Below are 56734 nucleotides of genomic sequence, written 5' to 3'. Positions count from 1 at the left end.
CTCTGTCAGTCAGTAGCTATACAAATAAGTCAGAAAGTACGTCAGCTATGCAAGTAAGATAAATGCATGCGGAAGATAGTGGAAATACCCTTCAGTAACATCACAAATAGCTCAGCAGAATAATTTTAAAGCATAATATTGATGTTTGTGGCGACCATCGGCAAATACTACCTATCCTAAAAGATACCTCGCGCGCGGAGCTGATTAACATTGCTCTATTTGACCGTCGCAATCGATGATATGTGTCGACTGCCTCACGGCGATGACGTGCAGATGGGTAATATGTGTGAGTAGGCGTATTTATTCTAGCTACACTGGGATTCCTCACCGATCTACGCATATTTCGTAGCATCATTGATACAGACCCGTATTCCGTACAGCATATATTAGCTTTGCAACCACGCGCGCCTCCGATTCGTGTCATTTTGGGAGCAATGCGCTCAAACGAGATTTTAGACAAAACCTTTCCGGGTAAGATGGTGCTCTTCTTGCAGATCACGTTAAACCCTGGTCGTGTCTACCATAACATGTGAGCACTAAGGATACTGTGTGCGGTGTTGTTTTGGAAAGTAATATATGTAGATCACCGTATACATGTACTACATGTTGCTTCGCTTTGAGTAGAAATTCTAAGCCCACCGCAGCGCAGCGGAGGTGGTCGGCCCTTTCTACATCAACCAACCATGCCCTAGCGTCCGCGGAGCGGACGCCCAGACCGCTAGTTAGTTAGTATACGCGGATGGTTACAGAGTATTGTATAAATCGTAATGCCGAACAAATTTTACAATACACGCCGCAGCATACAAACATATCTAAACCATTCATGATCTCGAATGTAAGCTTACGACACTATTAATTGGGTCAGCGCTAACCGTGTGCGGTCGCCTGGTATCCGCTTGCAGCTGCCAAACTAGCACTTTGTCTGTTGCTTGACGTTGAAATTCTTGTGCACAAAGTTGCGTGCGATATGAGCCGTGTAGTACGTATTCGACGTCAACCCCGCGTGAAGCCGATACGGACAGCATTCCTTTACTTATGTCGCAAAAAAGTATGTCAACTTCCTGTACCGATATCCAAGATATCAAAAACCAGTCGTAACTATCGCTGCTACAGTGCTGCTATTAAAATAGGGACACTAGATTTTTAAAAGCTGTACTCACAAAGCGAGGAGTTAGATTGTGCCGCTCGATCCAACAAACACTTGCCTAATGCCTAACAACTAGCGGTAACTATCTTTTAAAAAATGTACTGTACCAACGTAAAAGCGATATTTATGCTGTGCATCTTAGCATCTCGACCTACGATGTGCATTTGGAATCCGCATTATCATTTTGAATGGAGATGGTGCTGATCTCGGTGGTGGAGTCTCTGGAGCTGCTAGAGCAGCGATGCTGGTGTCGGAATTGGCGTCGGCGGATCGTCCGGCGTGGAAGGAGCTGCAAACACTCGGCGCTACGAAAAGGCTGACGGTTTGATCTCTTTTCGGCGGCTGGTGGCTTCGCAAGAGCATTCCCACCGGCTCCGACTAAAAAACGTCATATTTACCGGCCCAAATTTAAACGGATAGTCTTGTGTATTTCTAACCCCAACAAGAAAAATTTAAGGACAAAAATGAGGACCAAAAGTTGATGGCATTGCTTGGCCTCAGTTTTGGTAGATGCGCCTGTGAGCATATATAGAAATGTATCTCTGTATTAGCTCTCTACACCGTACTAGCAACTCTTCGCTAAACCTTCGCGTTATTGCATGAGCTGCTGGGCCCGTACGGTGTCGGGAATGATTTCCTGGAGAGTGTTTTGTCCTTATGTTAAGGACAAAAATCGTCAAATGGAATAGTATAATCAAGTATAATTTTAATTCCATACAAAGTGGCGTCGGGTCATACGCTTGGCGCGCTCGATTTTTGTCCTTATAATCGAGGTCTTAAGTTTAAAATCACTCGGAGTTTTACGATCTTGCATCTTTTTTCGTCCTCCTTTTAAGGTGAGCTCCCTCAGAATAGAGAGCTTTCGGAACCCCGTTTGAGTTAGGTTTCAGTTCCAGATAGGCCATTTTTTTCTATCTCGAGAGAAAGCTCAAATGTTATTTTCGGTAAGCTGCAAGCAGGTTTCAGCTTCATTTTCAGTTAGCTCAGACACCTCACTCACGTCTTCACGATGTCTTCGTCCAGCCAGCGAGAGGAGCCACAAAGACTGCCCAGGCGAGCTGCCGATTGTGCTGCTGAAGAGAAAGAAACGCAAGAGAGAGAGGAGCTGCTAGCACGACCAGCATTGCGCCAGAAGTTTGCTGCTGTGGACGATATCGTGCTGCTAAAGGCCGTCAACACCTTCCGTCCCTGGCCTGCTGCAGTCGGAACGTCGAAAGGCATCATGAAAGTCTTCGATGATATAGCTATCCATTGTCGTTTAGAGCAGTCGTTTGGCTTGAAGAAGCCTGGAACCGCAATGCGCACCCGCTTCACAAACTTGGTTAATCAGTACAAGGCAGACCAGTGCCAGTCGATGCGAAAGTCAGGGACTACTGAGGAATACGCCGAGCGGGAAGTGCTGCTTCAGAATATCGTCACGCTGATGAACGACTGGGAAGATAAGGAGGCGCAGCGCAAAGAGGAATAAACGGCAAAGCAACGAGGTATAGAACGCTCCGGTGAGCTTTTGCGTAGTCTTGCTATGGGCGAGATCGCTTTCGACGAAGAGGAAGAGCTAGATTTTGCTCTTGACAGTAGTCGTAGTGGAGAGGACAGTGGCGAAGCTACGGACGCAGCAACTTCGTATCCAACTGTTGGCACTGCTGCACCAAGCAAGCGATCCACTCGCGCACCGCTAGGTACCAGCAGCGGCCGGAAGAACAAAATTACTAAACGAGAGCGGCTTGATGTAGTATCTAACGGGATAACTAGTGCTCTTTTGGAAGCAAGCGAGGACGAGAAGGCGAAGTACCAGTACAAGATGCAGCGCCTTCAGTTTGAACGGGAACAGGAGGACCAAAAGCGAGTTCACGGTGCAGCAGAAGCTGAAAAGCGCCGAGCTCATGAACTTCAGCTCGAAGACCGCCGTCTTCAGTCTGACGCAGCTCGTGATAAACGGATGCAAGAGTTTATATTGAAAGTACTCGAACAGCAAAAGCAATGAGCTACCTACGCAGTTCTTCATCTTGCAACGGGTTTAAGCCTAGATAAAACTCCAGAGACGGAGGGGAGGCATCATGCCGAAATACATCGAAATTTGGTTTCCTAATGGCTGAAGACAGGTATGACAATTGAAAAGGAGTACTGCAGCGTAAAAGTTTAATCCCACTGCACTTTGACGCACTCGTTGCTTTTTATCCCAGTTCAGAAACTCCCAAAGCGTCTTCACTCGCCCGAATCCCCACTCAACGCATTCACGTACGCTGCTCATGTTTTTGTTGAATGTCGCACCTGCGGCGCTGCCTACAGACGACGGCGAGCAAATAAATCCACCGCAACCGTACGCGGGATCGCCGTAAATCACTCGGTTTGAGAAAAGTCCTTCTTGGTTTTCTTCCATCACGTCCAACACACCACTGATGTTCAGCATGGTAGAATCATGCTTTCTTCCTTCTACTGGTCCAAACATGCTGACGATAATTCCATCGGGAGCCTGAATGCTCTGCCAGTTGAAGCAGTGTTTTCTCGGATGGCCATTGTAGACTGATCGCTGCAAATTCTCATTTGGTATGTCCCCAATCTCGCGTGCACTCGGTCGTGATATGTACTGCTTTGTGCCGTCAATAAATCCCCAGCAACTTTGGAGTGCTGCACCAGAATCCCTAGTAGCCTTACAGTATGCAGCAATTCTAACCGCGATCACCGCCTCGTTAAAGTACAGGAGATCTTTGTGCCTGTTGTAGAGCAGCGCCACGGTTTTCGCAATAACACGGCTGTAAGCTCCCGTGGACCTTCCAAATTCAGAAGCCACAGTGAATAGTTTAGACGCCTCTGATAGCCTTCGACAAACCATAGCTAGCGCTTCGACTCGCGAAACGTTGTCTCCAGCAGCAGTTCGCACTTTATCGCGTGGCAGCCCCAACAAAGCAGCTAGATGATGTAGTTGAGCAACGGTAAAGCGATATCGAAGGCGTGCTGTGGCATCGTCCATCATTTCATCAAAGCAACGAGACGAATCCACAGCAGCGGCGGCGTCACGCAGCCGAAAACAGTGTAATTTCTTCAATGTCTTCATTATCCTTAAAAACCGCTTCGCGTTGGCGCGGGAAAGCCGCCACACTTGCTCCAGCACCTCCATCGCTTGGTCCGCCGTTAGCTTTGGTCCAACAAACATCGTGAACGTCTTAGAATGCCGTCGGCGCCATCCATCCCAACTCAAATCAAGAGGGGGTAGGCTTGAGGACCAAGATTTCTAGCTCAAACCTACTCACGTTTGAGTTGACGTACAACCCCTAAACAGCGTCTATCTCGAACTGAAGCTGAAACGTGCAAGAAAAACAGACTCCGAAAGTTCTCTAATGAATCCCGGTCGAGAGCAGAGTTTCTCGACCTGCAGCAAGGTAAGCATGACGCTCATGCTTACGCCCAACATGTACGGTACTTGATCTCGAGCATCGCGGCCAACCCGATCGACGAGGCGACAAAAGTCGTCACGTTCATGAAAGGCTTGAGGGATGGGTCGGTTAAGATCTATCTCTTCCGAGAGTACCCAAGTACTCTCGAAGCTGCGATTGCTTTTGCGACGCAAGAGAAGTTTAGCCTGAAGCAGGCTAAGCTTCATTCGGGCGTGCCGAGGATGGGACGTCCGATGATGAGAGCGGGAGGTCCAGAGCCTATGGACCTCTCGAACGCTTCCGCTGTTGGGCGCCAACAGCGTATTGGGGGACAAGTGCGGTGTTCTCGATGTGGGTACCCCGGACACTTTGCGCGTGAGTGCACAGCGCCTGTGCACTCGGCCAGGGGCCAACGTGGCGATGCCGGGCATCGCCTCGTACAATACAAAAACGTTCAGAGCCAGTAGACGCGGGGCGCCCTACTGGTATTGCAGTCGCGCGTATCTACAACGGACACGCGACGTTGAGGACTGCATCCCCCAGCGAGAGAGATTATCGCTGCAGGAAGCAAGATGACACGTCAAATACTGTCATCCTGAAAGTGACGTTGAAGAGAGCAGGCTCTCTTTGTGGTTTGGCTGACTCACGTTCGTCGAACGACTTTGTTCGACTCGAAAGGCTCCCGAAGCTGAACTTCGACGTAGCTAAAACACATCGAGGTGTTTTGGAGGTGCGGTTGGCAACAGGTGCCACCATTAGAACGGAGAAGCGCGTAGTACGCGTGCGATTCTCGTACAAACAACGGGTATTTGTGGAAGGCCTTATCGTCCTGGATCTGGACGGTAAGTTTGACTTGGTATTCGACATGCCGTGGCTTGCACTGCATGATCCAGTGATCAGCTGGAAGAAGTGTACACTTGTACCCTTCGGACGCAACGCGACAAAACGGCTGGTTTCTTCAAGATATCACAACGGAGAGCGATGGCCCTGTAAGTGTCGCGGATGCACCGCAAGGTGCATCCGATCCTACTGTTGCGGCAGCACCATACGTTGCAGACTCCGGTGCCCATTCACAAGTCACAACGCCTGAGGCAGCTGTTGAGTCTGTGTCAAATCGGAAATCAGATTTAAGACACGTTCCTACTTCACTGACCTGAGAGTTGATCGATCAAGTATGGAAGGACTTCAAGTCACTGACATTGACTGTGACGGTGGTGCGTCGGTCCCGAGGACTGACGCATCGAATATACAACTTTAGCTACAGGCAGTAGCTGTGACGTCGGCGAAGCTCCGGGAGCTGACACGGTCGTGGTTGGTTCAAAAATCACGAAGGAGTCCGCCGAAAGGCGTCGAGGTGATGACAGCGCGTCAGCTTCGGGAGCTGACGACGCAGCAAGTAGTGTTAGCGGTTGCAAACGACCAACACTGAAAACGCTTGCGTGCTCGCGTGCGGCCGGGCTGCACGACGAAGCGGAATGCAATCAAGCCGGGCTTGATCATTCGCGTCCGCGGAAAGAATCCGCCGACGGTTACAGCAGAAATCGGTCCAAGTCCTGGCCTGGACGAGAACGGCGCAAGCGACGAAAGCTGCGCAAGTCTCGGTCCGGGACCGAGGCGATACGAACGATGTCTTCCGGGAAGACATCGGAGACGACGTCGTGCGTCGAGACGTTGAACGTCTTGACGCGGACCCGTACTGGTCTCTAGTACCGGTCAATGCAACTGGATAATCATCCGACGAGTGCGTCGGAGCTGATGTCGCTTCCAGTCATTGGCTGGATTCGCTTCGCGAAGGGCCTGTACGATGGGCGCATCGAACCGATATGCATCCTTACGGATATCGAAAGGATGGAAAGCGAAGGAGTTGAGGCAGCTCCACGCTGCGAATACCGCTGAGAGTAATGACACTCTTAGCGCGAAGATGAAGAAGCAGCGCTTCGACGAGCAGAGTTGGGACTCGTTGAAGTCGAGTCTTTTTATATAATGTTCTACTAGAGCACAAGGAAGTGCCCCCGGAAGCGACATCTGCGGAACTTCCGTAGGACAAAGGCATACAGCACGAGACTGACCTCGTGCGGTGTACGAAGTACAGTAGCCACTGCCGCGTGATCAAGTAAAGGCAATCGACAACCTCTTTGAAAGTCGTCGTATAGCGGGTCAAGTGCGGGAATGAAAGTCCCCGCACAACGCACCAACGTTCTGTGTCAAGAAGTCACAGGGTGGATGGCGCATCGTTCATGCTTACAACAAGCTGAACGATGCGACGATACCGGCGCAGACGCTGATACCACAAAAAGATGTAATCATCGATTCGATGGCCAGGAGCACCATCTATAGTGCTCTTGATATGAGCGACGGGCTCTATCAGATCCTGATGCGTGAGAGGGACATTCCTCTCACGGCGGTGAGCACTCCAAGCAGTATGCTTTGGGAGTGGCTCGTAATGCCACAGGTACTAAAAAATACCCCTGCATCCTTTAATAGATGTGTTATACATCTATTGCGATTAGTGCGTGACTTTGCACCGAGCTACTTCGACGACGTGTTCGTTCACCGCCGGGCTGTGGACGGGACGACGGACGTCGAGGTGCAAAAAGAGCACCTCGGCTTATGCGTATACATAAGATCTATGCGAACATGAAGAAGTTATCTTCAGGGCGAGCGAGATACCTGTCCCTGGGTGTCTCGTCGGGAAGAACGTAACCCAGAAAAGGTCAGAGGGATCAATGAATGGTATACGCCATCCAACGTGAAGGAGCTGAGGCAGTTTCTTGGACTTGCAACGTACTTGTGCAAATACGTCTAGAATTACCCGCTGTCACAGCTCCTGAAAAAGGAGGTTGAGTGAATTTGGACTGCTGAGGGTCAGCAGGCTTTCGATACAGCCAAGCAGGGCTTTACTGAGGCGCCGAGCTTGGCAGTGGCTGACCAAGATCGCCCATCCCACATCGTGTGTGACGCTCCGATTTAGTGATCGGATGCGCGTTGATGCAGCACGATCGCGAGGGCCGTGATCGTGCCGTCTACTACCAGTCGCGTCGGCTGAAGCCAGCTGAGAGTAACTACCCTGTATATGACAAGGAACTCCTTGCCATGAAGTATGCACTCGCGAAGCTCCGAGTGTATTTACCTGGGAGTAGACTGCTCGTGGTCTACACCGACCACGCTTCACTGCGAACAGCAGTGAAGACTCCGCAAATCTCGCAACGAATGGTGAGATGGTTGTCGTTCTTTGCGGAGTACGACTTCCAGGTTGAGTACAAACCTGAAGGATTGAATGTGGTGGCCGACGCGCTGTCGCGTCGACCTGATTACGATGTTAATGCAGCCGACGTCAATCGAATTGGCGTCGAACGAGTAAGTGTTCCGTCGTCGACATTGATCGACGACGTGAAGAACGCTACGGGCGGAAATCCGAGCCGCATCATGGCGAACGCCTCTCTTAGAGATAATTTGACCGCACGTAAAACGAACATCCTGATATCGTTGGCCTTCGGCTTCTTGACGATGAGCGGAGGGGAGCACCATTTGCTGTACGATTACGACAGCACAAAACTGCATCGATCAGTTCCTGTACGTGCTTCCTCATTAGCGCACGAAGCTCAGCAGGGTAGCGCCGCGGCTTGCTCCTTACCGGAAACGCGTTTGACTCCAGCGTGACTTTCAGCTTGGTATATCCACAGAGGGTCGCCACCTAGCTTTAAGCGAAAACATCGTGGAAAGGTTCAGTTTTAGTCCCTTCTTGGCGCAAAATTGGTGAACGCCTCGAAGCAGCTTATGTAGGCCTTCTTCGCAGGAAGCGTAGCCTAGAAGAGCTTATAGCCGCCAGATCAGAAGCTCTTTGTAGGGATACTACTCGAGCATTTCCTGAACGGTAGACTAGCAGTACGCGACGCTGTCCGATCCTTCCATTAGGACGCGAGTAGGAGTAAAAATCGCCATGTCCGTGAGAAAAGAAAAAAGTACTCTTAACTGTATAGCGAGAGAAGAAACTGTCAGTATCCTTGAAGAAGTTCCGTAAGGTAGTCCATAATGACTTACAAAATGGGCATTGGCCATAGCAATCGCAGCGTCTGAGTATTGACCTGACGTACATTCACAGTCAGGTTCCAGAAAGCGTTTGAGTCAGCTCCGAATGAAAGTACACACTGCATCCCAGCTCCCATGCCTCCACCAGCTTAGACTCCAATACGCTCCACTCTAGCGCCCCTACTTCGTCACGATCCTGCTGGATATCTTATGTTAGGCTAAAATAGAAAATGGAAGTCTTATAAAGAAGTCGACGGGGAGTGCGGCGATGTAGGAGGTTTAAGTTGATTGTTGTTTAGGCAAGTGAACGTGAGAATGGGAAAGCGTTGGAGGGCTGCTCCGTACTACATGCACAAGGGCTAACCCTCGCAGCCTCCTCTACGAATTGTAGAAAGTAGTAGATATTCAAATCGTTACTCGTGACAAACAAGTGCATGTCCTTCGGTCGGACTCAAATGAGCTTGCGTGTTAGAGCATCTCAGCCGGCACAAACATCTATGGAGCCTCCAATGACTCCATGTGCTGGACATCGCTGACGCAAACTATGTTTCCAACACTTTCCTTTGAGCGAATGCCGTTAGGCGAAGCATGATGCGCAAACGACTGAAGATCACGCGCTTCGTTACTTTGGTGAGCAGGTAAGTGAGCTGTTGTTGGGTCAAGCAGTATTCCACGCGTACTCTCTTGTTGGCAATATCATCTCGAATGAAATGGTACTTAATTCTCAGGTGTCGCGTGTTATAGTGCTTCTATGGACTTGACGGCGGATAGATTGTCGACTCGTAGAAGAATAGAAACTTCGTCGTGAACTAGCTTGAGCTAAGCAGCAGTTTGTGAATGTCAATACAGTCTTGAACTGCCGAGCTTGCAGCGACATACTTGGCCTCCATAGCTGATAGCGCCACTGTCGTCTGCTTGCACGAAGACCATGCGATAGCCATCGAGTTGGCTTGGAGAACAGCTCCGCTGCTCGATTTTGCCGAAGTAGAGTCCCCGGCCCAGCTTTCGTCGAAGTGTACTATTGGTTGTAGCGCAGAATTGCGGCCTTTCCAAACTTGTAAAGAAGCCCCATTTTTGCAGTGCCTTTGATATAGCGAAGGACACACTTGATGCCGAGCCAGGTCGTCGTCGTAAGGTGAGCCACGAATCTTGCTAGACATAATTACCACAGCTGCGATATTGGGACGGGTGCAATTTGAAAACCTTAGAAGGTCTCAATTACTTCTCGTACTAGCTGAGTATCCTCAAGCGGCTCACCATTCGCTTCGAAGAATCCATAACTGACCTCCATAGGAGTGAACACGGGTCTGCACTGTTTTCGCTCGAATTGTTTCAGTAAGCCGTCAACTGTCGGTTGTTGGTGAAGCACGATCCCTTCAGACATGTACTTAATCCAAACGCCGAGACACTTCTGGGCTTCACCGAGAACTTTAGCGTCAAACCGCTGTCTCATTCGCAGCATTACGTTGTCTGACAGCTTGTTGTGTTGGGTCACAAAAAGAATCGTCGACATAGAGACCTAGTAGACACAGTGCACCATTTTGACGCATGAGGTAGATGCACGGGTTCATTTACTTCGCGAGAGCCTCTTAGGCTTAAGGAACGCGTCGACCAAGTCATTCCACAGCTTGCTCGTCTATTTCAAACCGGAAAGTCTTGTAAGCTGCAACCAGACTCTTTTGTCACCGGTTGCTGTCGTACCAGTAGAGAACCTCATGTAGATGTCTTTGTCGAGTAATGACTTAAGGTATGCGCTGGGTACGTCCTCTTAGCGCGGCTTTGCCCCCCCTCCCCCGCCCCGTGCACCCAGCATACAGATGAAGTGTAAGCTTAATATTTTCAGCACAGGGGGGGATGGTCGACTCGAAGTCAATTCCAATTTTTTGTAAACGCCTCTCCCAACCAGTCGGGCCTTGAAGCGCTCTAATTCCCCTGTGCTTGAAAACTTGATTTTGTAGACCCACTTAGACGATATGAGGTTGGCATTCTTCGGCTCCTCTACTAGCTCCCACGTCCCGTTTGATTGAAGGTCTGACCATATCTTGTCCATAACTTGCTTCCACTGCTGCCGATGCTCACTTTGCATGGCTTCAGCAAACGACTGAGGTTCTTTTATGTCGTCTGCTCGGGTCGTCAGCATAATGCATGCTGGGCTTGCAAGTGCGTCAATAAAAGACTGTAGAAGCTCGAAGCCAGTCGCTCGGTTGGTGCGACCTCTACAAAACACGCGCCTAAGACCTCCAGCAGGGATATAGGGTCCTTAGTCCTCCGGAACCCCTTCCTCGTCACTCTGCTCTGTGTCGCCGAGGTTTCTCCACTTACAGCGGCGCTACCATCGCCCGGGTTGTGTGCAGTCGTACCGCCTTCGTCCCCTTCGTCGAGACGATTTAGAACTCCCCGCCGCTTCGGCCTGTTCGATGTCCAGCATCGAATGGAAACTTAATACACGACGTTGAAGATGACTTCGTGAGAGCAGATTTGGCCAAGGGATTCACCGAAATAGACATCCGACAGAAGAATAGCTCGCCACGATCTAGCCACGACGGTTTCCAGCAGACAGCTGCCCTTGAGAATTGCCGTCATTGTAGCGGAGTTGGCGACTTTAATTTGGAGACTTGCTGGCTCCACACCGAACAGCAATTTCTTGTCTGCGCCCATGTGGTGGGTTGCTCCAGAGTCTAGGATCCATTCGTTTAGTGCGGGCTCATTAGCCCCGCTGCTGGATGATGCATACCATAAACCTGCGTCGCCAATGTCGCTTGTCACTGTTTCGGTCATCGAGTCCGTTGCATCACTCGTAGCCGCCACGATATGCGCTTCGTCTTGCTGCTTCAGAGTGGCTTCGAGGCGTTTGAGGCCGGAAAAATCGGGCCCACGATGTCCTTCATTGTCACACACACATAACACACAGTCGTCGTATCGAACTTAGCAGATGTCTGGAAGGCTTGATCATGGTTATTCCGCTGGTGGTGCTGCTTTTGCGTGAATTGGTGCTTATTCTTCTGGTCGCGTGAGCCGCTGTTATTCTTGTCTTGCGAGTCGCTGGGTGCCTGCTGTCGGCCAGACTGCCCACGATTGCGCCCGTCACCGCGCAAATCAACCAAGTGCGCAAGCATACGATCCACTTCTACTAAATAATTGTGATTTGTTCGGTCGATCCGAGCAATCATGGTGCTGGCAAGCTCCGGGCACGCCTTCGCACCGAGCGTCTTCAAAAAAGAAGGCTGTAGTCGCTGGTCATTCGGCGGACCACATACTAGATATAGTCTACGTATTCGGACTACGTGTCCTGGGAGCGCTTATCAGAGGTGAGGCACTTACAGAGCTGCACCTGGTTCAATCTAGAGCCAAACTCAGACCGTAGCTTGAGCTTGAAACTTCGTAGTTGCATTCGCTCTTTTCTATGCGCCATTGAGTAAAGTTAGAGTGAAGAAACGGGCAGCTTTTCCTCCTAAAAAATGACCAGCATTAATGCTTTGAGCTGTGGGCTCCGTTGAGTAACGATTCAGTAGAGACGGCCTGTTCCTCCTCAAGGATAAATTTCTCAAAGCCTGGAGGAGACCTCCTGCCGCTAAACTTGCGGCACAGAATATCCTTGAGTTTTGGGAAAGCCGAATCGCGGCCGTCCGAGCTTGTAGGACAGTAGTTGTCCCGCCTCTGGCAGATTGTAGTGTCGTTTTGAGCTCTGATATCTCAGCATGAAGATGGGAAGTAGCCTTGGCGTTAGCTCTGAGCTTAAGGAGCTCAGCATGTAATAGCGGTTGTTCCACCGCTTGCGTGTTCAGCATTTTGGCGAGATCAGTACGCAATGCTTTCATCTCTCTCGCCATGTTGACAGGGGTATTGGCCTGCGAGCGTAGCTCAGCGATCTCCGCACGCAGGGCCGTTAACCTGTGGTGATGAGCAGCGAATTTTTCGGTTGTAGCAGCCAGGATTTCCAACGCAAGGTTGCGTTGTGCGCGAATTAGTTTCATATGTTCGTCGGGGTTCATTTCAGCTGTCTTTACTAGGACGTTGATGTTACGGGTACAACAAATTGAAGCTGACACACGTCACAGATTCTCACACGTCGCAGGTATCAATTATGTCGGTATCAGGTTCCACGGGATTGTTTTGGTAGTCTCCAATTTGCCGAGCCGTATGACGTGTTACACTTCAATACGAGTCGTGCTTTGGGCTCATAACCTTATGGAAGGCTAATAAAGAAGTCGACGGATAGTGCAGCGATGGCAACGCACGACAGCGGCCCGCTTCCTGCCGAGACACTCTGGCCCTGCTGGTTATTTGGGCTGGTCTGCATCGAAGCTGGCGACACTCCAACTTCCCCTACGGCCTTTGAGACCTTCTTGTGTTGACCATTTAGCTTATTTGTCTCTGGTGTGCTCGCAAGTGGGCTCTGGAGAACACCATCAGTTGAGTCCTTGCACCTAAAGCACTTCCGCGTCTGACCTGTTGGCGCTGCACCGGGAGTCGACGCCGAATCGTGATTGGACGACGACGCGTTCTTAGGAGGTCGCTTTGCTAATCGTTTCCCTGATTAATTTTCGCCGAACCTTGTGTTCTTCCGCCGATTTTGCTGGCGTCGCGGCTACAGCGTAACTGAGGTCGGTGGAGGTACCGCCTTTGATGAAGCCACATCCAGGGACAACTCGACATGAGCACCAGTTGCTGGAAACGCGAGCGACGCCGAATTCGGTGCGGTAGCGTTGCGGAGACGGAAGAGACATCGGCTGCGGCGTTGCTTGGACATCTTGGTGACGCTAAGGATTATCGAAAGTGATGAAGCAGACACTTGGAAACATAAAAGAGAGAAGCTTGAATACAACCTCAGATCATTTTGTGCTGCTCTTGGTGATGATGCAAGTGGCTACTGTAGCGTAGTGGTTTAATTATAATATAGATATTTGTCGAAGCACGATGGTGGGTCATGCTCGAATTCTGTTGATAGCTTTTTTTTACATTTCCTTCTTCTAAAACGCTCAGACTTGGGGTCAATACTTTTGTCGTTACAAATAGAGGCTACCAAACTACCGCGTCACAAGCCGAATGCCGGATCGGATTGAGCCCCATAGATAGGGTGGTAGCTGGATTCCCGTCATTGTAACGTTGCCAGGGTAGTAGCCCCACTCACCATCTTGGCGGCGACGGTGGAGACTGAGTCTTTGCACAGGCGCGTATAGAGTTTGAACGCGTCCGACGACCAGCGGCCGTGGAATTGGATGGTCAGCGAATCCACGCCGGCTCGGTACATGTTCGTGGCTCCGCCGGCCCTGAGCGAATGCGTGCTGTACTGTCGAGGATCCTTGCCCAGGCGGGCGGCTGCACCTTGAATTTCCCTGGCGACGCAGGCCGCCGTCACGCAGCGGAGCCTCTCGTCCTTATCCAGGAGCACGGCTGCCGGGATGGTAGGCGGCAAGCTACCTTTGGATCGAAGGAGCAACAGCGCGCCTAACACTGCGCACAAGAATGGGTGTCCCGACCGTGAGAGCATGCGTTGAACCGGTGGGCCGTTTTGATTAGTCTTGGAGCCTCTGAGTCGAATGTACACCGCCGATGCCGTCCTGGGATCCGTTGTGGTTGCCCCCTCTGCGTTGACCACGGCAATGTCTGCTGCCGTAAGGGCAAACCAGCGAAATGTCGTAGATGTAGTGGATGCAACTTCTGACCGGCGCAGATCGAAAAAGAAGGCCAGGCTCAGAACCCTTCCATATAGCTTGGTCCGCACGGTCCTGAAGGGAAAGGGACCTGAGGCACTCTTCGAGCAGCGCGACGGACACGGAAGATTTTTGTTGCGAGGGGGCGTCGTGTCTGCGCACCCGCGCAGGAGCATGCGGACCTGTGGACGGCCTGCTGAGAAGTCGTTCCCGGCGGCGTTGAGATAATGGCGAATGCCATGAAGCGCGGACTTAATTGTGGAGCTCTGAGCTGGTCTGCTCGATCCGAAGCCGCGTTCGTGAGCGTCGATGATGAAATCAGAGATAGTGCGCACTTGCTCGTCTAAATCAAGGCGTAGGTGCCAGGGGATGCCTCGCCGGTGGGTCCACTGCTTTCAGTAGCTGAAGGAACGGGCGTACGATCGGAGGGAGGAGGCGGCAACGGAGTGTATGCGGAAATATATAGCCACACTGTCTCGAGCTCCTCGATGGACGACGGGGTCGGTGCCTGTGACCAACCACGGGTTAGCTCGGTGAACAACAGGGCGTGGGAGCCACCGCCCCACCGACGTGACCCTGCGTCGGCTGTGGTGTTCTCGGACCCGGGAATGTGTGACGCTGTAAAACGCAGGCCAAATTGTAGTTCCCAGGCGCCGAGGAGGCGGATGTGCACGAGTGTTTCTCCAAGCCATTCTCGACTACCACGAGACGGCGGTGGTATTGTCAATGCGGAAATGAACATGAATGAGACTTGCCTGAGGTTGGCTGGCGCGCCACAGGGGGGCCCACGTTTTGGCCGCGAATGCGCATGCTAGAAGCTCCTGATAGTTGATGTCGAACTCGTTAGACAAAGCGAGGTGGAAGCTTCTGATGAGGCTTCGCTCGGAAGGGGAGAATGGGTATGTGAGGTACAAGCGCTGCGATGGAACGATTGCGCAAATCCCAGTGTGGGATGCATCCGTATAGACGGTGACGTCGGGGGATGGACTTAAATTGAAGTACTCGAGGGGGACGCCGCTGAGCGACGATGAGCGGAGAATGTGCCACCACCAGAGGTGGTCATCTCTCATCGTCGAAGACAAGGAGATGCGCTTGGTGCGGTGGATGGCGCGCTCGCCGGAGCGTAGACGCTGTAGAAACATGCGTGCCGGTCTTACGCACGTGGCAACAAGGCGAAAGGACCCCAAAAGTGAGCGTTACTCGGTACGAGAGAGGGTAGTTGCGTAAATGCCTTCGCTACTAGAAGTTTGGCCTTCAAGATCATCGACGTTGGCATAGCAACCGTGCCAGATTCTGTGTCGAAGACGAGACCCAGCACCTTGAGCCTCACGCTTCATGGCGTAAACCTGTCGTCGTTAACAGCGGAAGGGTCCATCACAACGGTCATAGCGTGGCGCAGTGAACATTCAATGTCGTTGCAGTTCGTTCCGGAGTCGGGTGCGACGTTTACGTGATCATCGACCCAGTGGTAGTTATAGAACCCGGTGGGGTATGCGGCGTTGGTGCATGATCCGTGTATGAAGGCCACCGCACCGCCTAAGATGCTGTACGTTCCGGCGCTACCGGTCCATCCAAACGCGACCAAAAGGTCGATGTCGATTGCGTTGTCTTCGGAGATGTGACCCGCAAACAAGAATACGCACTCGCTGTGAGTGCACGCGTTACAGTATGCGGACGCGACGTCGCCGGCGATTAACTTGACGGTCTTGTCTGGGGATGCACGGCGAAACCGAATGATTTCCTGTGCAACGCTAGAGCAGTTCTCGAATGATACAGATGGGATGTCGTCTGCATTCGTGTGGGAGCTGACCGAATCTCCCTCGGGGAAAGAGGGGTCGTGGATAGCTCTACCCGAGACGCGTGGGTCGCCATCGCCTTTGTCGACCACGCCGAACGGGCTGATGAATAGCTCCGGCCAAATCATTTTGATGTCTGCATCTACAACGATACAGCGAAGAGGCATCCTGTTCTTTCCTTATGTTGGCTCGCAAGACCTGGATGCGCTGCGACGCCGACGGTTAGTTGCGGGTAAACGACCGCTGCGGGGGGAGCGGAGAGGTGAGGCGCATACGGGAACCCTCGGAAGCGATACGCAGGAGATCGTCGACATGATCATATCCTTGGCAAGATACCAATAGAGTGTCAGGCTGTAATGCTTTATTGGGCCGATAGTCTGTGGGTGACTGGCAGCGAACTAGTTCGGTGAGCTGTTTGAGGGGCATTCGTGTGCGCCGGATAAACTCAGACATTGCATGTTGCATGGGATTGTCGAGCATGTCGCGGCTGGGTGTCGTATCTACGGGAATGTCAGTGTGCCTGACGAGAAAGTGCGCATTGACTTTGCGAAATGCGTCTCGCGCGCTGGAGACCTGAGTCGCCAATCCGTGCTAGCGTTGCGCGTGACGGCGATGGGCGTAGATCTTGTTTGTTCCCTTGGGATAGGCGCTGAGAGACTGTGGAACAAGAAAGCGTGCGGGTTAGTATGCGGTGCGCGGCCGAGGGCGAGCACGCGGATGAATGCCGATCAGCCGTCATGCTGTGACTGGCACCGGAAGGCGCGTATGAAATTAAAGTAAGTGGGAGCTGTTCGGTGCTCGAACCCTAATCCTCGGTGGAATGGCCAACGCTGTAAGCGGGCGGCAGCTCATCGGCATTGGGCTGAACAGGCTGAGCTGGTGCACACGCATCGACGGCAATGTCCTCGTTGGCAGGGCTGCCAGGATTCACGTCGGCAAGTGTGATAGGCTGTTGGAATAACCCGTGTGGCTCACTAGAACTCAGATGGTCAGTATACGCATGTTTATTCAGCTTACGGCTGAGTCTGGGGTACCGAAGCATTGGCGAACCAGCGTTACCTCGGCAGTATCAGGCGCGGCGCCGGTCGGACGGCTGCCGTCGGCCGAACCTTTTGGTGGCAAAGCTCGCCAGTGCAGCGGGGAGCCCGTCTGACCAGGTGTGTTTCCGGCCCGCCGCGCACGTGTCCGGGGCTCCACCGGAGCACATGCCCCCACCGAAGAAACACAGACAAGGCTCCACTCCATCAGCGTCACGTGGGACGATGGCGCGCACGCTGACTGGTATACCACTCGGGCGAGAAGACAGACGCGCGTCGTCGCCTTGGTGCACGCGGCGGTTGCGTGCATGGGGACGAACGTCCGAGGGAGGCGCGATTGGTCTGGGTAGAGCTGTTGCGGAGTGCGTGCCGCTTGTATTGGCGATATCTTGGAGAGCCATGGCCCACCTAATGAACCGGAACTCAATTCGCGTTGCTGCGGACGAAAACTACCGCCACCAGAAGGGAGATTCGCTGGACAGATGAGCGTACACAGACCCAAGGTGCTGGTTTACTTCGTCAGTGTCCGTTGGACGCGCATCGGCGAATGATTGGGGTCCGCGTCCATGTTGGCGACGACGAACTGGCGAATGCGGTGCAAGGGACGCGTGAATATCTCGTGCCATTCGGCGTGCGCAAAGGTGAGCAGACCTTGCACCTCTCCAAGCAGGTCGAAGTACGTATTGCATGATGGGGGCGGAGGCGGTGCGGCGTTAGAGCCGAAGTCAAGGGTGAGATTAGTGTCGGATGACCCAGCTTCGAGCTGAGTTGCAGAGTCGGCGCGGCAATAGTGCATAATGGACGCTCCGTGTCGGCCAAAGCGAAGCCGGGCGGTAGCCCCGATAATCGTTAGGTGGTCGTCGAAGTGCACGCATTCTAACATGCGCATGCGTAAGACAAACGAAGTTGGTGTCTCGTGCTCACCGGCTGGTGTCTACCAGAAAGCGTATGCCCGGTGAGAGGCAAGGCTATGGACGGCTAAAGGTACGAAGTCTCCTCTGGCGCGCAGCGCCGAGGGTGGTAACTTGGCCGCGCGCAGGCCGCACACGGCTTCGGGCGGTAGTAGGCCGGGAGGTTGACGAATGTCCAAGGGGAAGGTATCTGCACGGTTCCAACGGCTGTGGTGACGGTGGTGATGGCTGAAGGCTCATGCACTGTTCTTCACGGACGGGCTTGAAGGAACTGCAGAAATGCCGAGAACAATGAGGTTGGATCGTGTGTTAAGTGTAGGGACTCATCTGGAACGGGAGCTGTGCCGGACTGGGGATCTGCTGGGCGGTTACTTTGCTGGACAACTGGAGCCTCGTCCGGCCGCACGTAGAGGGAGGGGGCGCTAGGAGTGGCCTAGTTGGAGCTTGCGTTGAATATGCTGAGAAAATTGGCTAGGTCGAATGGCTCACGTTGAGAGAGCGCTGGTCCGGTGCCGAAGGTCGTAGAGCGGGCAGCGTTCGGGTCCACCGTCGCGGTTAAGGTGTCGCTGGGATTGGGCGACGATGGGCGATTAGGCAAGGCCTGACTAGGCGGCGGGCCGCTGACCGGCGCCGGCGTGCCCATGCTGGACGGGCTCCAGGCAAGGATGAGGTGCGCTAGCAGGAGTTGGATCGCTGGATGGCTCGGGATGGAGCCCGAGGGCGGTGATCTGGCGATCGCTGACCGCTGTTGCTCCTGTAGCCGAACGCATGGGTGCTAGGGGCGGCACCGGGACCGCAGGACGTCGCTCGGGTATGACCGAGCCGACGGGGAAGGTGTGTGCTGAGCAGGCGGGGGGGGGGGGCTGGAGGTGTAGTCATCACCGCGGGCTGCGAACGGATCCGAAGGGGATTGATCGTCGGCGCTGACGGGGTGCCGAGTGCCACGGCGGATGCTCGCGCTGCCTGTGCTGCGGCCTCCTCCTTGTCGACTACGAGACGCTTCTTCAGGCGCCGCGCCTCCGCGTTAGTCGCCGCACTCTTCCTCCTCTTTACGCGCGTACTCGCACGGACGCGCGCGTCCGGTGAACCGGCTGCTGGCGCGAGCGAGGCCGTTGCGAAACCTGTCGATGGCGATCCTGGCACCGGGGTCGATGATGACTGAGCCGAGGATGGCGGGGCGACCTGGGCCAGAGACACCGCTGGGGCCGGAAGCAGCTCGGTGGGAGGAGAAGTCGGGGCAGTTACCGCAGGCGTCAGCCCGGGCTGGGGAGAAGGCGTTTCCGAGGGGGTGGGGTTGGCCTCGACAGCGATCGCGGGGGACGGAGGCGACGGCATTGTCACGGACAGAGGGGTAGATTCTTGGACGGTTCGAGTTGGCAAACGAAGACGCGAACTGCAGTCGTGCTGCTCTTGCTGCCGTTGCGTCTGGTTGCTATCTATTCCGAAATATACGTTTCCATATCTTGAAACTCCTAGTCTGTGAATGCGTCTGATTCTTCGTCATGACAAATGAGATATCTGACGGTAGGCCCAAAGTTTGACCTGGTTCGCATATGACCCGCAAACAATTTTACCAACACGGAAACATGAAAAGGAAACGCAAACTCTAGTATGCATATCGAGATCGAGCTTCTAGCATTCGTCCAAATTCAACACGTAGAGGCTCTCCTATCTAACGATGCTACCTAAGCTAAGGAAAATGCACTTGTCTGCGAGGAGTTCATTCCGCTGTCTTAGATTCAGCGCTCTATAGCTCGCAACGGAATAGAATTTCGAATGTATAATGAAGGCGGATCTACTAGTACTGAGAGTTTGGACACCAAAGCCGATCAAATGTAACAAAATGTTCAAAATTAACGTTACAAAGTTTCATTTTGTTTACTTTTTCCAGATTTTTAATATATTATCAAATGAAGAAGAAGTAGGTTCGTATGACTAATAGTAGCTTTTCTCTTTTGAGTTTAAGTTGCAAGTCAAATAATAAAGGTCTCTGCCCTTTGTCAAGAGCGAATTCTGAATTCCGCTAAAGTCTAGATCTAAACGGAAGATGGTGTCAGCATCGGTAATTAATGGTCCATGAACTAGCAAACATTAGCAAAATGAGAGCCGACCCTATTAATAACATGCTTGACTAACGCAAGTCGGTCTGGATCAAAACGAGTACCGCGAATCGGCGAGAGAAAAGCCGCGACCTTTTTAATACCGAATTCTGTTTTGCACTACAGTATTTCTAGCGAATTGGTTGAAAATTTAAAATCGGCTACTTTTGACTTTAGGATCGGTTACTTGTCATTTTTAAAAGGAGTACTTGATCGAGAAAAAAAATACTTTAATCTTGAATGCCCTGATTTTTCCGTCGGTGTCTGGCCAATTCTGGTTTAGCCAATAGAATCGCTCGCATTTTATTCCCAGACATAAGGCCCTTATAGACAAAACATTAGTTATGAAAATATTTAAAGGTCGGTATCAAAATGCAGTAGCCCAGGAAGCAATTCATTTTACGTTTTTACGGTTCGAGGTAGTCGAGTTCTTTCGACCTGTCTGTACAAAAGAGTTTCACTGAATATGGACCACACTGTGGTACTGTGACTAAGCAGTTGCTACAGTAGAATCAACCTTTGCTGTTAGTCCATTACCAAAAGTCTATCGAGCGCACAACTCGCGTTATTGAACTACATGTAGAAATCACAAAGCTTCAATCACAACCTGGTAGTGATCAACTCGGCGTTGCAGAGTTCCCTATAAATCGTAAGGAAGGTTCACATATTTCAATTCGTCACCTCTGACAGCCACAATTAATAGATTAACAGAGCTGGCAACTCCAATACTTGCTGCCGTCGCTTCAAATTTCTTGAGTCATGATACCCGCAAATTCACTTTGTTAATTATCTGTTCGACACGCTTAGCCGCAACTTGTGGTGTGTGGTCCACAAGTGGCTCCTCTATGGACGCAGTGCGACTAGCGTTATCTTCAACATGATCAAGTGGAACGATGTACTGAGTGTGTTGCACATGCACTCTATACTATCACAGTCTCCAAAGTGCAGTGGAGGCATTCGCTTCCACGTGGTGATGCTCAATCTCGTCTAGCGGAAGTAGCAACGCAGTTTTGCAGTAGAGCTGCATGGCCTATTGCTTCTTCCAAGTTGAAATGCTATGGTCTCATTTCCAATTCTATCTCCAAGTCCCGAAGACACCAACTACGCACAAAATTGATCGGCTCCTAGAACGATGAATCTTCGCATTTTCTTCGTGACAATCGTAGCCGCACTTGCTGCTACCGACGTCGGTGCCCTCAACCATGACCAAGTCCGTCCGTTCGGTCAGCCTTCACCTGTGTCTATCTCCGAGAAAGCGGCCGTCAAATTCAAGCCCCAACTCCACATCTCTAACGGATGTCACCCGTACCCTGCTGTGAACGCGGCCGGAGAGACGAGCGGCGGCTTGGCCACAAGTGGTGCGCCTAGCGCGGGTTGCAAGGGATCTGGTTAAGGATCGCAAGTCTACGGTCGCTCTACCTGGCACAAAGGACGATGGGCCATCATGTACTAATGGTACTTCCCAAAGGACTCACCGTCCACGGGTCTGGGCCACCGCCATCGTGTGGATTGACAATCCTGATGTTGCCAATCCGAAGATCCTCGCCGTCACGCCGTCCGCTCACAGTGGGTACTCCAAGTACGCACCCCCAAAGGCAGGAACCGCACCGGTAACACCGCCAAAGTCAACTACGAGAGCAACTGGCCTGTCAACCACGCGCTGGACAGTACGGACAAGGGCGGAGAAACACAACCACTCATCATGTGGGACCAGATGACGGACGCTGCGCGCCGCTCACTCAACACCGTGAGCTTCGGAAGCGCCAATGTGCCGATGAATGAAGGAAATTTCATGCAGAAGATCGGTAACGCTAGCCCGTGGTAGATAGCTACAAAGAGCTGAGGGACGATGCTGTCGTTTTCGCTGTCTAATGATTTACTCAGATTTAAAAAGTACTTCGAGAAGTGCTTTAACTTATCTAGTACCAAGCAAGATCCATCGTAGTAAATAAAAAAATACGAAAATCGATTCGATACTCGTATTTTTCATATTGCCAACTGGCAATTTGCCAGTCATACTCAAAGATGACAACATCAATGTGGAAGCTCTGTCGGTAAAATGGTGGATGGCTGCTGCTATGCTATAATAATTGCACGAAAAGTGCTAAATACCGAACTTCAGTACTTGAACTGAATATACCGATGTTGTCGACACTGAAACACTTCTCACAGGAACACGGGAGAAGGACAACCACAAATAACACACGACAGCAGAGCCGCACCCGTGCCACAATTTACAGTAACGTCAGTCACTTAACTTAACAAAAAGTGAATGGTAATCTATGCAGAAGCCCAACCACCGGCACAACAAACTGTCGCGGGATGTCCATGTTACCGTACACTTTCTTGTACTGGCGTAGATATCTTGGATTCGACTGAGCCACAGATGAGATCTGATCACTCGAATCGCTATTGATTATCAGCTTCACAGTGCTGTAGCAGCCTACAAAACTATCGACACTTCAAGTTTTTTTTTGTAATCCCTGAGTATAAAAGATCACAGTTTCAAGAATACCGGTACCAGTTGCCGGAACCGGCACCATGTACCCATTCTCCATCAACCAATAATCCTCAGCACCATTCAGCCAATTCCGAGTCATGCAGAGCGGTCGCGTGGGCGGGCGTGGCGAGCGGCGCAATCCGCTGGTGAAGCAGCTCGTGCTGGAGAATGACCGTCCTGCCAAGATCAGTCACCTGAACTTCGGTCTTCTGTCGGATGTGGACATGATGCGCATGTCGGAGCTGCGTGTCCAGTCCAAAGACCTTTTCAAGGTGCAGACGCGCGAGCCCCAAGGCAACGGCGTGTTGGACAAGCGACTGGGCGTGTCCAACAAGAAGGACACATGCGAAACGTGCCATCTCAAGCTGGCAGACTGTGTGGGTCACTTTGGCTACATTAAACTGGAGCTTCCGGTGTTCCACATCGGCTACTTTAAGGCCATCACGGAGATTCTCCAGAATATCTGCAAGTGCTGCAGCCGCGTGCTACTGCCACCGACTGAAAGAGAACTTTTCCTCAGACGAATGAGAGACCCCAAAGCCGACGTGTTGCGTCTCGTGGGGCTTCGTAAAAAGATTGCGACGTTGTGCAAGAAGACAGTCAAATGTCCGCACTGCGACGCCATTAACGGCACCGTGCGCAAGATCACAAGCACCACGTTGAAGCTGGTGCACGAGAAATACCGCGCCAAGGCCACGCACGACTTGAGGAACGTGTTTGTGGCTCAGTTCGCCGAGGCGCAGGCTAATAACCCGGAGATCGGCGCACACCTGCCCAAGGCGCAGGAAGATCTGAGCCCGCTTGTGGTGCAGCAGCTGTTCAAGGAGATCCCGGATCAAGACTGCGAGTTGCTGTGGGTGGACGCGGACGGCGGACGACCGGAAAAGCTGCTCCTGAACTCGGTTCTGGTGCCGCCTGTGTGCATCCGTCCGTCTGTGGCTATGGACGGCGGAACGGGCAGTAACGAGGACGACATCACCGTGAAGCTCCAGGAGATCGTGCAGGTGAACTTTGCGCTACGTGCCGCTCTGCAGAAGGGCGCGTCCTTGAAGATGGTGATGGAGGACTGGGATTTCCTGCAGATTCAGGTGGCGCAGCTTATGAATGGCGACACCCCAGGCCTTGTGAAGCCTCCTGGAGCGAAGACCGGCATCCGCGGGCTCTGTCAACGTCTCAAGGGCAAGCAAGGTCGGTTCCGTGGCAATTTGTCGGGCAAGCGTGTGGATTTCTCTGGTCGTACCGTCATCTCGCCGGATCCGAACCTTCGGATTGACCAGGTGGGTGTTCCGGAACACGTGGCCAAGACGATGACGTACCCGGAGAAGGTGACGCGCTACAACATCGAGAAGCTGCGCAAATGCGTCGTGAACGGACCGCACGTCCACCCGGGCGCCAATGTGATCCGCATCGAAGGACAGAAGTTCACGAAGAACTTGCTGTACGGCGATCGCGCCAGCTTGGCCGATGAGCTCAAGATCGGGGACATCGTGGAGCGACACATGGAAGACGGCGACATTGTGCTGTTCAACCGCCAGCCTTCGCTCCACAAGATGTCCATCATGTCGCATCGTGTCAAGGTCATGCCGTGGCGTACGTTCCGCTTCAACGAGTGCGTGTGTTCGCCGTACAACGCCGACTTCGACGGCGACGAAATGAATATGCATCTCCCGCAGACAGAGGAGGCTCGTACAGAGGCGATTACGCTCATGGGCGTGGAGCAGAACCTCATCACGCCTCGAAACGGCGAGCCGCTCGTCGCAGCCACGCAGGATTTCCTCACTGCGTCGTATCTGCTGACCCAGAAGAACATTTTCTTCAATCGCGAGCAGTTCTGCCAGGTGATATCGATCATGAGCGACGCGAACGAACACATCGAGTTGCCTCCTCCGGCGATTGTCCTGCCAGTGCGTCTGTGGACGGGGAAGCAGGTGATCAGTCTCTTGGTCAAGCCGAACGCGCAGACGAAGGTGCTGGCGAATCTGGAGCTGAAGGAACGCAACTACACGAGCAACAAGTTCATGTGCTGGAAAGATGGCTACGTGTGCTTCCGGAACAGCGAGCTCATTTGCGGGAACTTGGGCAAGAAGACGCTGGGCGACGGCAGTAAACAGGGTCTTTTCTACGTCTTGATTCGGGATCATGGGTCCCACGAGGCTGCGCGATGCATGAATCGTCTGGCGAAGCTCTGTGCGCGTTGGCTGGGCAACTTTAAGGGCTTCTCGATCGGTATTGACGATGTGACGCCGTCCGAAGAGCTGTCGAAGGAGAAGCAGAAGCTTCTGCAAGCTGGTTACGACGCTGCCAACAACTCGATTGAGGAATACCGACGTGGCAAACTGTCGTTGAAGCCTGGCTGCAATGCTATTCAATCACTCGAGAGCGAACTCAACGGGCTGCTCGGTAAGCTACGTGAGACTGCCGGTGCCGAGTGTATGCGCACGCTACCGTTCCACAACAACCCGCGTATCATGGCTGAGTGTGGTTCGAAGGGTAGCGCTCTTAATATCTCGCAGATGATGGCGTGTGTGGGTCAGCAATCTGTTGGTGGCAAGCGTGTGCCCGAGGGCTTTGTGAACCGCACGCTGCCGCATTTCCTGCCGCACGCTCTGCATGCCAGTGCCAAGGGCTTCGTCGCCAACTCGTTCTACAGCGGACTAACAGCCACCGAGTTCTTCTTCCATACTATGGGCGGACGTGAAGGGCTGGTCGATACTGCAGTGAAGACGGCGGAGACGGGCTACATGGCTCGTCGTTTGATGAAGGCGCTGGAGGATCTGTCGTGCCAATACGACCAAACGGTGCGCAACTCGGAAGGTTCCGTGGTGCAGTTCACGTACGGTGACGATGGTCTGAACCCGGCGTACATGGAAGGCGACGACCGACCTGTGGACTTCCACCGTCTTCTGGAACATATTCGCAATACGTTGCCTGATCACGAGTCGCCGGCGCTGCTGCCGTTCGAGCTTCGTCGCTTGGGCAAGCAAGTCGTTCAGCGCTCTCAGTTCCAAGCGATCTTACCGACTGGACGCAAGTTTCTGATCGAGATTGAAGAGTTCTTAGGCTCCGTTGCGAGTGAGATCGCGGCCAATCGCACGAGTTGTGGCATTGAGTCGATGGATACCGAAGTGAAGACGTACGCTTCCAAGTTGGAGAAGGCGTTCGATGACGACGAAGCGGCCAGTGTGCTGAAGACCAAGACGCAGACTGGAGACACGAATAAGGAGAAGAAAATCCAAATCTCGACGAAACTGGAGAAGCTGACGAAGCCTCATGGTCGTCGTCGTCTTGCGAAGCCTGAGGACTCGGATGGGGATACGGAGGATTCGGACGGAGACTTGGGTCTGGACGTGGCTACGTACAAGCAGAAAGGTTTGGATAAAGTGGGTCTGCCGGAGTGGGAGCGCACGCGCTTTAAGACTGCCAAGTCTCGTGCGGAGTGGACCAAGCGTGCCGCTGAGGACGGCACCAAGGAGAAGGAGGAGGCTGCGTGGCTTTTATCGCACAATGTGTGTCGTATCACGACTAAACAGGTGGAGAAGCTGCTGGAGATCTCTCTGTACAAGTACAACCGCGCTGGTATGGAGCCGGGTGAAGCTGTGGGTGCTGTTGGCGCCCAGTCGATCTCGGAGCCTGGTACGCAGATGACGCTGAAGACGTTCCACTTTGCTGGCGTTGCTAGTATGAACGTGACGCTCGGTGTGCCGCGTCTGAAGGAGATTATTAACGCGTCCAAGATCATCAGTACGCCTATTATCACAGCTGCGTTGGTGTGCAAGACGGACGAGCGATCGGCGCGTATTGTCAAGGGCCGCATCGAGAAGACGACGCTGGGAGAGATCGCAGTCCACATCAAGGAAGTCTTTGCGCGTGATCAGGCCTATCTGTCGGTCAAGTTGGACTTGACTGCGATCGAGCAGCTCCATCTGAACATCACGGCGCGCTCTGTGCGCAACAGTATCTTGAATGCCGTGGGTGTCGGTCCTCGTGCTGTGCTGCGTCTATTGAAGGAGCAGCATGTGCTGCTGAACGCTCGCTGTCCCGATAAACTCCGTCTGCTAGCGCCACCGAACTACAAGGGCGCCAAGGGAGAAACACGTGGTGCCTACTTTGCTCTACAGGCGCTCAAGGCCGAACTTCCTGGCGTGATTGTGCAGGGTATCCCGACAGTGAACCGCGCAGTGATCAACTACGAAGAAGTCCAGGACTCGAGTGCTGCCAAGTCGCTGCACTTGCTCGTAGAGGGCTACGGTCTTGCTGAAGTCATGGGCATCCCAGGTGTGGACGGACTTCACACCACCTCGAACCACATTATCGAAGTGGAGAAGACGCTCGGGATCGAGGCTGCGCGTGAACTCATCAGCTCCGAGGTCAACTACATCATGAGTGCGTATGGTATCGGTATCGACAGACGCCACTTGATGCTGCTGTCGGATATCATGACGTTCAAGGGCGAGGTGCTGGGTATCACACGCTTCGGTATCGCCAAGATGAAGGAGAGTGTGCTCATGCTGGCGTCGTTCGAGAAGACCACAGACCATCTCTTCGACGCTGCAGTCCACTCGCGCACGGACGCTATTGTAGGGGTCAGCGAGTGTATTATCATGGGTATTCCGATTCCTCTCGGCACAGGTATCTTTAAACTGCTACGCCAGGTTGACAAGCCGCGTGTGCAGCAAAGACGGCCGCTTCTTGCTGGAGTGTAGACTTGGAATGAGCAATCTAAAAGAGAAAAAAAAAAGGTGTAGTCTTGCATGGAAACGTGAACTGCTCTAAATAATCTGTTCGCATGGGTGTTTCTTAGACGAGCTCAAGGATCACAGTAAAAATAGACATATAGTACACGGGACGTGCTATTAATAGTTATGTTTTTTTGGAGGGTCATCGAGCTCATCGAGGATTGGCTTCCGTTCTCTCGCTACATGTATGTCAAGATTTTGAAGTTATATGCCACAAAATTACTGACCAGACATCGACTCGATAACACGTACTGTACCATCTTGTGTATTTCGCGATGGTGCTACACGAAACCTTTAAGTACTGTAATAGTATCCTGATAATGGTCAGACAAATTGTGAGATGGGGAGCATGCGCTAGAGCCGAAGGCTACGTCGAGTTAAAAAATCCAGAAGTTGGCCAAGCTAAGATATTACAGACTGGTGACGGTTAGATCATAATATGAGTACATTTAGTCGACACCTTTCATTTACTTTCAGTATTCCACAAACTTTGACGATGCACCATACGCGCATCTTTTCCTAATCGGAGACATGGCGATTTTCAGCACGGAGTTGTACAGCGATGCGGATTTACGTAGCTTGCAGAGGAACAAAAACGGAATGGATCTGAGCGACGAGCACTCAACTCACGAGGCGGGCATCGACAACACGCGTGCACTATTCGTCATGGCCGAGAAAGTGTCATTCTTATCAGCAGCTATAGTTTTTATTATCCAGCCCATACGTTTTGATCCGCCCCCCCTCCCCCCGGAGGATACATGTAGGCGAAAGTATAGATCTGCCTTCCTACACGGGACGGGAGTCGGACTCACAATCATCCAGCATCGACGGACGTGCGGATACGGTAAGCTTATTATTGGGTCGTAATTGGGTATTGCCTGATTGTCAGGTCAGATGGAGAACCAGACCGCTAATGCAGGCCCTACCAAATGCCGTGCCTTTTGTAAATGCAATTTGGATTAAGTGTAGAATATTAGGTGCATCCCTGCGAAGTGCATTGTTACTAGAGCATATGTCGTTTTCTAGCTGTCCTACTCGCCTGTCATATCGTCGTCGCCGCCATTTCCAGCCTCGTCGTCGTCATCGCAGACGGTACCGTCCACTCCACCTTCACTGGATGCGCCGTCATAAACATCGTCTTTATCTCCACTTGAGATATCTTCTTCAACAGGAAGTTCAACCGGTTGCGGTAGCTGGATTGACTCGCGAGGGCATCCGCGAGCGCGACAACCACGAATGGTAGCAATACCAGCAACGTGGCCTCTAGCCAAAGCCTCAATGGTGGCCACAAAGGTCGTAAGACTCGGATGCGGAGTTACAAACGCTCTGTTTAATGCTCGGTTAAATCTTTTTAAAGGATTGTAAGTCCGTGCAACTAGCCGCTCATCATCCCATGTACATTCCACAAGTCAGTCTTGCACATATTAAGCCAAGTGCTTTTGAAGTAGGACCAAAATGCTCGCTCTTTTAATCGAGCGTACGCAACGTTAGCTGTCTTTAATTTGGCGTATGACCCAGGTAATACCTCCAATCTCGCTTTGTGCTTCTGGCACTACTGTGAGCATATCCAGTACCCCGGGTGTCATAGCGATTGTTGCAGCCCTGTTTGAATACCAAGCTTACGGATTTTACGACGAAGTGCCTGTTTGAAATGGAACAGGCAGCCGATGATGTCTGCTACAGGATCTTGCACTCCAATTGTGTCAATTAAAGCCCTCTCAAAATCGCATACTACCTCCCTAGGTTCCAATTGCTGGTCAGTAGCTTGCATGATGAAATGTAGAAAATCATAATACGAATCCATTGTTTGTCGTGTAGCTAACACGTAAAAGACAGGACAATAATACCCCGTAGAGCGATCGTGCACCACAAGTACCACATATTGGCGAAACTCACGGGGCACACATGTAAGTGTGCCGTCAAGCAAAATCGTTGTTCCCGAGTACTTTAGCAAAGCAATCAGCTCTGGATGAGCCCAGCCGATGATTCTACTGGGATTGCCGCTGTCATCAAAATGCCACTAATATAGTAAAACTAAAAACGTTTTGCGGTTGGTCTTGAACGCGAGAAAGAGGTGGAAGCTCAATTCGTCCGTGAATGTTGCCGCCAAAATGACGGTTGCGTTTACGATACACACGACTTAGCACTTGCTCGCGCGATAGTCCGACAAGGACTTGCATTTGACCTCCCCCGTAGAATTGTTCCTCTATTTGAGACCAAATAGTCGTAACAGCAGGGGTGGGAAAAAATAATATCAATCCCGTAATTACTGTATTATCCGGCTACAATTATTATTATTGGATCTGTCCAAAGTCAATATAATATGATATTGATCCAATAATATCAGTACAATACCGGTTTATACCAATATGTTAGAGGCAACTAGCTCTTCGCGCCAATCGTTCAAGTGGTTGGCTGGCAGGCACAGACACGAGAACGAGCCGAAGCCTCACAGCACTCCCTCACTTTTCATTTGACCACGATGGCTCCGAACCGTGATATCTGCGCATTCTTCTACGAAGACAAGGGCCAAGGCGACTTCCGCTGTCAGCTTTGCGGTTCTTACCGCAAGCAGCAAACCTGCTAGAGCACCTCAAGAAACTCGATAGTGTCTGCAAGACACTCCAGCGCGAGGACACCAGCATGGCGGACGTGCGTGTTTTGTTTGACCAGGTTGTTGACGACTACCCAGTTATGGCGAGCCATCTGCGTCCGGCGGCGAAGATCGTCCATGCGCCGGCCTTTGAGGCAGCTTTGGTCAAGATTTGCAACAATGCGAAGCTCACTGCGTCTGAGTCGCGCGCAGTCCAGCGATTGGTGGTGGAGCCAGATGCTGCAACTGGTAAGAGGAAGGAGCGCTCGACGAGCGATTACGCCAGCGCAATTCTACGAGGGGGGAAGCAGATGCGAGCGGCTGGTGCTGCGGGTGTGAGCTTTCATGAGCTGGCAAAGGTGGTGCCGCCCACCTCGAACACAGTTGAAAGACTGTTTTTGCAGTGCAAGCTCATTCTGACGCCTCAGCGGTCATGCATACTTTCTGCAAACTTTGAGATGTTAGCATTTCTTCGCGTGAACTGCGACATGTGGAACGCGACTTCGCTCGTCGCTAATGAGTAGGAAGACTTGGTAGTTAGAGGCCACAATATACTTATATTGGCCCCGTTATTATTATTGTACTTCATCATATTCCCGTTATTATTATGGGACTCGATGTCTTGCAGTACAATTTCGTATTGTATTGTCCGAGGCCTGCGTAACAGACAGCGCAATTTGATTGCGGGCCAGTTCATCGACAGCGACTTGCACTTCCCTCACTATATCCACCGGGTCGTTAGCGACTACAGCTTCTGCACGGCATGTATATGAAACGAAATTTGTAAGCTCCATTGTATTTGCACGGAGCTCAACTTTACCATTGCACTGTCTACCACGGTAATAACTGCATAGGTATACAATCTTTCGGCGCGATGACCAAGCGCGAGTGTACTGGTACCCACCCAGATTGATGATTGTAGCAAAGCGATCACTACGCACAGCAGCGAAGTGAGCTACTACCAAGGCTGGTGGGGAACGAGCAACTTGTGTTGTTTTGAAGATCATGTTTTTACCAGGAGGAGCTCTTACTGGGCGAGTAGCTTGGGTTTGAGGAGACAGGCTATGCACAGCGGCGGGATGCAGGCTTCGATCAGTAGAGGACATGGTCCAGCGCAGTTGCTGAGTAGGAAGAGGAAGGTTGGAAGTGGCAAACTGAGAGCCCTGCCCGATCGAAAGTGCGTAGTGGCTACAGAGTGCGTAGCGGCTACAGTTTGGATTAGGATGCCGGCATCTTATCTTCCCTGCACACTCGCCACATTTAAGTGGTTTCACAACGGATGGCAGCTACCTGAAACCCAGCTCTGACCAAAGCTCAGACCCCGCTCATAGTTGCTCACCGTTCCATTTGTAGATCCCATGCCTCACTCTACCCGGCCGGGACCTCAAACATAATCTACCGCGGATACATACTGCTCGCGGTCGACGGGACAAGCAGTTCGATACAGTAGATGATATTCTCAACTCCAAAGGTTCCGTAAATATAATATAATCGCACTTACGTGTATCTTGCTTACATATATTAGGTAATGGATTAATCCGGAGCTAACGGAAAATAAATAATTGAAAATACAAGCTAATGCAAAATAAATTACCGCTATTATTGAACATATGCTTTTATAGTCGTCACAAGTACCAACCAATCACATTCACGCTTTGTTTGCGATGTTCATTCCAATTCTGCAAACCCAAGGTCGAAAGCTTTTTGGGACTCCGAATTGACATTTTTTCTAGAGTTTACAGCGGGTCAAACGGCTACGAATGAGCTAAATCGGACTTCATTTTCGCCAAAATTGGAAATCCCATCGATATTGGTTTTCTTTTTATAAGACCCTTCTTTGGCGTGCCAAAGTTTGGTGTCATAAATGATGAGGAAACCAATAGCTATTGAATAGCCTGAAGAGCTTGACTAGTGCCGTCTACAGTCTAAACTGTACAATTGCAAAAGCTTAATCAGTGTAAGCATGCTTAGTAAAATTACAATTGCAAAAGCTTAATCAGTGTAAACATGCTTAGTACGAGTGACGTGCCAGGCTACGGGTCAGTGGTCACGACTTGAGGTAAGATTCACCAGGGCTGACTACACTTATGCAGCACAGTGCCCACCAGATCCGCTCTTTTTGTGCAAGCAGCTCTCCATGCCCCCCCTTCCGAAGTGCTACCCAAATACTGTGTCCTGAAGAAGAGTGTTGGTCATTGAAGGGAGGGTAGGTCTTGTAGGAAGCCTGCAGGTATTACTCGGATAGAAGGTGTATTTGATAACGCATAATTTTGCTGCATCTTGCCTTGATTGACTCTGAAGTGGGCACTAAGCCTTCTTACTGTTTCTTCGTATGTTTGTTTCTCTTTCATGCCTATGTTGTTTCCCTGCTTCTTCTTTTATGGAACTTGCGTTTTTGCCTAACTATCTAGCTACTTGGCATTCAATGCAGCAGCCTTATTCACATCCAGCCTCTGACTAGAGCCTAAGCAACTGTGCGCTTTGGCTTGTATGATCACAGGCCAGATGCAGGTATGACAGCACCTAGTATGCAGCCCTACCCTATCCCCACCATTTGGAAGATAAGGAAAAGTTTACGGGTAATTTTGTTTTTCACGTGGCTTCATTGTAATTCACCATACGTTTGTCCTAGAGAAAGGGTTTAAGGACAAATATTTGTATTTGTCATTCAATTCGTCCTAAACATTTAGATGTTGGGGCTATTCTTTCAGATCGTGGAGGGGTCGGCCCTATCGCTAGTCAGCTAGCCGAACACCTAGGGTACTGATCGATCTTGGCCGGCGTTCTACAATGCGCACCCTCCAGTACGAAGTAAGCTTAAACAACATTTGTATGCAAATGAGATAGATACTCACGACCCCAAGTGGGCTTGAATCTTGAGTGTAGTATACACAGTACGTCCAAGCGATACGGGAGCTCACGGCGTCTCTAGTGGGAAACCCACTCAACGAACACATCATGATGGCTGTGTTCATGGTCGGCCTTAGAGTGGGCCCAGCGAGCACTCAGCTGTTCCGGGTGCAGTCAAGCACCCTTGAAGAGGCGATTCAAGTGGCTCTTCAGGAAGCGTACAGCCATCGCCAGGCGCGTACGCCGGCCTCAGTATGGCCTATGAGCTCAAACGCAAATGCTGGAAATTAAAAGATTGTTCAGCGCCAAGAATCGTACATTGATCATGATGACCACGCCGGACGTTTTAATGATGCCGCATCATAAACTATGAACAATCAAGAAACCAACAATCAAATACTGTGCAAATCATAACGCAGGACCAGTTGGCAGTTTCCACTTGCCAGAGAAGCCGATTAGCGGTCGAAACATTCTATAGCGGTTGTTTTCACGGAGTAAGAGTATCATCGCCAGTCCTACCATTATGCTCTTGACCACAAGTAGCTTAGATAGCGCTATTAAGGTGTTCTACCTTATTAGCGGTGGCGGAGATATCGATAATGATACAGTAGCGAGTCTACCGCAACTCGATCCGGCAACGCTTTGGAATGCATTGGAGTAATGATTCTGTCTGCGCAGCCTTTCCATCGACTACTCATTATTGCACCGGGCCGATAAACTGACGCAGGACGCGGGTCTCTGCGGCAGTGAGGCAGACATTACTTCCTTTTAGGACACGTACACAGCCCGGCTTAACGTCAGGGTAGTGGACAGTGTTTGCATGTGCACCTGTAGAGCAAATAAGCAGTACTAGCAAACCTACAATAACAACAGAGGCACGGTCTCACCGACATATGTCGCAAATGATAGTCGCCGAACCAGACTCGAGTCCCTAATAAAGTGACATCTGCATGTTGTAGAGCCTTGGCCACAGACTCAATGATGTGTAGCTCAGCAAACAGCTTGTTCAGCTGGCGGTTACAAGCTGGTGAGGACGTAAAATTTATAATTTCATCGTCCCCAGCTTCGTGAGCGTCGCACACGAATTAGCGTTGCGCCATTGCGTAGTTTACCCCACCAAATGTCCTGGCGAATGATTGACCAAAGCGGCGTTTTGAAACCGCAGTTCGCAGATCGAACTTGAGTGAGAGCTGTGTTGGGGGGGGCTATCTCTTAGCATTCGGCACACAGCACACTGAAGCAACCTTCGATGCGCATGTTTTTGACAGGCTCAGCGAACGGGTGCGACCCAAAGAGGGAGACAGAAGGAAGCATTACAGAGCTCATAGCGGTGGAGGCGAGGTGGTGGGGGGAGCCATGGAGAGCACGTAGCGGTGGAGGCGAGGTGGTGGAGGGAGACGAGTGCAGCATAAGGACTGCACGAACAACAAGCGGTAAGTCTCCCGTACAATCGTCAATGGAAAAAGCCCGTTCTTATCAACTCTTCTGCAGGCATATTAAATAGACACAGCGCGACGACCCCTTCCAGGCTAACCAATTCCTAATTACTCCGTCGCTGTACGCCATTGCAGCTGACAACCCAAGTATCCCGTCGCCTGGCTCCATTATCCTGTTCGTACCAACCAAACTACGCGTCTACCGTGACTGCTGCCGGGTCGAAACCAAGCTACACCACATCGGGATAGTGACTCCGCCGTGATTCCACCACGTTCATCTTCAACAACCTACGCATGCATCCCTAGAAAGATCTACGACAGCTTGACATATTCACTCACACACTACGGACACACGCATAAGCAACTTAAGTCGAATCAACGTCTACTTAACACCTTTTTATATTACCCATCGTCGCCACTGTTTTACCGTTTTTGCGCAGGGTTTGAACTGCGATCTCCGGAGCCAGTGGTCCGGTACGCAATACTATCTTTTGGAAGTAATACAAAATATTAGCCTTTGAGTCATATCAACTATAAGCCAAAGTAATTTGAGTACTAGTTACCGAAATTTCGTTGATTGTTTCAGCGTTCGGAGCTTCGATATTAGAGCTTGTACGACTACCAAATTATTTTTGTACGACTACCAAATTATTTTTATGATGCGTGAGCTTGTGTTGCACGGCCCAGTTAAGAGGATCGTGCACCCGAACAGCAATTCTTGCGTCATGGTCGCGAATCGTCTGTATACCAAACCGTTGGCTCCGACCAGGAACTTACAACATGTCAGCTGTTTCTGGAAGCCGCGCCTTAGTATCGTTGTCAGAAATTCGCAGTGAGTGCGTGCGGATAGGCCTTCATCAGGCTCAGGTGTCATGGCGCTAAGTGCTTCTTACACCGCAAACACGGCCACGTAGTGCTCCGATGCATGGATCCATCCGCTCAACATACCCTCAACCGCATCGGGTAGCTCACCCGCAATGGCCGCGAAAGCCAAGCGCGTAAAACCCTCGATTGTCGCCTATAGCGCTTCCACCGAGAACGGCTCCAAATTACTACAAAAGGAGCACTAGTAAAAACACAAGCAAAGTTGTGCACTTCAATACAAACATTTTGTATTCCGTCCCACCTATGCGGTGGGTGAAAAACCTAAACAAATTTTAATCACCACGAATTGTAGGGTGAGACCACGTTCAGGTCTTACCAAATATTTCTTGTCCGACCTTTAATTAATAGCATGAGAAACATGACTGAGCCTCACTTTGCCCGAAGGTCGTGTTCTATCAGCGGTTTTAGTGCGCATTAAACCTATTTGTAATCTATTTCGAATTACCAGTTAAACGGATTAAACCGTCTTATATGGATTATGGAAGACCCCCACTACTGCAGAAACAAGTTCCTGATTCTTAGGGGGAGATCTATAGACGGCAAGACAGTGCGCATAGAAAGGACGGGAACGGTTCAGCTGACAGGTTTGGATGGAAGACGCACGTACGTACTATTCATTCCGGGGCTCGAAAGGCGGTCGATGTATTTGGAAAAGCTGCGGGATGTGGATTGCGCGTTATCAGCGTTTGTCATGTGTCAGCTGGAAAGCCGGTTGTGCGATTGCCTCCACGAAGAAGGTCTACAAGAAAGAAGCGCGACTCGTGCAGCACGCTAGGACTGGAATCGAGTGTGAGCTTTGAACGCTCACATGGGACACCCCGATAGAAGGAAAGCAAACGGTGACATCGTTATCGTCCCGGCTGACAATAACGACACCGCGTGAGTTGGAACGGGCTCACGTGGACGCCTTAGTGGGGAGGGGGGTGCCAAGTATGGATTGACGTCCCTAGAGCAAGAGAGAGATGTAGCGCTAAGGGAACAACCGCCTCACCCGGTACAAATGCACGCTTTGTCACGATTCAAGCAGAAGTTTGAAATATACTTCTTTGACACGTACGTTCAGGTTGAAAATGTGGGTTCGATTTGGGGGGTTCTTGCGGTGTGCGTGTCATACGGCGTTATTGAGCAGCTCAATGCAGATACAGCGTTGCTGAACAGTATCATAGTAGTCTATTCCGCTTGGACGCGGAAGATTTGATGTGCAACATGAAGAAATTATTCTGTGGTTTGAAGCTTTCTGTCAGCTCATAGAATAAGACTATATATCACGTGTTCATTCGGAACGGCTTCAAGTGCTGTGGTCCCGACCAACGTGGCTACGGCAAGCGTTCCAGGAAGACGTCCGTGTACGTGTGCTTGTACGGGAAGGGCATGGCCATAGTGGCGGAGACACGGAAGTAGATCCGTACGGTCCAGAATGCCCTGACGAACGCCTTGAGGATGGGGTAACTCAGCGAGGCCAAATTCGTTCAGGGTCTGACGATCATCACGACCGGTCGGGTGGAGCGCTTAGGATTAAGCAGACACGCTACATCGATTACGTTGTGAAGCGCTTGAACCAGCAGAACATTAAAGCGGTGGAGAGCCCGTGTTCATCAAACATGAAGTTCTTAAAGGATTTGTCGCCAACGGAGATGGAACACTTCGAGCTGCAGGTGAATTCGTACCGTTGCTTGGTCGAGTGGCTGATGTAGAGCACTATATTCACTAGAACGGATGTCGCGTACTTCGTAAGACAGTTGCCACGCTTTACAAGAGCCCAGGGCTACAGCTCTGGAAGGCAGAAATTCGCGATCTGCGGTATTGGGAGACTACACGGGGGCACGACGTTGTGTACCAAGGTCTTTGGGGAGCACTACGACTCAAGCATATACCGACACGGACTTGGGTTCCAGCATCGATGACTGACGCTCCATGTCCGGTGTCATGATTAAAAGCGCCCCAGTGGTATTTAAGTCGAAGCTCCCTATGGCGACTGCACTCAGCTCGACTGAAGAAGAGTACACATCCCTCGGCCTGTGCACGCAAGATATGCTGACGATGCCTAAGGCCATGGGTGAGAGCGACGCAGATATGAGGACAAGCAAGGTGCCATTGCACTGGCAAGAAACGCTGAATATCACACGAGGACCAAACACATCGACATTCGTCACTACTTCACTCTTGAGAACGTTGGACGCTAAACGGTAAAGGTAGACTTCGTCGCCACTAATCTCCAACTGGCCGAAATTCCAGCGCGACCCAGCCGGCGTTAAGGCCGAGACTATCGTACAGAAGGAATGCGTGGAAGTGTTTAGTTACACCGGGTAGGCACATTTGGGCGTGGCCGTTGGAATGTCGGTTAGCCGAACCGCTTCACTATGGGCTGATCATGGGATCTAGTTCTGAAACGCTACTGGCGTATCACCTGTTTATACGCTGTTAGTAGATATACGGCCATGGCGCCACACTTACAAGAAAAAATTAATCGGGACAACATAGAGATGAGGTTTAGAGAGACATTATTTTTTGTAAACAATAATTTACTTACTTTGGGGTTTAAAAAGCCCCAAACCAATAAAGAAGGACATCGCAGTATTCCTTCGGCTCCTGCCGATGTGCAAAGTACCACATCACTACTATACTCATATGAACAGCTAAACATTCCGCCACGCTACGGGTAGGTGAGTTAACGTTTTGATTGCACTTCTGATGTACAGGTTACCCTCAGCCGGAATAAGAAAAACGCTAAGTTCTCCATTGCAAGGGTTATTTTTTTATCCGAAGCTGGTGTGACGGTTATTATCTTAATTTGAGAACCCCTGAGAGCCAGAGAATCCGTTTGGTAAGCTCAGATTTTTCAGGTTCGCCCTGGAGCTCGGCTTTCGATAATGGCGCGCAGAGGTTCGTTATAAGGTCGCGAACCAAGAATCATTACCCCCCCCCCGCATTGGTTCTACTAATAGTCGATTATCGATGTAGTTTAGCAGAGTTTATTGATCAGTCTGCCTCAGTTCTTGGGACTTCATATGAGCTGTCGCTTGCCACCCTAAGGTCGTGTGTTATCCAACAATATTCAGGAACAAAAGCGTTCGGTCAACCATGGAGTGTGCTACACAGCTTAATATATCGTCGTGCTGCTGTAAGCTGTAGGCTAGAGCTCAGTGACAGCTCAAGCCAAGCATATGGACAGCAAGCAGGCAAACTTACTTAAGAAAGTAAGCACAGACTGCGGTACGATGGCTTAATCGATCGACTGTTAGCACCACAAGACAAGAGAGCTAACAACCCGTGTTAGTTAGCAGACAGCAGCGAATTGACATAACTTCGATGCGATCTACTTATTAAGGTAGCGCTCGTTATACAGAGGTGTGTGTATTGAAAATCAATGGCTGCATTCGAAGTAGCTACACATAAAACAGAAAGTATTTAAGTGATGTCTAGCTACTACAGTCATCGGCTTTTACTTTATGTGTATGCGTCGTAAAATACCAATTATACGTACTGCGAATTCGCGGGCTCGCCATCGCGCAACCCACAGCCTATAGCTAGATAGAGAGAGAGAGAGAGAGAGAAAGTCAGAGAGAAAGAGAGAGAGAGAGAGAAAGTCAGAGAGAAAGTCAGAGAGAGAGAGAGAGAGAGAGAGAGAGAGAAAGAGAGAGAGAGAGAGAGAGAGAGAGAGAGAGAGAGAAGTGGCCTTCTATTTGACTGTTATGTTTGTATACTGTAGAAGCCTGATGCTCTCTTCTCAAGCGATGATGGCGTTCCAGAGTATTCTGCCGCTTGCCTGCTCCGAGCGAGCATCGTACTACCGGGAACGCGCGTCGCAGACGTACAATGCGCTGTGATTCTTTGTGGGCTCAACCGTGGCTGAGATCCCCTACTGCTTCTGCAGTGGCTTGCTCTTCATGGTTGTGTTCTACCCCATGGTGGGCTTCACGGGCTTCTGGACTGTCGTCGTGTTCTGGCTGACGATCTCGCTGCTGGTTCTCATGCAAGTGTACCAAGGAATGATGTTCGCCTTCTTGTTGCCGTCCGAGGAAACCGCGTCAATCTTCGGACTACTCTTCAATACCGCCACGATGATGGGGGATGGGCTACATCGCCCGGTTACACGTGGCTGTACCGAATTTCCCCCTTGCGATTCCCTCTCTCGATTCTGGAGGCGCTGGTGTTTGCGGACTGTGACGACCTTCCGACGTGGAACGAGACGACGCAGTCGTACGAGAACGGGGTCTCCAAGATTGGATGCCAGCCCATGGCCGACTCCGCCGTGACGGTGGGCCACATCACCGTCAAGGAGTACACGGAACAGTACTTTGGCTACGAGCACGAGGGCATCACGCACTTCTTCCTCATCCTGATCGGCTGCCGCGTTGTCGGACTCATTGCGCTGCGCTACATCAACCACCAGAAGCGGTAGATGAGTACGAACGCAAGGCGCACGAGGCGATTATTTCATAACTTCAAATGAGCGTGCATGTACATTTCTCGCTACTTGTGCAGGTTTTTGATCTTGGCTCTCAAGGCATTCGGTGCTTGGATCCAGCTGTCGATTCGTTAAATGTTGCACGGGTGTCGGTGCCGCTTGCTCGGGACGGCGTCGTCGTGGTATGTTTGAGCTCTTGGGCTAAGTTTGAGAATGACACGGCCAAGTGAGCGGCGAAGATTCACGTGATCTCCACCGTCTCCAACCACAACCGCGAGAAGTGAGGTCTCCATTCCGTTTCCAGCCGAAATGTTGGCTATGCTTGCGTGGGTGCTCCATGCATCAGCTGGTAGAGCTGGAAAGCTGCGTGTTCGACGGTGTGTACACCGATCATGACCACTAGGGCTACGAGCTATCCTACTACTACTGTGACGGGGTCACACAGCACCTTGCGCTAGAGGAAGTTATCTTCCGAGAGTATACAAACTCTCAGTGAACGGCAGTTCACAGGTCCCCTCTTTAATTAAAGAGAGCGAAGTGACCTAAATAAGGTAGATTGTAAACTGAGTATATTTATAGGTAGGTTAAGTTTGAGGTTAATACAAACTATCAGTTACCTATAGTAATGCAATGTCATTTAACCAATGGTTGGTTTTGAATGACCTTGGTACCTTGTACCAAATATCCCGGAGTATGACATGTCATACTCCTGAAGTGTGAAGTGTCACACTTCATGTAACCAGGGTACACTTAGTGCTACGTACCCCGTTACATCCTCCCCCACTTAGGTTCGGTTTACCGACCAATCAGAATGAAGAGATGTTCGTCACAAACTCTCATTCTCAAAGTCGAAAACCATCGACTCGGCCGCGCGAGCGCGGCGGAGGCTCACTTTACAGTTAGAGCCTCGAGCAGCAACCTGTGCGCTCTTCGTCAAGGTCTCCACTTCGACCGTTAACATGCCTCGTGGCACTGCTAAGAGCGGTGCTAAGACACGCTCCAAGGCTGCAGCCGGTAAGGCGCAGGCCAAGAGCACTAAGCCTCACGGCAAAGGCTCTGCACTCAAGGAGGCTACTCAGGTGGCCTCCGAGGCGATCGGATCCTCGGGTGACGCGGCTGCGGACAAGCGCGCAAGCAGGCGCCGCAGTCCGTCGCCCTCGTCTTCAGACAATCGTCCGAACCCTCGGTTCGTAGAACATGAGTTCAACTCGGGCAGTGAGGACGATGCCGAGTTCGAGAGCACTCATGATGCTCCTGCGGGCTCTGTGGGAGGGCACAGCCCAGTGCCCAGTGAGCACAAAGAAGACAGCGTGCAGTCGTCCGCTAGTGATCACGGTGATCACAGTCCCAGGACCTCTGTGCGCTCTGAGAGTCCGGCCGTTAAGGCTAAGGGCACTCCCAAAGCCGGTGGCGATGAGGAAGGGAGTCCTCGCAAACGTCTCTCGCTTGCCGAGGGTCTTGCGCGCGCTAAGGCCTCTAAAGCCGAAGGCGCCAAGCCCTCAAAGAAGCGTACCGCCTCTAAGTCTCCACTCCGCGAGGAGAAGGAGACTCGACGCTCCTATCAGAGTCTCTTCGACTCCTCGGATGAAGAGGAGGAGAAGGAGGAAGAAGAGGAAGAGGAGGGTGCCATTGTTGAGCCCCGGGAGGTCTCGAATGACCTCGACCAGCAGCAGGAGGATTTCCAAGCTGCCCAGCGTGTGCGTGGGGGTTCGGTGGCGGCACCCGTCAACCAGGGAGCTGCCATCAACTCAAGAGGGTATTGGCCTCCCGAGGAGAGCTCTGGGGCTGACCTCTTCTTAGAGCTTCTTGTCGCTCCTCGTGGCCTTGTGGGCGGCCACACTTCTAGGGGCATCTATGAACGAGCCCTTGTTCAGAAAGAACAGTTGTTCGTCGACAACGTGGAGGCTGCTCGGTGTGTGCTTCTCGCGCCACACCGCATTCCCCTTAAGGACTTCACGACTTGTCGTAAGAAGCCCGAGACCCGGGGTGGTCTCTATCCTGTTTGGGGATACCCCTGGGTTATGCCCGAGAACTGTCCCACATGGAGGTCTTGTGAGGACATGTTCTGGGCGTGGGTGGAGACTCTCAAGTACTCGCCCACGGAGTTATGGGAACTCCATGAAGATCAGCAGCTGTCCCACATCCTGGACCAGCGTGATCTTCGTGTGAGGTTTGCCCACTTGATCAGCAAGCGTATGCTGCCAAGGGACATCCTGAAGCGCGCGGCTTCTAGCGCTCACGATGAGCGCGGGTACGGTATGTATTCATCATCCGTACCCCGTTCGGGCAAGAAGCCCCGGACTACTTATGAAGCTGCCGCCGCTTCTGTTCCCAGATTGCGACAGCCTTCGGGCAGTCAATCAGGAGCCGTTCAATCGGCTCCCACGAGTTCTCGGAGTGGGCATAACCCCTCCACTTCACGAGGAGCTGTCGCTTCCCGCGACACCGTTGCTCCTGGAGGATCCGCTCCACGTGGAAGTGGACTTCTCCATTCCGGTCAAGCAGGGGCGGAGGTGCCCTCGTACGAGTACGAGTACTCGGCGCCTCCCGAGAGCCACTCTCGTTCGAGTGCTCCGACTGCGGGTCCGACACGGGACCCTGAGGTTGACCGCCTCCGTCAACGTCTCCTCGTGCTTGAGATTGCACTTGGCCTTGGGACTGGCGGTAATGCTGCCGCCCAGACCGGGAATCAGGGCGAGCTCGCTCGTCTTGCGGGTCGCCTGGACCTGGTGGAGCGAGAGGTCGCGAGCCTGCACCTGCGGGTGGACCGCCGGGCCTCTTCGTCCGATCTGGACGAGGCCTTTCGCATGATCCGACGGATCGAGGCTTTGTTGCCACGTCCGGAGCCGCCTGCGGCACACTCCCAGACGTACGCGTATGGTGCGTACCCGGCGTACTCAGCGTACTCGGCGTATGGCGCCGGGGTCCGTTCGTATGGAGCCCCTCCGGCGTACGGTCTTGACCGCAGCCTTGCCGTCCCGACCGAGGCTTGGGTGCCTGCTCCGACGCCCTCGTCGACGACTGTGACCGGCCCTCGCTTCGAGGAGCTGGGTCAAGGGGGGTCTGCGAGTCAGCAACCCCCTGCGGGTCAAAGTACCGCTTAAGACGTCCGACATAGAACGTCGGGTGCGTCGTCATTGACTTTGGAAGGTCGATGGTGTACGACGCACCATGTCTGGCCAGGACTGCAAAAGGTCCGATGAAGCGGTGCTTCAGCTTGTTGCTGCCGACAGAGCTGACAGTGTCTAGCGGTAGGTTCCTCGTGTCTAATAGCACTAAGTCCCCCACTTTAAATACACTTAAGTTTCCTCTTCCATGTTTGTCTGAGTACTCCTTTTGTCTATCCTGGGCCGCTGCCATGGCATCGCGGACCCTGCTGACAATGTTCAGCTTGGTATCCATAAAGGATTCCACCTGTTTCCGCAGCGAAACTGGCCTCACATCCGAGACCTGGGAGGAAAGGGCTTTCCGAGCCTCTCCCCCACTTAGAATAGAGGAGTCAGTGTTTCCTCGAAGAGTGAGAGGCACTCTGGGGTGGCGGAAGCCGTTCAAGTAGAACGGCGTGAACCCCGTGGACGCGTGCACCGCGTTGTTGAGCGCAAACTCAACAACTGGAAGCTGCGTCGACCACGTACGTGGCGCTGCCGCGCACACACTGCGCAGAGTGTCCTCGAGCACTCGATTGACGCGCTCTGTTTGGCCGTCTGTCTGCGGATGATCCGCAGTGGACATCTGCAGACGAGTTCCCAGTAAAGGGAACAGCGTTTTCCAAAACGCAGCAGTGAACCGCGGGTCTCGGTCCGAGACAATCGTCTCCGGGAGACCGTGATAGCGGAACACGCCATCGACGAACAACCTTGCGGTTTGTTCGCCCGTCACAGTGACGGGAACTGGAGCAAGATGTACCATCTTGCTCAGCCGACACACGAACACCAAAATTCCGGTGTTGCCGTGTCCGTCGGCGGGAAGCCCAAAGATGAAGTCAAGACTCATCGACTTCCAACAATCAGCCGGTACGGGCAGGCTCTGTAGTGGAGCCGAAGAGTGCCCTGCGGGTTTAACCCGCTGACATGTTTCACATGTCTTGACGTACCGGGCGACCCACTTGTACATGTGGGTCCACCAGAAGGACTGAGAGACCGACAGAAAGGTCTTCTCGCGGCCCAAGTGGCCGCTGGAGGGCGCGTCATGCGCCTCCGCGAGGATGTCGAACTTCAGATCCTCGTCGTTGGGTACAACCACCCGTGGAGGATCAGTGGGCTCTACCCGATAATAGAGGAGGCCCTCCTTCAACTCATATCGGTGGAGCCGTGAGCGCTGTCGCGACGAGAGCCAGTCGGACTTCGCGCTCGTTCCGGCCTTAAGGAACTTGACGATAGGCGCGACAGCCTCATCGTCCCGATACGCCATGCGTATCCGATCATATAGATACGTTGTCACCCGCGTGATGTGGGCCAACTCATAGTCGGGACGCCTAGAGAGGGCGTCCGCAAGCACGTTGAGCTTGCCCGGCTTGTACTCGACGCGGAAGTTATATTCCGCGAAGAAGGACAGCCACCTCGCCATCCGTTGGGAGAGGTGAGGCGAGTTAGTCGCCGTCCTCAAGGACGCGTGGTCTGTGTAGATCACAAAGGGCGTAGAGCCCAGAAGGTGAACACGGAACTTCACAAGGGCATATTTCATTGCCAGGAGCTCCTTGTCATGGACAGGGTAGTTCCGCTCGGCGGCTTTGAGCTGCCTGGACTGGAATGAGATGACTCGTTCCTGTCCAGCCGTGTCGTCCTGCAGCAATGCACACCCGATGGCGTAATCGGAGGCATCGCAGACGACGCTAAACGGCTTCGTCTCGTCCGGCAGAGCCAGGACAGAGGCCTCTTGGAGACTGGCCTTGATGCTGTCAAAAGCATCCTGGTGCTCTTGCTCCCAGCGCCAGTCGACGTCCTTCTGAAGGAGGCTCGACAAGGGCTTAGCGAAGCCCGCGTACCCAGCGCTGTACTTGTGAAGGTAGTTGGCCAAACCCAACCACTTTCGAAGATCCTTCTGGGATCGGGGCGTCGGCCATGCTGCTATGGCCTTGACCTTGTCTGGGTCAGCCCGAACGCCCACGTTGCTTACGAAGCAACCGAGAACTTTGATCTCTGGTGACGCGAAAACGCACTTGTCGATGTTGGCGTAGAGCTTGTTCGCTCGCATCACGTCCAACACTCGACGGAGGTGTCCTAGATGCACCTCCATGGCCGTCTTGCCTCCCTCGGCACGGCTATGGACGAAAATGTCGTCGAAGTACGTCTGTACGAAGGTACGCAAAGGGCGGAACAATTGCGTCACCAGGCGATTGAACGTCGCCGGGGCGTTAGACAAGCCCTGCGGCATGACGAGCCACTCCCAAAGCATGCCGCTTGGAGTGCTTACCGCGGTGAGCGGGATGTCACTCTCTCGCATCAGGATTTGGTAGTATCCGTCTACCAAATCCAGCGCACTGTACAGTACGCTCCCGGCCATGTTGTTCAACAACACATCCTTTCGTGGGATCGGTGTTTGGGCCGGCACCGTTGCGTTGTTCAGCTTGTTATAAGCGTGAACCAGACGCCACTTTCCGTTCGGCTTACGAACGCAGAAAGTCGGCGTCGAGTGCGGGGATTTCGACTCCCGCACCATGCCTGCCTTCGCTTTCGCGGCGAAGAAGGCATCAATGACCTCGCACTGTTCGCGCGGGATAGGCCATTGCCTCGTGACACAATACTTTGTGCCGGGCACGAGATCAATCTCGTGCCGTACGCCTCGATCCGGTGGGAGTTGGGTCGGTGGGTGTTTATTCACCACGTCCGCATACTCCGTCACCAAAGGATACACCGGATCCTTGGGGTTCTTGAGAATCTCAGAACCCAAGCGCGCCTGACGCTGCTTGTTCATGTCTTCCAGGACGTTCTCGTCCAAGACAGAGGAGGAGTTCAGCTCCTCCTGAGTGGTCTCAGGTCTCATGAGTACCATCTCAGCGATCTCTCCAGCCTTGAGGTTGGCCAGGAAAGACTCAGCCGTCATTTCCTCGAGGTTCAGTATCTCTGCAACCTCTGGCAACGGTTCCAAGTGGACACCAGATGCCTTGACGGGTAAACCCGTCTCGCTATCGAAGATGTGATAACACTCTTCCACCGGCCTTGTCGGAGGAGCCCGGGCCCTGGACTCCGAGTCGCTTGAAGCGACGTCGATCGGAACGAAGTTCGGATCCGACTTGAGGCGGCGGCGGCGTCTTTGCCGACGGCTTCTGTGACGGGGAGCTTTGCTGCCCACGTCTAGGGATGTCGTCGCTACGACATCCGAGGCACTCGTGGCCTCGTGTGGTACTGTTGTACCCACACAGGAAGCGTGTTCCACGCCTTCCTCTTCAGTTAAGGTCTGGGCGACCGCGTGTGGCACTGTGTTACCCACACAGGAAGCGTATCCGACGTCTTCCTCTTCAGTTATGGTCTGGGCGACCGTGTGTGGCACTGTGTTACCCACACAGGAAGCGTATCCGACGTCTTCCTCTTCAGTTATGGTCTGGGCGACCGTGAGTGGAACTCTGTTACCCACTCTGAACACGCTGTTCTCAGTGTTCATGACAGCTGCAGCTGTCTGCGGAACTAAGTTACCCGCCTGTGGACCTAAGTTACCCACTTGGCCGGCGCCTCTTCTGGGCGCGGCCACCATCAAAACATCCTCGGAGTCGTCATATACGTCGACGACTCCCAAGCATCTGCCGGATGCTTTGGTACCCTGGCAGCCCTCGCGGGCGCCCCGGGTCCTGACAGAGGTGGGAACATGACTCACCAATGCTCTGTCGGACTGCGCAGGGCGGCTGGCACCGATTGCCTTGCCTTGCCAGTCGATCCAGGGCTCGTGCTTCTCAAGCCAGGGCATGCCCAGGATCATATCATATGGATCCATATCGAGAACAGTGAACTGTTCGAGGCTGTCAAAGTCTTCAAACTTGACAGCCAGATCCACTTGGACGTTGGGGACAGTGACGACCTTCCCGTCGGCCAGTCGCACTGACACCGTCCCGTTGCCCTTGCTTTCTCGCAAAGCTTCGGACAACTTGTTGCTGTTACGAGCAACCGTCTGGCGGCGTGCGAAATTCTTCGACGCCCCAGAGTCAATCAAGATTCTAAAGGGGTGATCGTACCCCCGTACACATCCGTGTACTACGAGCAACCCGCCGCTGCTCTTCGCCGATTCGAGAGTGCGAAGACTCTCAGGGGCTAAGTCCCCGTGGTACGCGCCACCCGAGTTCTTCCCCAGTAGGGCGCCCCGCCCCTACTGGTTCCCTGCGTTCCCCTGTCCCCGGGATCCTGGCTTCTGCCAGCGACCCTTGAGGACGGGCTTGGGGAAGGACCGTCTGCGGAGTCTTTCCGCGGGACAGTCGCGCTTGAAGTGGCCCATCTTCCCACAGCCGAAGCAGCGGATGTCACGCTGTTCGGCGGACCCGAGTTCCATGGGAACTGGTTCGTTGGGGCTTGTTCGACCGGGAGCCGACAAGGAACTCCCAGGCCACGCTGAGGCCGGCGTACGCGCCTGGCGATGGCTGTATTCTTCTTGAAGAGCCACTTGAATCGCCTCTTCAAGGGTGTTTGCCTGCACCCGGAACAGCTGAGTGCGTGCGGGGCCCACTCGAAGGCCGTCCATGAACACAGTCATCTTGATGTGTTCATTGAGTGGGTTTCCCACTAGGGACGCCGTGAGCTCCCGTATCTCTTGCACATACTCGTGCAGTTCGCGTCTTCCTTGTTTACACGCGAGGAAGCGCGAACGCTGGCGGTACTCGTAGTTCGCCGGGAGGAACGCGGCTCGGAGCTGTTCGCACAGCTGAGCCCAGGATGTGAAACATCCAGGGGATGTCGCTTCCCGAGTGTACACCCAACTCTTAGCACGACCGCTAAGGTTGGAGAGTGCAAAAGCAACACGCAGTTGCTCGGTCGAGATCAGAGCCGCGTCCATCGCGAGCTCTACTTCTCGGACCCAGAAGTGAAGGTTCTCGCCTTCCTTCCCTTCATACGGCTTTACCTTCAGCCGTATTGGCTTCGGGTGAGGCGGGTTTGCTCCCGCCGCCGGAGCCTGCAGGTTCTCCCGCACATGCGCGATGAGGCCCTGCTCGTACGCGTCGAATGCATTGACGCGCTCGAGCTGCTCAGCCGGTGTTGATACCACCAGGCTCTGCAGGGCCTCCATCCCGAAGATGCCTGCCATCTTCCGAACCGACTCGAACTGAGAGTCGTTCATATGGGAGAAGTCGTTCCTATCCATGGCAACGAACTTCGGAGGTTCAGGTAGTCTACCCGCGATGGCGTGGATTGACTACAAGTGCTACCAAGTGTGACGGGGTCACACAGCACCTTGCGCTAGAGGAAGTTATCTTCCGAGAGTATACAAACTCTCAGTGAACGGCAGTTCACAGGTCCCCTCTTTAATTAAAGAGAGCGAAGTGACCTAAATAAGGTAGATTGTAAACTGAGTATATTTATAGGTAGGTTAAGTTTGAGGTTAATACAAACTATCAGTTACCTATAGTAATGCAATGTCATTTAACCAATGGTTGGTTTTGAATGACCTTGGTACCTTGTACCAAATATCCCGGAGTATGACATGTCATACTCCTGAAGTGTGAAGTGTCACACTTCATGTAACCAGGGTACACTTAGTGCTACGTACCCCGTTACAACTACAGTACATGTAGTTTGAAAAATCTATAAAGATTGTTTTATCGAAGCCAGTTGTCAAACTTTCTTTTCTTTGAAAGATAGATTAAATTGCTTTGAACACGTTGGCCACATTTCCTGTTGTCTTTGCTTCATTTCAAGCTTCAAGACCACATAACCGTGTACGGAATCAAGCTGTTCAGACTATCCATACAAGTACGCTGTATCTTTAAGTGCGACTGAAAGCTGCAAATATCTTACCAGCGCAGCAATCACAGACTCGAGCAAACTATAAGGATAAACAGTTGCCGACAATGGCTATGGCGATTGGGAGAAGGGCATTGCAACTTGCTTAACTAACAGGGCATCGTCGAAGTATCAAAGACGGACATTATCTATTAGATTCCGCATCGCTGTAGAGTGTTTTTTTGTTTCTTACGTTTAAAGAAGCTTGTCGCTTCACACACAAGTCTATAAACGCTTGCACCTTCTGCTACTTCAAAATGACCACTGCACTCCCTCCACAACATCACAGTGGCCGGCTCATCGCGCAAACTGCCGCCACTAGCATTTGACAATAGCTGAATCAAGATAATCTGAAGATTCATAATGCGAAGAGATTCACTACAGAAGCTGTACAACATTTTTCTCCGTTCAAATCCCACCGCCATCATTAATACGCAATTACATGAGCTAACGCATATCTACCCTAAGCATGGATGAAGTTTGCGGCAGAAAGCACTCAAATCTTGTTGTCGTAGCTCACAGGGCTTTTGATGACTCTGCAGGGCACCTTTGAATGGCATTGTGATGTAGTGGTTGGTGCATTGGTGACCAAGCCTTGCCCACTGCACTGGGCCGCACAGAACGTGCGGCCAAGCTGGCATAGGAAGTAGTAAGGTATAGTCGAGAGCTATAAGGTATAGTCGAGGACGTGACATCACGTACCGATAAGCCGTAGTGATAAGTTTAGTCAGGGAGTTTGAGTTTTACCTCATAGCAAGCAATAGATCAAGGCAAAAAGGAAGCGCCAGCTTCCCTCGTGTGTGTTCGAGTTTCGATACCCACTACAAAGATATCTTTAGTTGCGAAGGTAGTAACTTTGAACGGAAACAAGAATCATGACGTCGAGTCAGCAAGCTAACCAGGAGAGCGCCGCCAAGGTGCAAATCGAAGACGATGCAAGTGTCAGCGTTCCGGTGGTGGTACAGCCATCTGTACCACGAGCTCCGCAGCCAACGCGCCGTTGATCACCGATGTGTCGCGTGAAGCCCTGTTGGATTGGCTTAAGTTCCGGAAGGAGTACGTAGCCGTCAGGGAGGCGAGATGCAAGGCCGGTAACGAGGACGTGAAGGCTGTTCTGCGCTCAGTGCGCAATTCGTTTGATGAGAACCTATTGGAGACTATGTGCGAGACACGTTGGGACGTGGACCTGGATAATTTGACGGACGAATTCCTCATGACCAAGATTACGGAGATAACCGCGAGTTTCAAGAACAGAGAGTTGCCTGACATGGATGCGCTCTTTAGTGCAGAACTGAAGTTTGACATGTCACGCTCGGATATTGAAGGTCGTGTTACTGCGTATTTTCATCTTGCGAATGAGATTATCAAACGCAACGGTGTGAAAGACCTCTTCTTGGGCGAAGAAGGAGTCAAACGCAAGTGTAAGGTGTTGATGAAGTTCCTGCCTGGGCCTTTAAAAAAAAGGTTAAAAATGAACTGGAATTTCGCAGCAGTGAAGCAAAGGCCTCTGTGAGAAAATTATTTGCTTTGGTGAATGATTTTGCTCTGGAACTGCACAGGGCAGACGAATCTGCGAGGCAGATGAATGCCAGAGCTGCAAAGCAAGGCAAAAGCTTCAGTACGAAGAACTCTACGAAGTCGTTTGGTAAAAAGCCAGTGATTACCACGTTTGGTGTTACGGTTGGAGCAAAGCGAAGCGCCGATGTACCGCCGAGGTCTAACAAGCAGCGTAAGTTCGCCCGTCCACCGAATACCAAAAAGTGTTTTCATTGTGGCGAAGAGCACGAATTTATCAACTGCCCCACGGCAACCGATGCCGACAAAGCTGCAATCCGAGCCAAAAGACGTGAAGAATATCTGTCGAGGCAAAAAGACGGGCAGCAGCAGCAACGATGACGCAATTAAGGCCTGTCGTATTCGCGAGTGTCTTCCACCAGAAGGCGGTACAGTACTGCTTGAAGGTGTGTTGAGTGTTCCGCTCTGTGCGGATAGTGGAGCGACGCAGTCAAGTATGAGCGAGCGAGTGTTTAATCGGTTGAAGAAGGTGTGTCCGGGAGTCGAAAGTGTGGAGTTGGAGAATCCCATTCCGTGCATTACGGTGAGCGGTGATGTGGAGGTAATGAAAGCAGTAAATGTGAATGTCACGTTACGAACAGCGGCAGGACCAGTGTCGATCAGCTCTCCGGTACAATGTTTGATTGTACCCGGTGAACTCGAAGAATTTCTCCTTGGTAAAGAGATGCTGGCCTCTTTGGGCATTGACGTTGACAGAGAGTTGGAAATGCTGGCTAGCCAAGGCCAGAATGACGAAGTAGATGAATTTGATGAACCTGAAGTGAGCTCGAGACCAGAGTTGAGTGATGAACTTAACAAATTGGTGCGAGGTTTGGTTGAAAAAGCCAAGCAGCGTAATTTTCCGGTGGATTATCTTGGAGAATTGGAGAGAATCGCGACGAGGTTTGATATTTGGAGATTGACGCTGGGAAACGACCCTCCTGCTCGAGTGCCACCTATGCGAATACGACTGAAAGAGGATGCTAAACCTTACAAATGTAAGGCAAGGAAGTATCCGCCGGAGGTCAGAAAGTTTATGGAGGACTTTGACAACAAATTGGAGGGACTTGGATGGATCTACGAGAATCCTAATAGTAGATGGGCTTGTCCAGCTCTGCCAGTTCGAAAGCCTGGTACTAACGAGTTTCGACAGACAGCAGATTACAAATCAACAAATATTCAGATTGATGTAATTGTAGGCGTCATGCCAAACCCGCAAGTTGACTTGGAATTGGTGCGAGGATGTCAGTTCTTTGGGTTGTTTGATTTTATCAAAGGGTACTGGCAGATTGCTTTGGATGAAGCTTGCCAAGAAATACTCTCCTACATGACCCACCAAAAGATCTACACGCCAAGACGCGTACCACAAGGGAGTTGCGATGCAGCTTTGTTTTTTCAAGCAACGATTGAGAAGTGCCTACAAGAACTGTTGTACAAGCACTTATTGGTGTGGATAGATGACCTGCTACTCTATGCAGTCGATGTTAAGACGTATCTCTTAAAGTTGGAAAGATTGTTCGAGCTACTTGATTACTTTGGCTTTAAACTGAGTGTGTCGAAGTCGAGTCTGTACGAATCGGAGGTTAAGTGGTGTGGTAAGATCATTACCGGTGCTGGTGTGAGCCACGACCCGGAGCGTATTAAAGCGTTGAGTACCGTACCGTATCCTACCAATGCTGGTGAGTTACAGCAATTTCTCTGTGCGTCCAACTGGATGCGTGAGAGTGTTGTGGACTTCGCTAGAGCAGCTAAACCACTACAGGAAAAGCTGGATCAAGTACTTTCTACTGCATCAAAGAAGACAAAACGTGTAGCGTCTGGAATTGGCATAGAGTTGTCAAACAGCGAACGAGAGGCGTTTGATGGCTTAAAGGACAAGCTAGCAAATGCAGCAAGTCTGGCTTTCCCTGATCCAGAGGCAGTGATGTGCCTCATCACTGACGCATCCGATATTGGCTTCGGCATCATTGTGAGTCAAGTGCGCAAGTGGCAGACTGGGATCCTGTAGTAGAACAACAGCATGAGCTTCTGGTGTGCGTAAGCGGCACATTTACGGGTTCGCAACGCAACTGGAGTGTCATCGAGAAAGAAGCGTACCCAATCATTTGTGCATGTGATCGACTCAGCTATCTGCTTTTACGCCCGCAAGGCTTCCGGCTATTTTGCGATCACCGCAATCTAATCTACGTCTTTGCGCCAGGAAAGGAAGTCAAGAAGCACATCAGGGGCAAACTGTTGCGTTGGGCAATGAAGTTAACAGAATACCGTTACCACATCGAGCATATCGACGGAACCAACAATGTTTGGGCTGATATGGTGTCGAGGTGGGCTGGCAATCACGACAATGGTGTAGCTCTGCGAGCTATGGTGTTACGGAAACGCAGGCGAGGAGAGGAAGAAAGGACTCCGGTAAGCCGGAATAAGCGTCGACGAGGGAAGGAAGATAGGATCCCGACGATGCAGGCCAAGCGTCGAGGAGGGGAGGTAGATAGGACCCTAACGACACGACCAGTGAGCACTACATCGACTATAGCAAGCAACAACGCAGCAAAGACTGCTAGTAGAGCGGTAATACGACCGTTTGACGACCCAATCTTCACGTGGCCAACACTTGACGAGATTATTGTGGTTCAAGAGCAGCACAGAAGTACTGTACCAGCGGATACTTTGACTCGGGGTAACTCGGGCAAGGGTTGGTACTGCAAAGGAAGACTGTGGATCCCAGAAGCAGCGGAGGTACTTCGCCAGCGCCTCATGATCGTAGCACATTGTGGTGCACAAGGTCATAGAGGACGAGCCACTACGATGGAGCAACTACAACGACAGTTTTTTGTGGATCATTTACGAGCAAAAGTGGATAAATTTTTGACATCATGCCTGTTGTGTCAGCATGTAAAGGGCGGTAAAGTGGTGCAGCGACCTTGGGGTGAAACACTACGTTGTCACGAGCGAAATGGAGTTCTACACTGGGATTTTCTCACTGTAGGTGAATCATTTGGCAGTGACAAATATCTACTTGTACTGAAGGATGAGGCGACACACTACTGTGACCTGGTGCCGTGTGCGACCCCCAATAGTGCTGTAGCGGTGGCGGCCATCCTAGACTGGCACGGCCGGTACGGCATTCCACCAGTATGGGTGAGCGACCAAGGTCAAGAATGCAGTTGTAGCAGACGTATGCAAACGACTAAGATGCGAACAAAGTTTCACGGTGGCTTACAGCCCCTGGATCAATGGTAGCATCGAACGTGTGAACCGTGACGTGATCCAAGTGCTCAGAGTACTCTGTCTAGAGTATAAAAAGGACATTAAGGACTGGACATCTTTTGTACCGCTGCTAAAGGCAAGTATAAATCATACCCCACTGCCGTCACTTGGGAACAAGGCTCCTGTGGAGTTATTCTGTGCGCTGCCGCTACCGAGCCCACTCGAGTTTTGTGTAGACCCAGAGCAGAAGCGAGTTGTGGAGATGACTAAGCAGCCCGAGTTAATATCGCAAAAGCTCGAGGATCTGCGAGAAAGTATTCATAAAATGCATCGTGCAGTGGAAAAAGAACGTGCGAAGCAAACCCGAAGGAACAAAGACAAGAAGGTTGGTGCACGGAAGGCCAATTTCAGTGTGGGTGATTTTGTGTTGAGGTCTAGAGTAGACCAGAAACACCAGGACAAGCTGTTGATTACTTGGGTTGGGCCGTACCAGATTGTGCGTGCGGATGTACACTCATTTGTGGTCCGACACCTCGTGACTGGTGTAGAAACAAACGTTCACGCGTCTAGACTAAAGTACTACGCGGACAAGGATTATGAAGTGACTGAAGAAGTCAGAGAGCACGTAGCGTCCCAAGGAATTGTACTATCGGTGGCCGAGCTCAAAGAGCACCGGTGGAGCCCCAATAGGAAGGGTTACGAGATACTGGTGTCTTGGAAAGGACTAGAGCCAATCGAGGACTCATGGGAACCGCTGTCATCATTGTGGAAGGATATCCCAATAATGATACGAGCGTACGCAACAAGCGCCGCTGACAACGGTCTATTGAAGCATTTAAATCGGAGTGCAAGATTTGCTGGAAGTGCAACTTGAAGTTGCAGAGTGATGGTCGGGAGTGACTGTTACGAGCTCTCATATATTCAGACAACATTCAAGCAACACTCAAGAAACATGGTTAGGCATTGCGTGTTCAGGCACCATGAAAGAGTGGTCAAGGCTTGAAGGGGCGGTGTAGTGGTTGGTGTATTGGTGACCAAGCCTTGCCCACTGCACTGGGCCGCACAGAACGTGCGGCCAAGCTGGCATAGGAAGTAGTAAGGTATAGTCGAGAGCTATAAGGTATAGTCGAGGACGTGACATCACGTACCGATAAGCCGTAGTGATAAGTTTAGTCAGGGAGTTTGAGTTTTACCTCAAAGCAAGCAATAGATCAAGGCTAAAAGGAAGCGCCAGCTTCCCTCGTGTGTGTTCGAGTTTCGATACCCACTACATGTGAGCAGATTAAAAAAACACCAACATGAAACAGGGCCAGAAAGTGTAAGCGGGTGAGGATCACAGCTTCAGGATCGCTTCTGTGTATCAGCTGCTAGTCAACGTGAACAAGAAACTCCTCTCCGAATAGGGACCAGCTCATTCATTACCGTATTGGCTCACTGATTACTAGGTAAAAGCAAAGTATCTTTGCTTCTTTAAAAAATCAATTAAAAACAAAAGAAGCTCTTGGCTCACAATCATTTCTTCGTTCAAATTCAACCAGCACAGCAGAGCGTAGTACGGTAAAAAACTACGTGTGCTTCGACGTACATGTACATGTCATTAACCCCTCCGACATGCTGCATAATGCAGTTTTTTTTTATAAATTGCATTATGCTACATAAGAGCAATTTAGACTTGAAATTTGTAAAGAGCGTATTTCCCTTGCCAGCGGGTATACAAACTTTAAGATAAGCGATCTTGGCAAAATGATCTTTTTCTGCTACATAACCAAAACCCGCTCATAATTTAGAAAATTGAGACGAACGATTTTGATGCGCGTCAGCAAATTTGACAATTACGGCTGACTGTTGATATGCACCGACTCTGCACGGTTCGGCTAACCGGTGTGACGTTCCAAAATGGACCGGTCCCAAACCGTCCAATCTGGTGGATGGCCAGGAGCACTGAAGTTTAGAGGACAGATTTAATTGACTTTAATCTACTCACTTCGGCATTTGCCTTTAACAACAACAACAGGTTAACAGCCGCAAACGCTCAACTCTACTGGAACGTTCCAAAATATGACGACGACCAAGCGCGCCGAAGTCCTCCTAGGGAGTGGGAACTACTTCCACTGGGAGTACAATATGCGCATGACGCTAGCCAGGAAGGGCCTGCTTGCGCATATTCAAGCCGTCAAGCCGGAGAACGAGATCACCGAGGCGTAGCTCGTCAATGATGCCAAGGCGCTCGGCAGCATCGCTCAGGGAGTGGAACTCCAGCATCAGACCAAGATTCGGTCGGCCACTCGTTCCATAGAAGCTTGGGGAACGCTGCGAGAGTTCTATAACCGCACCACGCTCCACAACCGCGTGACGATGACGCGCCGCCTCTACGAGTTCAAGATGGAAAGTGGATCGACTATGGCAAAGCAACTGGATGCGTTTAATGAGCTGATCGTCGGGTTGCAGACGCTAGGAGAGCCCATGGACGAGGCACGCCAGCTGGTGGTGCTGCTGAGCAGCCTCCCCGATGAGTACGAGCTCATTTCGTCTATCGTGGAGAACGCCAAGGGTGTGACGCTCATCGAGGCCAAGGAAAAGCTGTTGAAGGAGTACGAGCGACTCGAGAAGAAGGAAACCATGGAGAAGGCGCTCCAAGTGAATGGGAACGCAGGCAAGTTCCGGAACGGCTGAGGGAACGGTCAAAAATGGAACGATCGAAAATGGAACGGTCCGAAACGGAACGTTGGTTTCAAGGGCAAGTGTTTCAACTGTGACCAAGTGTGTCACATGAAGCGGGACTGTCCTGCTGCAAAGAAGAGCAGTCAAGACGATGCAGTGTTTGCAGTTGGTGGGGAACGCTCGGCCGGGTGGCTGATTGATAGTGGTGCGACGTCGCACATGACCCCTCACCGGAACGACCTATTTGGGTACCAGGCACTAGACAGTGGCATCAACGTGACGATTGCAGATGGCAAGAAGCTGCGCGTCGCAGGAACTGGAACGGTCAAGTTGACTGGTTTGGACGGTAAACGCATCCGAATGGTGGACGTGCTCCACATTCCGGGGCTCGATAGACGGTTATTGTCGGTCGGGAAGCTCGCGGAACGAGGCATGAGCGTGGAGTTCCAGCGTTCCAGTTGTGTAATTTGGGGACGGAACGCTGCGATAGCGTCAGGGAAGAAGGTCGGTAAGGCGTTCCTGCTGGACTGTCAGCAGGAGGAGGCACACTTCGTGCAATACGCCGGTCCTGACAGCGAGTGGGAGCTTTGGCACGCTCGCATGGGTCACCCCAACAAGGACGCGCTGACGAAGACTCAACGTTCCACAATTGGTATCCCACATGTGAAAAATTGGAACGAGACTTTGTGCGGTGGATGTATGAAGGGAAAGCAGACCGTGACGACGTTCCCGTCACGATCGCTAACGAGAACGACGCGTGTGTTGGAACTAGTACACACGGACGTAATGGGCCCAATGAGAACGATCTCAAAGGGTGGTGCCAAATATGTTCTGACGTTCGTAGACGACTACTCAAGGTTTGTCGTTGCGTACTTTATGAAGAGCAAGAGCGAGGTGGGCAGCAAACTGAAGGAGTTCAAGGCATTGTACGAAACA

General features: G+C 51.8%; 3 protein-coding genes and 1 pseudogene across 3 annotated transcripts; all 4 read left to right on the top strand.

Moving 5' to 3' along the window:
* Positions 1-2369: 2369 nt before the first annotated feature.
* Positions 2370-3131, top strand: PITG_08385 (uncharacterized protein; the record flags this gene model as incomplete). Its single annotated transcript, XM_002903725.1, has 3 exons — positions 2370-2543; positions 2625-2770; positions 2837-3131. The coding sequence occupies 3 exons, from the start codon at positions 2370-2372 to the stop codon at positions 3129-3131; spliced, it is 615 nt and encodes a 204-aa protein (XP_002903771.1).
* Positions 3132-21179: 18048 nt separating this feature from the next.
* Positions 21180-21869, top strand: PITG_22852 (annotated as a pseudogene; the record flags this gene model as incomplete).
* A 776-nt stretch (positions 21870-22645) lies between these two features.
* On the top strand, positions 22646-27250 carry PITG_08383 (DNA-directed RNA polymerase III largest subunit; the record flags this gene model as incomplete). The annotated part of the gene is made up of 1 exon (XM_002903724.1): positions 22646-27250. One exon carries the CDS (start codon positions 22646-22648, stop codon positions 27248-27250), a length of 4605 nt encoding a protein of 1534 aa, XP_002903770.1.
* An 11534-nt stretch (positions 27251-38784) lies between these two features.
* PITG_08382 (ATP-binding Cassette (ABC) superfamily) lies at positions 38785-39449 on the top strand (the record flags this gene model as incomplete). The annotated part of the gene is made up of 4 exons (XM_002903723.1): positions 38785-38870; positions 38922-38955; positions 39067-39135; positions 39192-39449. The coding sequence occupies 4 exons, from the start codon at positions 38785-38787 to the stop codon at positions 39447-39449; spliced, it is 447 nt and encodes a 148-aa protein (XP_002903769.1).
* Between the last annotated feature and the right edge of the window lie 17285 nt (positions 39450-56734).

This window comes from Phytophthora infestans, genomic scaffold, assembly GCF_000142945.1.
Source record: "Phytophthora infestans T30-4 supercont1.13 genomic scaffold, whole genome shotgun sequence".
In the NCBI taxonomy this organism is placed as follows: Eukaryota; Oomycota; class Peronosporomycetes; order Peronosporales; family Peronosporaceae; genus Phytophthora; species Phytophthora infestans.
Note: the sequence above shows the minus strand (reverse complement) of the source record. Positions and strands in the feature narration are given on the sequence as shown.